The sequence below is a fragment of the Dreissena polymorpha genome, chromosome 8, assembly GCF_020536995.1.
Source record: "Dreissena polymorpha isolate Duluth1 chromosome 8, UMN_Dpol_1.0, whole genome shotgun sequence".
In the NCBI taxonomy this organism is placed as follows: Eukaryota; Metazoa; Mollusca; class Bivalvia; order Myida; family Dreissenidae; genus Dreissena; species Dreissena polymorpha.
Window position 1 is genome coordinate 12,278,544 of NC_068362.1, and position 58,773 is coordinate 12,337,316.

A 58,773-nucleotide genomic window follows, 5' to 3' on the forward strand; every position below is an offset into this window, starting at 1 on the left:
CAGCGCAATAGGTCCCCTAGTCGTAACAATTGAGTAATAAGGTCCCCAAAATACAGGTGTGAAAACTGTAATGTCTCTTTTAAGTTTAATTGGCATTAATTGACATATGTGATAAATCTTCAAAATGTTAATTTGACGATGTCCCGTAAAAGAGGATAGTCGTTGATGTACAGTTTATATACCGTGCTTGATTATAAAAGCATTATCAACCAAACACTTATCAATAAAACAACATATCGCATTAACTTGCGTTCAAACAATGTCTCTTTCACAATGGTTGAAAACGGGAACAGTACCGACACGTTCTCCTACTATGGCAGGATTGCCCGACCCTGCAAACGCTCTGTCTACGACTGAAGCTTTATTAACACAGGCCGCTAACGATGCAGTAGAAGAAATGGTCATTGGACGTAAACGGAAGCGTGGGGAGTACGCTTCTTACTGTGACGAAACCAGGGCAAAAATTGCGCGTTACGTTTATTAACCATGATGAATAAAACGTATATTTGCAATGATGAATAAATAAAAAAAATCGCACGACTTTAGTGTTTTATTAATGCACTGGATGGCGAACAAATTGATATTTTATATAAACACACTACTTGTTATTCATACTGATTAATCATTAACATCGTAGTTCTTATCATACTAAGTAATTATAAACATCTTAGTTCAAACATATTTCAGTATTTCAATACACGCGAAATCAGAATTTGATTTTAATAGAATGACGAACATTCGATTTGCATAACTAGTTTTATTTGCATGGTTTAACTAATATGTCTACAGTAGATATAATTTGTCGGTCACACTTAATTTATTGAATAGCCACTGAATGACGTAAACAAACTACCCCAGATACTATCATCTGCACGGTAAACATTTCGAACCGCAGCTTCATCCCCAGCATTCATCTTTATGACAGCCGTCTGACTGCCCTGATCGTGTGCATTGGCACCTTGGCAGTACATGCGCGTGACGGGGTTTCCGTTATGAACGATTTCAGCAAGGACCTCCTTCCCATTTGGGAAACACATAATGGACGACGAGAAGACGTAAACGCCGGATTGTGGAGCAATGAAGACACCGTGATTTTGATGGTACCCGCCTCCGTCATTTGTAAGAACCTGCTCGAAGATGATGTTCTGATCAATGCCAACATTCTCTTGGTGAGCTACTTTCATTGCAGAAAACGCAACAGTCCCTCCTGCAACAAATCTTTTTTGTTTCGATTGAAGTACTGAAACAAAAGTATAATAGCTTCAAACATCAGTTGTGGAATATACTTAAGGATTTTAATCAGTCAACATTCACTAACATTTATTTTGTAATTTTCATATTTCATTAATAGTCTGAGGCTAAGAAACCCGAAATATTTAAACGAAAGGTATGTACATTTACACAGATAATATGGAGTGAAACTAAATTTGAAACGAACATTCTTAATGCTTTGTTGAAACGTTATAGTAGATGTAAAATACAAATATTAAAGGTTACCAGCAATATCAGCCGCAGCAGAGTAACTATCATCTTTACCACTCCGGTTGGGTGATGCTGCATATTCGTTCACGAGCGTGGCGATTTTTCTGTCATAGGCAGACAGAGTCTTTTCGTATTCATTTGTTGTGGTGGTTGCGTCAGGCAGTATCTTGTCGGTTTGAAGCGCGACTTTGTCTGCATACAGTTTCTTTATAATATCATCTTGTCGTCTGTTACATAATGCATTTTTTCGTTCAAGCGAAGCGACTCTTTTGTCGGACAATATCTTGTATTTTTCTAATTCGGCGATTCTTTTTTGTGACAACTTATTTTCCGTTTCAAGAATAGCTTGTTTTTCTTCGAGCACGGAAAGCCTGGCAAGCAGTGATTGAAAATCCTCATCTGTTACGGCTTCAACGTGTATAAACACAAATAAAAACCAACATGCCGAAATTGACAATATGGTCTTCATTTTGGAAATGAACGCGTTCTTCGAGAATGCCAACGTTTTCACCTCTACAATATGTCAGGCAGATAGCATATCTCTTTGTTCTGACATAATTTTAACACGAAAAACGTGTGTCCATAGTTGTTCACTAGTTTCTGTATCGTTTAACCGCATCGATAACGTACATAGGAGCATAATTTAGTATAGCAGTTTGAGTCCAATAAACATGTTAACCGCTATCTTTCCATTTCTGATGCCCTGTTGACAGATGATAGGATCTAAAACGACTTTTTTGGATATGGAACGGGGCTGATGGCTTGGTCAATTGCACAAGAAACGCTTATACACGTACATAAGCCACAGCGCGTAGTGCATAGTCACTATTTCAATGTGTTTACTAGTCAGTCTAACGGCGCACGTGTTCTCTGCGACCAACGTTCGCAGCAACAACATAGGCAGGCAATAATAGAACTACCTGGGCTCCACTGAATGTGGCCAATCGTATCTATGTCTGCTCTATTGCGATTGCTACTATCAATCGGTTATCAGCGAAAGCAACCATTTCGTGTGCCTTTAAGGGGTATCCTTTTGAACAATCTGCCGGAATTCCTGATAAAAAGTATAATTTACTATTGCAGTTGGATTATCTAGCACTTGAGTGACATTTTGAACAAGTGAGTTGTTTTCGGACGAGATTTATAACATTTGGCGTCGGAAACTTTATGTAGAAATTAATAAAACACAATCGGTTATACCAAAGACCTATCAATATACGTTAATGTATATTGATAGGTCGTTGGTTATACTAAAAACAAAATGTACTTGACAGCAACACTATCCTATCTTTGTTTAGGATATGTTTAACAAGAAATATCTTTTAAAATTATATACGCCGTTGTTGGTTGGTGTTGGTTAAAGATTATCAGTTATTTCAATGAGATCAATGATCGCGAATGTGTGTCTTGACATGCGCAGTTCTTTGCAGCATTGCACCGACATCAATTACGGAGTGTTGCACCAGTGTTTGTGACTTATTTCTCAGTATAAGATACTTTTGATAATGTATCTATACATAAATATTACGTAAAAATGAAATAAAAACAAAGAACTGTAACCGGGCAAACGCGAATCATTATAAATGTTTCAAATATTTATACGCACGTTCTTCGAAAAGACCTATTTTAGTGGTTTGCCTAACGCAGCTATTTGACTCGAGTATTTATATGATCGTGAATATTAGCGATCATTCTTAATATATTGGTTTATTGAATAAGTGTTATCAAAATTGACATGTGTGCATGCAATTTATTGAATGCGTAAATATCTTCCCTGAAGAGAATTCTGGTCCAAGAATAATTATCGTTTCGCCTTAGTAAAAGTAAAAGCGATAAAACTAAGATGTAACTGTAAATAGAAGCTGACAACGCAGTGACTAGGATACTGTGCGAGATGGAATATTCATAAACAGGCTGCAGGATCACGTGACTTTGTGGGGTTCACAATTAAACGTTAATGGATGTAAACAGACCGGTAAAATCATTTTTTCTTAAGAATATCAACTAGTGCATAAAGATAGATTTTATGCTGCTTATGGCAATGTGAAATACATCAGAATTACTTTATTTAATAACACTGTGTTCTTGTTCAAAAATGCATTGTGTACTGCACGATTATACTTCATGCAACGTGATTTTTTGCACCGATTTCAGACGTATCCAATGATATATTCGTGTACTTTACTATTTCGCTCAGTTTTGATATTTTTCACAAAAACGAAAATTCCATTTATTTATTTAGGCCTACTAGCGGGATTTTTGTTCAATATTTCATAAGACAATAAAAAAGGTCGACAAGTCAAAACCTAGGTTAGACAGCTATGCCGAAAAACGTACGGAAACTATTGATTCAATACATCCTAAGCGGTGTATAAAATGCTGCATGTATGGATGCAAACAAATCAAGAATCTGCGGTGTGTATCGCCATGATATATTAGTGTGTAATGATTTAAAAATATACAGTGGTATAATTTGTGCAGATATGACATGTGAAGTTGTTTTTATTGAGCTTATGTAGAATAAAATTAGAAAAAGGTTTTCATAGATAGTTACTAGTCTGATTTCTTTGAGTTATGATGTAGATGCAATACACATAAAGGCGATCTTATCTCAGTCGATGCTCCAGTTTCAAGACTTTCTTGATACTCAACGAAATATTAAGTAACATGGATTGAGAAATAATCACTAATAGGTATGATGACGTTAGCTCTTCACACTATGTAAAAATAGTTAAACAATATTAAGTAGCGAACGTGTAAAAACACGGACGTATTATTTCTTCCGATACAGCACTCCTTCTAAATATAAGATTTTGTGCCTGTGCCTAGTGGTTAAGGAATAAAAACTGTACAAAGGTGCCCAGTTGGGTGTTAGTTTTATATTATTTACATTGTAAGTGTTTACATATGAATAAGGGGGACAATGACAGCCAAAGGAGTAAGAGTTTTGAAAACTTCTACTGTGGCTACCTCATGTATATTGGGAGGTAGTGAATTCCATTGGATTACTAATCTTGGGTGGAATGAGAATTTATAAGTGTATTGTTTAAATTAGAGAAAGTAAATAAAACGACCGACGGTTCATGCAAACATTATATTGTGTTATTTTGAGGTCTACCTTGTAAGCCTACTAAATATTTACTATTACTGTTACTGCAACTTCAACTACCAAAGTCACTAAATACAGGTAATTCATATTAAAGTATAAACTTGCAATTGTCTTTCTTTTACCTTTGGACATTCTCTCTCTCTATATATATAAATATATAAATACATATATATGGGGCGTGCTCTGTGAAAAAGGGGCTTAATGCATGTGGATTTTTGCTTAAAAAGACTTTCATTAGACGAAAAATATCATAGAAGCTGAGAGTGTCGTCCCTGATACGCACAGGCATTAAGCCCCCTTTTTACAGACCGCGGTTCATATATATATATATATATATATATATATATATATATATATATATATATATATATATATATATATATATATATATATATATATATATATATATATATATATTATATATATATATAATATGTATATATGTGAAAAGATCTTAATTTCCGTTTCTCATTTGTTACATATTCTCAATGAACGAAGGCTGTGTTTTTCTGAATCATAAAATTGAAAGCAGTGAATGTGTTTCTGATTTTAGAACAATATAGTACATGTAAAGCACTTTACAAACATGTACATGACAACAAACAAATACAATGTTGAACAAATGATACACATATTACCGGTTTCAAAATGTCTTAAATTAAAAATCTATATCTTGCACGACTCATACATCGCTCAGGAATAAATTAATATAAAACATAACTACGTAGCGACTTTCAATTAAGAATGCATCTTAAAACGAACACTATGCATAATGCTCAAATAGTGTGCGGTCAACTTTTAGATTGTTACAAAATAACTGATACCAGAGGTTTCAATATTTATGTAACATGTAGCAGTTTGATTTGAACATTTATAAAACAATTAACAAAATTGAACTATGCTTGTTAGCAGATGTATAATTTAATTTATACTTTTATATTATCAACCTTAGATCTAAAATTGACACCAAAGATGTATATTGGTATGAAGGGAGGGTAACAAAAGGAATATAGAGAAGCAAAGATATTTTGTAGAAATTCAGGATCTCCCACTTTGACGTCAAAGACAAATATGCTTGGCACATATAAAATGGTCAAATCCAGATGGAAACTAAATCTAACAAGATACAGATACACTCACGTCGATCGTTTAATAAGACCTATGGATCGGCCCTCTATCAGTTGCCAATTCTCCAACATGTAGTAAGGACCTGAGATAGTGGTAGAAGCAACTGGCATAGTAAGCGAAAGCTTGCTAATGTCAGGATCCAGACCCGGCAGTTTGGAAAGGTCCAAACCGGTAGTCGGGTCGGGTACAGGAGACTTTTAACCGCCATCAAGCGGTTTAGGCTCAATCAGGTCCTTAGGGGCTTACCATGGCGATGGAGCAGGCTTATGTGTTGCGTTCCAGTGACTGGAAAACATACATTGGCCTCAACGTTAGACTCCGAGCCCGCTTCAGCCGAAACATCTGCAAGACCAGTGGTCTGCATGTAGCTGGCTGATACAGTAGAAGGAATACCAGATGGAGGTATTTCATAAGCTTCTAGCATCAGTGGTTCATTATCCAGCACCAGAATGGAAATAGCTGGGGAGGAATGTCGACCAGAGACCAAGTCAGCCGAGTTGACTTTGGAAACCTGCGGTAGCCGGTAGAGTATCAGTATTGACAGGCACAAAGTGTCCTGGAGACTGCTGAGTGGCAGCCGGGGGTATACGACTAGGTAACGTAGAAGATACCCGTGGGGCTAAAAAAGGTAGCCGTAGTGGCGAGGTGAACCCCTGACCTTGGAGCCTGAGAGTTAAGAACTTGTGTTCGTAGACAACTAAAGCCCAGTGGCTGTGGAAGCGGCTGAAAATTGTGTGGAGACCAATAACGACAACGACACACGTGGAAGGGAGTCCTGAGATTCCGTCAAGGAAAAAGAGGGGGACCACCAAGGGAACCGGAGGGTCAGAGAGCACCTACGTGAGGAGCGGCGATATCCCTTATCCCTGCGATGCCGAGACAATGTTCGGCTACGCTGGGAATCAGGTCTCCTTTAGTAGCGTCTCCCCGAGCGTATGCGTGATAGCTTACGAGAGGATAAACGCAGAGAACTGCTCGGAAAAAGGAGAGCGTGCCAGCTGTCCAATCCGGTAGCGATGAGGGCTCGTTGAAGCAGACAATGAGTCCCGCGATGATAAGTCAGAGGAGAAGGAATATCATTATATGACCGTTGACGTCACATGGTAATATCCGGTGACCGGTGCCCGAACTGGACCGGTCATTAACCGGTGACCGGACGGGTCAATAACCGGTGACCGGACCTGTCATTGACCGGTGAACGGACGTATACGTAACCACGTAACTGGGTAACACCTGGTGACCAGTGCCCGGACCGGACCGTTCAATGACCGGTGACCGGACCGGTAATAATATGACCGGTGACATCACCGGGTAATACCCGTTGATCGGTGCCCGAATCGGACCTGTCAATGACCGGGCAAAGACCGAAATATGGCGGGAGCCATATAGTCTTCAGTCGACCGATGCATGGCCGAAGCCATGTAGTCGTAGTCGACGTCTTGCCCGGTACAAAGATCCACAGGAACAGGATCTTCTCTGGTACGTTATTCTGTTCGTAGCCTACGCCTAGTACCAGAATAATACATATGAAACAATTAACTGGTCATCTAACAGATGTCATACGGCACATTAAAATCATTATTTGCAAATTAAGCAAATGATTAAAATTCTTCAAGTGTATTATTGTAAAAGAGAACGCCACGTGCACGCTTGAATACACACTGCCCTTGGGCATAAATTAAACAAAAGTTTAATACAATATATATGAAATAACATGGATACTACGTTGCTAGACAAATACCAAAACTTGTCTAAACATTAACCCACAAATACACAAAAAACAAATAGAAACTTAATTTTCAAAGCCCACAAAATGGACGGTGTTTATCTGTACTCATCCGGAAGAAGATTGAAGTGTAGGGTATCGTTTTGGCCTAGGTTACATTACACTATGTCAGACCTAGTCTAATTTGCGTATATACTAGTAGCTAAAAAATACATCACCTTTAAGCAAGAGCATGGATGGTTGAGTGGTCTAGGCGGGAGACTTTTTACTCCAGGACTCCAGGGGTCAGTGGTTAGAGCCCTGTTGAGGGTTACTTTTTATGCCCCCGAATCGAAAGATCGGGGTCATATTGTTTTTGGCCTGTCTGTCTGTCTGTCATTCATTGTGTGTCACAAACTTTAACCTTGGTTAAACTTTTGCAATAACTTTTTGAACATTGAACTTGATATTTGGCATGCATGTGTATCTCATGAAGCTTCACATTTTGAGTGGTGAAAGGTCAAGGTCAAAAGTCAAAAAATACAATCCAAGGGAAGTAACAAGCTTTAAAATTGAGATAATTTCTAAACCTGCCAAATGATATATTGAAATTTTATTTCAAAGCGGCGCAATAGGGGGCATTGTGTTTCTGAAAAACACATCTTTGGTTTTCCTTTTTTTTAAATTGTATTCTTGTTGTTTTACTGGAGATTTTTAGTTCAAATTGATCAATATAAAGCATTTAATGACAGGCTTCAATACATGCCAAAATATATGCCAAAATCTGTTGGACAGCCCCTTTGAGGGTCACTTAATTGCTAAAGCTTATCAATCGGTTACAAGTGGCAATTGATGACAGTTCAGACAAATACTGAAATAGCCATTTGTTGATAATATTTAATGCATTTGCAATAGCAATAAGTTACTGGTTCATGCGGTATTAATATTTTGTATTTACACTCAGAAAACAGAATGCAGTAAGATTTATAAACAAGAGGGCCAAGATGTCCCTCGTTCGCTCACCTGAGAGGAGTCGGTTCATTCAATCTTAACCAAATGTCAAACTTGACCTAGATATTGTCCAGACAAACATCCTGGTCAAGTTTTATCATTATTTCATCTGCGAGTCATGATCAATGTACCTATGAAGTTTCATGATCCTAGGCGTAAGCATTTTTGAGTTATCATCCGGAAACCATTTTACTATTTCATGTCACCTTGACCTTTGACCTAGTGACCTGAAAATCAATAGCGGTCATCTGCGAGTCATGATCATTTTACCTATGAAGTTTCATGATCCTAGGCATAAATGTTCTTGAGTTATCATCCAGAAACCATTTTACTATTTCAGGTCACCGTGACCTTGACCTTTGTTCTAGTGACCTGAAAATCAATAGGGGTCATCTTTGAGTCATGATCAATGTACCTATGACGTTTCATGATCCTAGGCATAAGCGTTCTTGAGTTATCATCTGGAAACCATGTAACTATTTCGGGTCACCGTGACCTTGACCTTTGACCTAGTGACCTGAATATCAATAGGGGTCATCTACGAGTCATGATCAATGTACCTATGAAGTTTCATGATCCTAGGCCTAAGCCTTCTTGAGTTATCATTCGGAAACCATTTTACGATTTCGGGTCATCGCGACCTTGACTTTTGACCTAGTGACCTGAAAATCAATAGGGGTCATCTACGAGTTATGATCAATGTACCTATGAAGTTTCATGATCCTAGGCCCAAGCGTTCTTGAGTTATCATCTGGAAACCATTTTACTATTTCAGGTCATCGTGACCTTGACCTTTGACCTAGTGACCTGAAATTCTGTAGGGTTTATCTGCGAGTCATGATCAATGTATCTATGAAGTTTCATGATCCTAGGCATAAGCGTGCTTGAGTTATCATCCGGAAACCATTTTACTGCTTTGGGTCACCGTGACCTTGACCTTTGACCTAGGGACCCGAAAATCAATAGGAGTCATCTGCGAGTCATGATCAATGTACCTATGAAGTTTCATGATCCTTGGCATAAGCGCTCTTGAGTTATCATGCGGAAACCATCTGGTGGATGGACGGACCGACATGAGCAAAACAATATACCCTCTCTTCTTCGAAAGGGGGGGGGGGCATAATGAGAAAACTGCCCCCTCCCAGCAGTCATGTTATTCAACTGACCGGAACCATTTTTTAACTCAACTCTCGTATCAAGGAAACAAATGTTCTGAGCAAATTTCATGAAAATTGGGCCAAAAATGTGACTTCTACTGTGTTCACATGTTTTCTATGGTCGAGATCGGTGAAAAAACATGGCCGCCAGTGGGCAGGGCATTTTTCTCTATACATATAGAGAAAAATGCCCTGCCCACTGGCGGCCATGTTTTTTCACCGATCCTTACCATTTTCAAACTCGTCCAAGATATCAATAAAACCAATGTTTTGACAAACTTTCATGATGATTGGGCAAAAATTGTGACTTCTAGAGTGTTTACAAGGTTTCTCTATAGCCAAATAGGGAAAACTGCCACTATATACATATAGAGAAAAATGCCCCGCCCACTGGCGGCCATGTTTTTTCACCGATCTCGACCATTTTCGAACTCGTCCGAGACATCAATTGAACCAATGTTTTGACAAACTTTCATGATGATTGGGCAAAAATTGTGACTTCTAGAGTGTTTATAAAGTTTCTCTATAGCCAAATAAAAAAAACTGCCCCGCCCACTGGCAGCCATGTTTTTCAACGGATCGGAACCACTTTTGAACTCAACCAAGATATCATTAAAGCAAACATTTTGACAAAGTTACATGAAGATTGGGCATGAAATGTGACTTCTACAGTGTTTACAATGTTTTTCTTTTTTTAGACCTAGTGACCTAGTTTTTGACCTGGCACAACCCAGTTTCGAACTCGGCCGAGATTTTATTGAGACAAAGCTTCTGACCAAGTTTCATGAAGATGGGACAAGAAATGTGGCCTCTAGTGTTTAGGAGCAAATGTTAACGGACGGACGGACATACGACGAACAAAGACCGGTCACAAAAGCTGAACTGAGCAATCAGGTGAGCTAAAAACATCAAAATATATGGTTTAATGCTTGCATTGTATTATTAGCTCAACTTTTAAATGTTAATGCATATTATTGTCTAATAAATTACTTTTAAGCAAAAATTATGAATTTATATATCTGCATAATTGTGTAACTATATGCTGCCACAGCAGATTTGCAAAACCAGCCAATTTTCCATACAACAATTACATGGACCTTATCGAGTTTGCAATGTAAAGAAAGATTGATTTATTTTGGATTCAAAATAAGTTGCATTGTGTGTTCATTGTTGATAATTTGTTTTGTAATATAGTAAATCAAATACAGTACAATATATTGATTTTTACCCTTAAATTGCATCACTCACTGTTTTAACCCATCATAAGCCCACCCAGATCGGGTCCAACATTATTTAATACTTTTCTATGGGAAATCCGGCTCATAACAGATGTGTGTTATCAGCAATTTTTTTTCTTTGCTATACAGTTTAACCATTAAAAGTACTTTCCCAATTGAGAAAAAATCTAAATTGCCATCTGAAAATTTCCTAAAAGAAAAGAAAGTTGGGTGAATTTTGTGCAAAAGCGCATTATCTGCAAGTTGACAACAAAATAAAAAACTGACACTGAACTTTTCAAGCAAAAAGGCATGTAAAAATAATATTTTAATGGGTTTGTACAATCAAATACCAAGAAATGAATTAGACACATCATTCCCAATCTGAAGAATTTCACGATGTGAATTTTCCCAATTTTAGTTTTTTTCACGCTAATTTTCCCAAATGGCCTGGAAACGTTTCTTTTCCAAAATGGGGTAAAAAATCACTGATAATATAGATCTTAAGGGTTTGGATCCCTACTGTGACACCTAACCCAAGTATATAAACCATAACCGGTATATATAACAATTTTTTTTAAGGTTCCTGTGGACTGTGTGAAATAAAGGGGGAAGAAGACTCGATAACATGTATACACACAGAAATTATTTGCACAAGTGTCATGACAAAATTTGAAATTCATGCCCCTCGCTATGATTTCAGTTTCAGTTAGCAATGGACAGTTCTTGCTGAGCGTAGACAATATGCATAGACTAATGTATGGACTGGTTTGTTATCTAAACCTCCGGTAGGTTGCTGCTAAATAACAGCTTTATAAACTGCAATGGTACAGCTGTATGCTATATTACATTAAACCAGTGAAAGGTCTAAAATCACAATGTACAGGGTACTGCCTTTGATGGGCAGTCAGCAATAGAGAAAACCATGCCTATGACCTTATCTATTAATTTAATAAATTTATGCATTTCTTCGTCTAACTCTTGTAAATAGGGTTTGCAAGCAATTTCTTTTCATTTGCCATTGGCTATTTGTCTAAATATACTTAATTTTAACAGATTTTAACAGTTTGGTTTTGGTTACCATTGTAAATGGGCAAGAGAGAGAACCACATAGGAGCAGCAGATTGCTTTTTCACTCTGCATCTTTAAGTAATGGTTTATAGAAGGACAAGTGCAAAGCAAACAGGTTTCTCGGAAGTGAGTCATAATTAAGACGGTATCAAATTCCTGAAATGATTTCAACTTTTATTTTTCATTCAATGACAGCATTACATGTATAATAATAAATACATATAAATTAAAAAGGAATCGAAACCTGAAATTATTTTCCACTTTAAGTAAACAAGCGGGCAAGATGGCCCTGGGTTGCTCAGTTGATTTTAAGTGTTCGTATGCATTATCAAGATATAAAATGTAGTAATGTACTGGTAACAAATTATAATTCTAGAATTATAACTGCCACAATTTTAAGAAAAAATAATTTCCATAATTGTTTAACAGACAAACAATCAATCTTTGAAAGTATCTCTAAATCAAAACCCTTGGTTACATGTAAGCAGTACAAGATTTTGACAGATGGCAGCAACACTGACTGACCAGGATAACTCACCCTTGAGCACAAACACCTCAAGTGAGCAAAAATTCAAAGTCAACAAAATTTCATACAGTCATAAATATATCAAGCCATATTGGTTTAATTGCATAAAAGTATTAATTTTTAAAGCGAGAATATATGATCTTGTTACTTTTTGCATAAGAGATTAAACGATGATGAATAAAAAAACACTAGAATAAAGTTCTGAAAAAGTAGCAATTTTCTGCTGTGCAGTTGAAAACTACTTCATGTACGCTATTGGGAAAACCAAATTAATGATTATCTGTACAGATTGGTTCATACAACACATGAAAACAATTTTGGTTCTTCAAAAAATTAAAAAGTTTCAGTATCTTCGTAAACTTGTTTGTTTAAAATTTCATTAAAGTAAACAATATTTGATTGATGGTGCAATAGAAAGGTTGTTAATTAATATTTTACAATATTCCTTGTTGATATTCAAATGTTTGTTTAAAATTGCAAGAATTAATGCAAATGTTGACATTGAAATTGTATATACTCGCTTTAACAGTCACTTATAAACATTCAAAGGCAATAGCAGCCTTAATAGCAAAATCACAGCATAAAACGTTTATACCATTTATGCCTAGCGTCTAGAAAAAAAGGCCTTGGCAAACAGCGTAGACCCAGATGAGACGCCGCATGATGCAGCGTCTCATCAGGGTCTACGCTGTTTACTTAAAGGAATTTCTGTAAAAAAATATTCTAAATAAAGAAATAAATATACTAGACATCCCTAATTTTGAAAATAAATTGATCCATTTTAGAAGTATGGGAGAGTCCACTAGGCATAAATGGGTTAAATGTTTAAGGCCTTTGAGTTCCAAATATAATACTCTGCTCTACTTTTGCTTTTTGAAGCGCTAACATCATGTTATCCAAAAAGTTACCATACTCTTTAAAACTTTCGAATTGTAAAGCTTTTCTCCGCAAAGCGTTCTCAAACTGGGCAATTTCTCCTGGGAAATTTGAATCCGGTACAGTCAAAAGGAATTCATCGGGCTTTGAAGAGTTGTTGCTTAATCGTGAATAATTTGTCTCACCATTGGCAACAAACGCTTCATGGGGACGTGTGTATACAGATCTTTCACTAGTAGGTACAGACCTTATGTTTCCTTTATTACTAAACATCTCGGAGTTACTATCGCTAACTAAATTCCGCGAGGCGGTATTCTGTCTGGGAATGTTTGCATTAACTTGCGAGTTTTCGTATCTTAAAGCTTCATTATTATTATTTATATTATATTGACCACAACTAGAATTTGGGTTAGGTGTCACTAAATGTGAACGAAAATTGTGTACATCATCTCTATAAACATGCTTGCCAGAGCAGTCAGGGTTAGGTGTCACTAAATTTTCATGCTTATCATCAACATCATCACTTTCAACTACACCATAGCTTTCTTCAATTTCCATTTCTGACTCCACTACTTCTAGGTATTCCTGCCCTTCCACCATGTACGTCTCCACATTCTCATCTTGGTTCACAATAAGAACAATCTTGTCGCCATTTTCAGCATTTATCCCGAAAACATTTCCCACGTTATTAGAAGCCGTTGAATCTACGATTTCTTCGTAAACATCCCTAATTTGGTCACATTCTACTCTTTGGAATTGTAGCATATTTTCAGATACCGATTCCTTATTTGCCACCTTAGAATTAGGAACCAAAACAAACAGTTCTTCGTTGTCTTTTATTGTTCCCACCATGTCCGGCTTTTTTACGATGTAACAAGATTGCCCATTGTTGCCATAGACGCTATTTTGGCTGTTCACCAAATTTTGTAACTTGTTTATAACATCAACACCACTGTTCCTGGTTACATGTTTAGAAGCATCAGTTGATGCCTCCTTAGTTTTATTTCTATTTTCGCTATTATTTTCATCAGTTGAAACACCTTTCATCTGCATTGGAGCTTCCGTATTATCCTCTAGCAATGGTTTCATAGTCTTAGAACCAAGCAAAAGATCCTTTACGTTGCTTCCCCTTTCCTCAACTGCCATTCCAGACGTTTTTCCTAAACTTGCATTCGACGATATCTTAAATGCGTTCACGATTTCTCTTGCCTCTGCGTCAGTAATTTCCTTCTCAGCACCTTTCCTGACAGTCACATACACGTCTATTTCTTCATCCTTGTAATACACGCGATACTGCTCCTTATCATTGACATCGTCCTCTTTCTGAACTTCACAATGTTCTTCATTTATTATTACAATCTGACCTATATCCTTGGCTTGAATGACTCTTTCTGCATCCTCTTTATCTAGACCATGTTGATTCACAAGATGCTCTGATAGCACCCCCTCATTGTAAAACGTCCTTTTACACAGACTACATTCCACTTTGTTATCACATGAAAACTTAGTAGCGTGTAACCTTCCCCTACTAGCAAGCTTTTCCCTGTGTGCCGTGAACTTGTGAGACACCAAGACTCGCTTGTTTTTGAATGTCTGGTCGCAATGTTCGCACTTGTACACCGTAGCGTGCGACATGTAGTGGTGCTTCTTTAAAGACTTTATGGAGTCGTAGTAGAGGTTACACAGCGAGCACAAAAAGTCGGTCTTGGCCTCGTGGTACTTTTTGTGGGCCTTCAGCTGCCTCAAGTTGTTGAAGCTGTGAAAGCGAGCATACATATTTAACAAGATAACTTACATACTATCAAACCATTAATATCATTGGGATGAGCAAATGCAGCAGTTTGTTGTAAGTAAACATGTTGCTGGCACTTTCATTTGTGGAATTTTCTTTTTTTCCTTAATTTTATAAATCAAGAAATATCATGCTGCTGTGTTTGTCAGTAATTTGTCAGTAGTTTGTCAGTATGTTTCAGTAATAAATGGGACTTTTTGTGGCATTTGTACCCTATTATTAGTTGGTCAATCAAGAAAACAACTCATGGACTCGTATTAATTTTTTTTTACCATTAAAGTATTATTTAAAAACACAAAGAGGCTAATTACTAATTAAGCAGCGTACAGTGAAAACAGGGCTAAATGCATGTGTGTACAGTTTTGTCCCAGATAAGCCTGTGCAGGCACTTGCCGCTTTTATTGAATTTTTCATTCAATTTTTCATTTTTCTCTTCCAAATGAAAATCAGAAAGTGCCATCCCTGATTAGCCTGTGCATACTTAAAACATACCTAACAATGCATGCAACTTTAAGTTATCAAAGGACAAAGGCCCATGGTGAATCCAGTATACCACGTTCAACTTTATTGCAAGGGTTGAAATGCACCCTGCACGACTCAGGACAACATACGCCTGATATCATAAGGGTGATAAAAATTGCTAACTTTCAGCCTTTTCAATATTAGCCCCAAATTGGACAAAGAAAACAAAAACAAGGGACAAAATTGTCACAAAACCAGGTTTTCAATTTGAAAAAACAAGAGATGTGTTTGTCAGAAACACAATGCCCCTATTGCGCCACTTTGAAGCCATAACTTTGATCTTGACGAATGACCTTGACCTTTCACCACTCAAAATGTGCAGCTCCATGAGATACACATGCATGCCAATTATCAAGTTGCTATCTTCAATAATGCAAAAGTTATTAAATATTGCAAAACTTTAACCAAGGTTAAAGTTTTAGGTTAAAGTTTTGGGACAGAATGACAGACAGACAGACAGAATGACAGATAGACAGGCCAAAAACAATATACCCCTGATCATTCGATCCGGGAGCATAAAAAGTCTGATAAAGAAAGACAATTCAAAATGTGCATAGTTACCCCCTTGTGTAAGATTCAATCTATTTTTACTTGTGGCGACTTTGATTTCAATTTGAAAAAAGTGTGATATAGGGATACCAACGCAAAATGTGCATTGTTACTGATCAAAGTTACCCCCCTTGTTTCAAAATAAATCTATTTTTAGCCTTTGCGACCTTTACCTTGGAGATATTGACGTAATTCTTTTGCGCGACACACAGTCCAATGATGGTGAACAAATGTGCAAAATAATTTTAGAATCTCACAATGAATGACATAGTTATGGCCCGGACAAGCTCATTTATGGCCATTTTTGACCTTTGAACTCAAAGTGTGACTTTGACCCTTGAGATATTGACGTAATTATTTTGCGCGACACACCATCGAATGATGGTGAACAAATGTGCCAAATGATTTTAATATCTCACAATGAACGACAAAGTTATGGCCCGGACAAACTTGTTCCGCCCGCCCGCCGACATTCGCCAATCTAATAACCAGTTTTATCCTTCAGAAAACCTGGTTAAAAACTCACTGATAATCTCACCAGAAATATCCTTTTTTTACCCATATATATGCTTAGATACTCGTTTTGACCCTTTTGTTGTCCCTTAGAAAATCAAATTAAGTTAAAAACCTTTCTGAAAATTCTTAATAGATCCAAGGTTTAAAAGCTTCATTTCAAACTCTAAGATATTAATAAGCAGATGAGCAAAAAAATAAAAATACATAAGCATACTGTGAGTTACATGCAGGATGTTCTGGTTTTATGCTTGTTTCATGTAGCCTTTTAATATTGATTGTGAGTGGGAAAAGGGTTAATAAAGAATGAATATGCTAGTTCACATTACCCTTTTCCGCACACCTCACAGAATACAGGCTTGATGCCCTTGTGTCTCATCAAGTGTTCTTGCAGACTCTGTTGATATGGGAAGGACTTGCCACATTCCTCACACTTGAACGGTTTAATACCTGCAAACAGAACATTTGACAAGGATTTTTGTGTGCTTAGTACTTATTGAGCCTTGTTCTGAGAAAAATGGGCCGAATGCATGTGCATAAAGTGTTGTCCCAGATGAGCCTGTGCAATCAACACAAAGAAGCTAAAAGTGTCGTCCCTGATAAGCCTGTGCAGACTGCATTGGCTAATCTGGGATGACACTTTATGCACATGCATTTAGCCCAGTTTTCCCAGAACGATTGTTTAAATTACTCTGAAGGCATTCTTATTCAAATTTATATTGGCAGCTTACTACATAGGAATGATATTGTGGACTCATGTTATTATATGTCATGTAGTTATTCATGTTTCAAAATTGTGAAAAAATAAGTCACAAACGTTTCAATATTGTAATAAAGTGAGTCACAACTTTCTGTTAATTGTGAAAACTTGAGGCGCGAAATTCTCAAAATTGTCATGGTTGTGAACGTCTCTAAATTGTGAAAAACGGCTATTCCCTAAGAAGGACAGGACGAAAAGCCCCTTTTTATATCACCTTCGTGAACGCTGACATGTTTCCGGAGATAAGTGGCGGTGATAAAGCTCTTGCCACACTTGTCACAGACGTGCCGCCTCTCACCGTGGTACTTCATGTGCTCGTCTCTAACTGCCTTCGTCTTGAACCACTTGGAACACACCTCGCACTGGTACTGTCGCACTTCTGAAAATGAAACAGGGTACCGGTGTAGCGGTCCATTTTTTCCCCCGGCCAGTTTTTCCCCGGGGAAAATTTGGCCTAGGCCATTTTTTCCCCGGGGAAAGATTGGCCTAGGCCGTTTTTTCCCCCGGGGAAAAAATGGCCCAGGCCAATCTCCCCCCCCCCTTGGCCAAATTTTCCCCCCCTACTTAAAGCATTAATTGCAACATGACTCTCTGCCATTTTTTCTCCCCTCGGCAAATCTTTCCCCCCCTCCCTAATTAAGAATTTATTGCAAAATGACTTCAATTTTTTCAATGCGTCTGTTATATTTGACGCTCAAAAAAGCATTATTTCAAGATACAAAGGGACATAACTCCGTTATTAACAGATGATGTACAATGCCATTTGGCAAGCATCATCCCCTTATCCATATATATATATACTCATACTAAGTTTCAATGAAATCCGCCAAAGCACTTCCAAGATATGGCCCCGGACGGACAGAAAGATGGACAGACAACGCCAAAACAATATCCCTCCGCCTATCGCGGGAGATAATAAAAGATAAGGGGGTGGAGGCAGTTTTAGCAACTCTCAATCAAATTCTGTTGTTAAAACTACTTTTACATGGTAGGAGGGAAAAAAATGGCCAGGGGGGAAATACTGGCCTAAAAGTGAAGAATAAATGTAAAAGATAAGTAAAATAAAAGATAAGAGTGGGAATGCAGTTTTTGCAACTCTCAATCAAATTCTATTGTTAAAACTTTTACAAGGTAGGGGGGGAAAAACTGGCCAGGGGGGAAAACTGGCCAAAATGTGTAGACAGAAAGATATATTAAATGAAAATTAAGGGGGGAAGATTTTGACTAGAGGGGGAAGAATTGGCCTAGGCAACTTTTTCCCCGGAGAAAAAATGGGCTAGTCCATTTTTTCCACGGGGAAAAATTGGCCAGGGGGGAAGAAATGGCCTGTTACACCGGTATGCTTGGTTTTAACGCTTTGCAAGCTGGGAAATTTGTCGTCTGCTAAAATGTCGTCTGCTGAATTTTTAAAAATAGCATTTTCTTTGATTTCTTTTCAAAGAATACTATCAGAATAGCAAACAGTTTGGATCCTGATGAGATGCCACGTTCTGTGGCATCTCATCTGGATCCAAACTGTTTTTAAAGGCCTTCAAAATTCCGTTCCAACACTGAAAGAGTTAATATTTGCATTTTAAGAATCTTTAATAATATGTCAAGATTAAAAAAAAGTTTCAAAGGCAAAGATGGCTAGGATCAATTACATGACTAATGTTTTACATTTGGATGGAGTCTAAGAGGCAAAATAGAAAAAGTTATGTGTGTGGATATTTAATGGGCACAAATATTGCTTTTGAGTACTTTCATCAACCAATTCGTAGACTTAAGTCTAACAAGAACACAGCATAACGGGTGCCACGCTCGGCTGCGGGTGCAGTTTTGAATTGATGAAAGCTTGTCAGATTTTTTTTTTTTAAGAGGTCACAGTGACCTTGACCTTTGACCTAGTGACCCAAAAATGGGTGTGGCATGTAGAACACATCAAGGTGCAGCTACATATTTAGTTGCAAAGTTGTAGGTTGAAACACTTTGATTTTAGAGCCAATGTTCAAAACCTTGACAAAATGTTAAGGTTTTAGCAAGACGCGGACGGCGGACACGACGACGGACACGACATGACACAACGAGCTGGCTATGACAATACCTCGGGTTTTCTCCGAAAACAGCCAAGCTAAAAATAAAGAATATTTGTGAAACTGTTTTTTATAATAGTATAATACATTTCAAAAAGACATGAAATGTAATACATGTACCTGTTACTACACTATTCTTGAACAATTTATTTATGAATAAGAAAAAAACTTTCTTCTCTATTTATTTCTTTATTCTAAAGTCAAGGAATGGGTTGGTGAATACTGACCCAGCTTAAATTCTCACCAAGTTAAATTGAAGTACATAGTGAAAAGTAGAAAACTAGGCTAAAGTGTGACCTGCTACATGTTGTATAACTCAACAAATAGCGGACATGAATTTACATGTATCAACCATTATTACCTCTCAATTGGTCGTTGTCGGCTCAGGTATTCTGAGGTATTCTATAATGTAACCCGGGTACAGAAAACACCCTAACAGACACCCGGCCATACTTGGGGGTACTTATAAGTATATTTTCTTTACCTGCGCTGACAAGGACCATGCAAGCATTATTACCGGTATGAGAAATCATGTGACTTGAAAGGTTGGATTGTCTAAAGAACGTGGCACTGCAGACGTCACACTTGTACTTCCTGTCTGTCGTGTGGCAGACCATGTGACTGACCAGGTACTCTCGTATCGGGAACCTCGCATCACATATGACACAGCGGAACGGTTTTATACCTGAACACATCAGAGAGCACAAAATGGTACACATAACTGATGGAAAAATGAAGAAAATGTACTTGTACTCTTTTTTTCATTAAAATAAAAGTGTCTCATTTCTTTCTTTTGTGAATATGTTCATTAAACTATGTAAACTAGAAATTTTCCACAATGAAAATTAAGGTTAAATGAAAGATCATATAAATTTTGATATCATCAATGTTTATCAAAATTTGTTGGGCTTTCGTTTAAATCTCAAATATTACAGAAAAATGGCATATTCTCACACTGTGTTAACTTTTTCAGTGCTGGAATTAAAGGCCTTTGCAAACAGTTTAGATCCAGATGAGACGCCACAGAATATGGCTTCTCATCAGGACCCAAACTATTTGCTATTCTGATAGTATTCTTTGAAAAAAATCGAAGAAAATGCTAATTTTAGAAATTCAGCAAACAACATTTTAGCAGACAACAAATTACCCAGCATGCAAAGGGTTAACCTTGTTACAAGACACACTACCATTGATTTGAGAGACCACTTGCCTGACATCAGCAGTAGTGATCAATTAAATTTGTTAGCTTGATTGAAATGTATGGAAATGCAGTTTTTCTTTTCATCTGTGGGCCAAATTGTGATGGGGCCCTTCGAATGGAGAATTTTAGATAAGCATGATAACATGTTTATATTGTATGTTGTTTAATTATAAAACATTAATCAAATGCTTTGCTACAAATGCTCAATTCTTCAATGATTAAACTTGGCTGATTGCTGGAATTATTTACAAAAAAGCATATAAATCAATAAGTCAATTTTTGTCCGATGGTAGTCATCTTTAAAAAAAACTTTTATTTTCAGGTGATACTAGTGTTTAAATAAATACCTTTTGAGCAGGGATATTTAACAAAGATTTTGCCCTAATTTGGCCCTATACAAATCACTGGAATGCTAAATGTACAAACAATCTATTTTGTTTCAAACAAGCGTACCAGTACCTGAATGTATTGCCACGTGTTTCTTGTATATGTACTTGTTAGCCAGCATTTTCTGGCATATGTCACAGTACAGGGACTCAGTGCTGGGGCCATCAAGTTCAGACTCAGTATCATATAATTCTTCAACCTGAAAAAAATTAAATTAACCTTGCTCTGAGAAAACAGGGCTAAATGCACGTGCTTTAAGTGTCATCCCCAATTAGTCCCCACAGGCTAATCAGGGACAACATTTTCCACCTAAACATGATTTTTAATAAGAAGAGACTACCAGCACTTTAAATGAAAAAGACCAGAAAAGCAGAAAGTATTATCCCAGATTAGCCTGTGCAGTCTGCACAGGCTAATCTGGGATGATACTTTAAGCACATGAGCTAAGCCCCGTTTTCTCAGATCGAGGCTAAAATGTATTAATAATGGGTACATCTAGTGATTCCAGTAAGGTATTATGTGGTAACTACCTTCATAATTTTACTTTTAAACAGAATGTTACCAAATAAACAACTGTCATGCTGTCACAATTCTGACTTGCGCTGGATTTACATGTAATAAGTATATATTTTAGATATAAGTGCACTAACTTAGGACTTAAATAAAAGTATACACTGTATACAATTCATACAGTCCATTAAAACATGCCCTTTTATGTTATTTGAGCATTGAACATTTCTTAAAAAACACCAACCATCTATACCAGATTTGCTAACAAAAAACATTCCATTTAAGATTTTTAGTTGACTACCATCAGAATCATCTATTTGTAATGACAAAGGAAACTCAACAGTTGTAGACAGTACCTTAATTGTTTGTTCTGTCAGGTCATCACACTTAGATTCTGCATCATCTTTTTCATCTGCAACATCATGGGCTTGTTGGATTTTATTATGCCTTCCAAGCCCAATACTACACCTCTTTTTGTCAACATTTTCTATCATCTTATCAGTTTCCACAATGCATGAATCATCCAGTGAAGTAATTGCAACGCCAGAATTTGCTGTTTCGCAGACTGTTTTAGTTGTTGAAATTGAACTGCCTTCAATTTCAGCAGTTTTAACTAGATTTTTAGCTTTTGGGTCAATAACATGTACCACATTTCCTGTACCATCTGTAATATTAGCATTTTTTAATTGAAGGCGTTTATTTGGAACATTTCGGGCTACAGAAATGTTATTAGGTCCATTGCTTTTTCTTCCAACATTGAGTGAACCGCAAACTTTTTCATCGTCTAGTGTGAGTTTGTTTCGAGTATCATTTTGTAATAATTCTTTATTGTGGTTTCTAAATTCTGTCCTTGAGTTTTTCTTTAAGCCGTTTCTTGAACCTGCAGTCTTAAGATGATCCTCATCAGGGTCTAATACAGTAGATAGAAGACCTAACTCTTTCATTTTGAAGGTGGGTTTTACTGTCCTTGTTGATCTGCGGGCGATACCTTGGCTGTCGCTCATTTTTATGAATCTAACTGCAACATCTGAAACATCAATCAATAAATTTAGGTCGCAGTGGTGTAGTGGATATGTTGACCACCTAGCAATCACTGGTTTGATCCCCACTGTGGGAGCGTTCTTTACATTTTCCCCATTGACACCAAGTACTATTACTATTTAAATTGTTTAACCCTTCCCACTCAGAAACCAAGTGAAAATGGCTATGTGAAAACAGAATAAAACCAGAACAGCCTGTGAGTAACTCGCAGTCTGTTCAGGTTTTATGCTGTTTGCTGCTCATCAGCATCTAAGGGTTTGAACTGAAACCTTTAAAACTTGTATATGAGAACATACATGTATGTACAGCTCAAAGTTCTTCCTTGTAAAAGCAAAAACCATGTTGAAAAAATATTTCCAACAAATGACTATAAAATTAAGTTCAATCAACTTAATGCTTCGTAACAAACACAATACCTTTTATCATATCAAATTGCGTGTCTTTTGTGGACAAATGCCAAAAACAAAAAAATTATTAAAGATGCGTTATAAAACAGAGACTAGATGTTTTCAATTGATGGTTTTAGCAAAGGAAAGTCAAAGGTTACACAGTAATAATGTATTTCACCCAAGTGTCTGATGGTCTGATGTTATGCTGTCAGTTGAAAGTTTCTAGTGTATAAAAATGTTATTTGAATCAGGACACATTCATAGAGCCGTGGTATCGTTGCTGTATGTTTAATGTTACATGATGTCAACACACCACATGCAATTTGCGTAAAAAAACTTACATATTTCAAAATTTAAATAACTCTTATGTATTTGCATAATTGTTTTCAAATTCAGAATATCTTGGCATTTTCCACTGAAACATGTAAACAATTTCTTGATTAGTTGTGTGTTAGAAAATTGATTTAATATAATAATTCTTCAAGCACACCATATTATCATGTAAGTTGTTTTAATTTATGCAAAAGAGACATATTCATGATATGTGTGTGTACATTTTTGCCAGAAAACAATTTACTTGGCTCATATTACCTAGTACAATTCACTCTGAATTACATGTGGCAATTTAACATAAAAAGCCTTTGCAACTCCCAGCAACCTGCAGGGTGACAGCCGGAGTTGGATTAGTGTTACTATTATTTAGATAATATTTACATTAAATGATAAGGTCGCCAATTAACAGTCATCCAGGATACTTGTAAACGAGTTATGGACGTTTCGTGGCACTAAAATTTGTGTTAAAAAGGGGTTGACGTTTCGTCCCACTGATAATATAAAGGCGGATAGGCGTGAATAATGCCGTTTAGGTGTGAGTGATATTGGGGTGTATATTAATGTAGTGAATTACAAAAGTGTTAACAATTATAATTATATATAATAACAAGAGGGCCTGAAGGCCCAAAGTCGCTCACCTGAGATAACAAAATATTATTGGGACAAATATGCTGACCAAGTTTTATGAAGATCGGAAAATAAATGTGGCCTCTTGAGTGTAAACAAAGTTTTACTATAGCCATGTAAAGAAAAATGCCCCGCCCCCTGGCAGCCATGTTTTTAAACCAACGGCATCATTTTAGAACTCTTCCAAGATATTATCGAGATGAATCTTCTGAGTAAGTTTCATGGAGATCGGACAGTAAATGTGGCCTCTAGAGTGTTTAACAAGATTTTACTAAAGCCATATAAGGAAAAATGCCCCGCCACTTGGAAGCCATGTTTTTAAAGCAACCAAAACCATTTTTGAACTCATCCAAGATATCATTGGGACAAATCTTCTGACCAAGTTTCATGATGATCGGAAAATAAATGTGACCTCTAGAGTGTTAACAAAGTTTTACTATAGCCACATAAGGAAAAATGCCCCGCCCCAAAGATGGCCATGTTTTTCAACCAACCAGCATTATTTTTGAACTCGTCCATGATATTATTGGGATGAATCTTCTGACCAAGTTTCATGCAGATCGGACTATAAATGTGGCCTCTAGAGTGTTAACAAGATTTTAATATAGCCATATATAGCCATATAAGGAAAAATGCCCCGCCCCTTGGCAGCCATCTTTTTCAAGCAAACGTAACCATTTTCAAAATCATCCATGATATTAATAGGACAAATCTTCTGACCATATTTCATGAAGATTGGACAATAAATGTGGCCTCCATAGTGTTAACAATGTTTTACTATAGCCATATAAGGAAAAATGCCCCGCCCCCTGGCGGCCATGTTTTTCAACCAAAAGGCATCATTTCTGAACTTGTCCAAGATATTATTGGGATGAATCTTCTGAGCAAGTTTCATGAAGATTGGAAAATAAATGTGGCCTCTAGAGTGTTTACAAGGTTTTACTAAAGCCAAGGAAAAATGCCCCGCCCCCTGGCCCGGGTGGCCATGTTTTTCAAACAACGGGCATCATTTTCAAACTCGTCAAAGATATTATTGGTCTGAATCTTCTGACCAAGTTTCACGAAGATCAGACAATAAATATGGCCTCTAGAGTGTTAACAAGATTTTAGTATAGCCATATTAGGAAAAATGCCCCACCCCTTGGCAGCCATGTTTTTCAAGCAAACATAACCATTTTCGAACTCATCCAAGATATCATTGAGACTAATCTTCTGACCAAATTTCATGAAGATTGGACAATAAATGTTGCCTCTAGAGAGTTAACAAGGCAAATGTTAACGTCGCACGATGGACGACAGACAAAAAGCGATCACAAAAGCTCACCATGAGCACTTTGTGCTCAGGTGAGCTAAAAATAAAATGATTTATTGTTGGTATAAAAACATTTGTGCATAGTTCATTATGTTTAATAAATATAAAACATGAATTCAGGCCTTTTCCGCTCCATTTTGGGAAAACGCCACACTGGAATTTTGGGAATTTCTCGTCGTGAAAAACCCAATTTTGGGGAAAAAAAGAATCGCAAAACTGGTGTATTGGGAAAAATAATCGCATGTAAATAGTGTTTCTTATATTTCAAAGGATGTTAACTGGTAAATAACAACTATTTTGATAACATATTATTTAAAAAATAACAACAAAATTTTATGAACATGTGTGGTAAGTGCAGGTTTTTTATCTGATTTTGGAGGAAGGGCCTGGCCTTTTTTTAGGGGAAAAAAATTGCGCGAAACGCAAGATTTTGGGGCAAATAAGGAAAGTCTTAAATAATCAATTTAACATATTTTACTTTTTTTAAACAAATTCAAGGCAACAGATAATTTAATTATGCAATATTTTTCTATTTTCTACACTGGATCAGGTGAAAGTGATATTATGGGCATTTTTCACTGTTGAATTGAGCTGAAAGTATTAACAGGTCAAAAGAGTTAGTTAAAATGTGGTTACTAACCAATTATCTGCAACTCATCTTGCTACCAGTTGTTTATAAAAATATATTTTATATTCAATATTTTACGTGACTCACCCAGTCCTGTAAACCGAAATGATCCGTAAAACAAAATGGTGTCTTTGTTTCGTATGAATGAATGTGCACTAAAACTAAATTTAGGTTCACATCGTACATGCATGATCAGTTGTCAAACAAAAGTACGGTTGATATTAAAATGCATTATTTTTCTCTTTCCGGGATATTGTTTTAGTATGTTGGTGCTGCATTAACAAATATAAGTGTATATGAAGTGGAAACACCAAAAATAAACAACGGTTGCGATAGACACCTATAAACTGTTAGATGCCCATTATATCACTTTAACTTATATATTTAAATTTTTTTTTTCAATTGGGATAAAAACCACCAGATTTGCATTGGGAATGGGGCCGATATTCGGACCCGTGGCATAGGGCGGAAAAGGCCTGTGAAGTACTTTTTTTTTTTATATGTATATGTACTCTATACATAAATAATAATATAACATGAATTCACAATCATACAATTTATTCAATAAAGAACTAATCAAATGAAGTTGGTCTTTTACTTTTAGAAATTGCTTATGCTTTAATTTTTAATCGACTCACAAACTATCAATTAGCGGTATGTGCCTTTGTTTAATTAGCAAACAATTAATTACAGACACGGGCCTTAATGTACTGACAGGCCTTTAATGGCCAATTAGTAACCAATTAGTACCAAGATCTATCCAAGGGCCACTTTGAAAGGATGTGTGTTTTATTGGAACCAGCGCCTGTACCGGAAGGTGGAGCACAAGGGCCTCGCCACGACATATGCGGCAAAGGGCGACATGTTCCTCTTCTTTAGGAAACTGATGTTGTTGCCATATTTGAACAGCTGAAGCTGCCTGCTGAACAGCAGGCTTGGCGAAATTGCCGGTCTGCTGGTCCTGACCAGACCAGCAGATTATCATTTGGTCCGGCAGGTTTAACAACAATGTCGGTCCCCGCAACCGGCAAAATGTGAAATAAATGCAAACAAATAAAATTTCTTTCAAAGTTGCAAATTTGAAGAGCAAACCCTTACATCATGATAATGAAATGGCTCATTGTTTTGATGCTTGCAATGAGTTTGTTTCATACAATTAGCAAATCCAACTGGTTACACAGCTACTTCAAACGAAGTCGCAAAATTGGCAACTGCGTTCTAACAAAAAATATCTTGATAGCTTTAACATATTTTTCAAGTAGATAAGGACATACAAATATGAATTTCTTTATGAAGCATGGTTTTAAAAATGTTGTTTATTTAATATAAACAATGGTCTAGTGATATCTTTATAACATGCACTCGTCATAGGTTTCCAAAAATGTTATCATTTTACATTGTACAAGTTAGTGTCCGTTAACAGCAATTTTATTTCCGATACTTCTTCTTACGTTAGTTAACGTTGTTATAATGCCTAAATGGATATCATCAGTCTGTTACATATAGTTTGAAATTGAAGAAGATTGTCTAGACTATCAACGCAAATTGATTAACACCGAAAAACTGTTCTCTTATTAGGCTAAAGCATTGGCTGTGGATTGTTAAGCTAAAATAAAAAGTTTATGTTAATGTACATAGTTGTGTTGTGTTGTTTTTTTGGTCCGGCTAAATTTTCTCCGGATCTGCACATTTTGAAATGCCTGTCCGGAAGAGGGTTGTATATTGTTGTTTATGAATGTATTTATTATACAAAAATATCGTTGAACTTATTGAGTTATTCCGACATACATTAATGATTAACAAATGGTGAACATATTGTTGTTACTAGTTAATAACAATAAACCATAATTTAGGTCAGAGGTCCTATACTGAATAAGGTACTGTAAATCTACATGGAATTGGAACAGACGTGGATCCGAGGGTTGATGTGGCAACCAGACACGCTAACAAAGGAAAGTCTGAATTGATAAACTGACCGCAGTTGTATGACTAAAAACCGAAAGAAATTAAACAAAAACTAGGTGAGTCACAGTGAGTGTTGTAGGTCACTGTTGTTGTGTTGACAATATTGTTTTTAGTACTGTTCGGAGACACGAATTACTTAAATCTACACAAATTTTCCCAAATCTACCTAGTAATTCAACTCACAGCTTTATAACCCAATCACAGGCAGCAGTATCATAAATTTGCTCCCCCCTCCCCCGAGCTTACCCCAGGGGTTCCATATTGTTAAATGTACACCTATTGTGTTTGACTTTTCAACAACGAATATTGACAAAATATAGCGAGAAAGTCAAATTTAATTGAATATTAAAGTTATTAGCCGAGTAGGAGATTCCACAATCTTTCACCTATAGGCATATAGTGCGTTTCATACCTTGTGTATATATAATACATATACAGGGGGGGGGGGGGGGGTTACCTGTCTAAACCACAAACTCATACGAATGGTACCATTAAAACAATAAATAATTGCTTTTTAATGACTTAGTTTTGCTTTGGTACTCTGTATCTGCCATATTGGAAAATTGACCCAATATTGGTTAGGTCGCAGTACACCAATATTTTGCATGTCGGGTTATGTGTTGGAGCCTACAAAGTCGATAACAAATTGTGTTATTCGATACAGAATACACTGTTTTAAATTTAAACATAAAACATGTCAGCGAGGAAAGTGTGTTGAAACATCGTCGTGTTTTTATAGGGTGCATGCAAAGTATAACATCCGTAGGTTGCCAATCAGGTAAATTTAACATGTTTATGAAGTTTATTCATTATTTTCTTCAATTTGTCTCGAACGACGTCTGTTTAGTGAAGTGCACGGATTCTCTGCGTTGAATTGCACCCATGTTTATGAAGGGGTGAATATGGACTGCCAGAGCCGCCATAGCAAAAATTATCAAAGCCAAAGGCTTTGGCAGTCCGTTTATATGGACTAAAATCTACCCGAATCCGTATTTTTTTTACTTCAAAACATTATTGCATATCAATTATTACAGATAAACCGATTTGTGGCCGTTTCTTTTTTCACATATATCATTAAATAAAGTTACAAAACGTTAAAAAAATGTTTTTACCCAAATTTAGCTTTGTAAAAAGTAGTTTGTTGTGTCTTTTCTTATGGCAAATTTATTACCAAGGGAGGTAACAGATACTTCAAAAAAAGTGTGTAACTCGTATCACATGCACAGGTTAAAGGTTATGTTTACATAAAACGGAACACAGCAAAAATGATTTAAACGGATGCTGAATCGCCCAAATATATGGACGAGCGGAGTTGAAATGTCAGCCATGAGTCAGGACGATGAGAAACAAGCTTTATTAGGCAACAGGGATGCATCAAAAGGTGAATATGTCATATAAGTTGTGATCGACTTAGTTACTCTTGAACATGTTGAAAGCTTTGAGCAGTATGAGTATCTACATATCAGTCATTAGCTGCAATAATCCAAATCCCAGCTACTAAATACTAGTACTTACAATATAGAAAGTGTCCAAAGAGCTGCGGCTAGATATGTTTGTAACAACTATAACTGCCAAAAGTAGCTTAGTGTTTAAATAATGATCTTGGTTGGCCCACCCTAGAAAGCTGCAGACTCCTTCAACCTCCCTCATCTTCCTCTATAAAATTCAGTATAACCTTGTTTACGTTGACCATGACCACCTCACCCCTACCCGTAACTTGAACTTCCTGATCCCTCATTCCCGTACACAGAACCACCAAAACTCCTTCTTCACCCTAACTTTCTAAGGCATTAAATAGTCTCCTATGCCAGGTCAAGTCCAGTCCCAGCATAGATATCTTAAAAGATAGGCTGGTGACAGTTACAGTTTGGCCACCTTACTATGTTTTTAATCTTGCACACTTTAATCTTTGAACTTACATCTTTTAATCTGCACTAATATCTTATTTTTAACACAGTTTTCTTGACAGCGCCTCCCAGTTATAGTCAGAATTGATTGCTCGGGAGTAACACGTAGACGTAGATCTGACATACGAATCCTCCGGGAGCTGCACGTATCTACTCATACAACCTCAAAGCAATCCTCCGGAAGCTGTACGTTTGTATTCATACAACCTCAAAGCATTCAAACAGAACTAATTAGTTCATATGTACATCCAAGAAACCCGGATTGTCACTGTCAGTAGCTGGGAGTTGTATTGTTTCATCTAGATTGTGACTCACCTTTGTTGGCATAAACGTTTAATAGAAACTATTAATAGTAGTTATCTGGATCTGGATCTGGATAGGTATTGCGAAGATACCAATTCTGGCTTTTACTCGATGGAAGTGAGTGCCTGATTTGACACTATTGATGTTTGAATACACTGGTTTTGAAAGTTTCTATAGTTTGAGAATTCACGATATCGTCTCTAAGTTTAAATATTCCACTCAGGCATAGTTCTAACAAAGAAAGAGTCTTTAAAGGTACTAGTTGTTGCAGTAAATAGTTGAAAGCACTGAGAATTATTGTTCACTTGATCGCACACGATGTTCTGATGTATATAGTCCTAGTATTTCTTAGCCCTGATTGTACGTTTAGGCTTTTGAGTTATAAGGTAGTGTTAAGTTGGGATGGCTGGTACATGCCCTTTCACCAGCTTTTTCAAGAGCGTCAGCCTGTGGGCTCGTCATTGGTCTTGGAGTGGTGGGATGTCCAGCTTTTGAAGAATGTCTGTGACACAGCTCAGTTGTCTGGAGTGGTAGTCCCTGGTGATGAACCTTGTGGCTGAATGCTGGACACGCTCTAGGCGGTCAATGTCTGTTTGGTGGAATGGATCCCATACGACACTGGCATATTCAAGTTTGGACCAGACAAGTGCTAGATACACGTTTCTATGGCAGTTTAAAGGGCAGTGCCTGAGGTTTCTTCTGAGGAATCCAAGAGTTGAGTTGGATTTCTTTGTAATATTGGTTTTCCATTCCATGTGCTCTGATAAAGTAATACCAAGGTAGTGATTAGCTTAAACTCTTTTGAGGATTTCGTTATTCACACTGTCCCTTAAGGGACTCCAGAGCCAACTGTTGAGACTTCCACCTGTCAGCAACCACAACCATTTCTTGGCGGGTGAGGAAGTTTGATATCGGCGAGAGAAGGTTTTCCTAGTTCTAGAGTTATAGTAGCAAGCGTCTATGTTGGACTGTGTCGAAGGCCTTGCTGAAGTCCAGGATTATGGTATTGACTTGTTTGTTTTGGTCATAAAAGTTAATTAGTTCATGAGTGGTTACTATAAGTTGGGTTTCGCAGGAGTACCCACAGCGGAATCTGTGATTAAGCAAGGTGAGGACTTTGTGTTTGTCAAGGTGGTTTAATATGTGGTGGCAGATGATGTGCTCGAGAAGTTTGGAGGTGACACTGGTAAGGCATAAAGGACGGTAATTTTCCACAGCATGACAGTCTCCCTTCTTGTAGACTGGTGCTATGTTGGCATCCCTCCAATCTTTCGGCAGTTCTCTGGAGTTGATGGATTGCTGGAAGATAGCGGCGATAGCTTGGGCTAGTTCCGTAGAACAGGTCTGGAAGACTATGTTAGGGCCTTCATCAGGACCACCAGCTTGGTTGACATTCAGGTTCTTTAGCTATTTGTGTACCCCTTCTTGACCAATCACTAGTGTAGGAATGTTTCTGATACATGGCCTGAGAGTACTGGTGTCTGTTGATAGTTATTATCCTTGGTAAAAACTGATTGAAGTTGATTCACTAAGATCGCAGCTCTGCTTTTGGAGTCGGTGACTAGGTGACCATTGGAGTGGAGAGGTGCGATGCTGAGGTTACCCTGCTTCTTCCACTTAACCCTTTGCATGCTGGGAAATTTGTCGTCTGCTAAAATGTCGTCTGCAGAATTTATAAAATTAGCATTTTCTTCGATTTTTTTCAAAGAATACTATCAGAAAAGCAAACAGTTTGGATCCTGATAAGACGCCACGTTCTGTGGCGTCTCATCTGGATCCAAACTGTTTGCAAAGGCCTTTAAAATTCAGCTCCAGCGCTTTAAGGGTTAACATATGTCCAGAAAGGTTTGGTGTTGTGTGTCCGGAGACCTTCGTCGATTATTTTGTTTACGTGATCCCATTCTGCATGCGGAAGCTTTTTCTTGAATTCATTTTGAAATTTTCTGTAGTTTGACCAGTTGTTTGAGGTTTAGATCAGTTTTAAAGGTATCCCAAAGTTTGTGGACTGATGTATTGTTTTTGAACAAGTAAGATGTGAATTTGCAAAAAACATATATGTTTTACGGTAAGTTTAAATAATCAAACTCCTAGCAAATAAATCTAGGAGCTGTTCATAAAAGCTCAAATCATTCAAGTCTTGAAAAAGAACTAGACATAACTATTTACTCATAAAAGCTCAAAGCATTCAAGTCTTGAGAAAAAACTTTACATAACTATTTACTCATAAAAGCTCAAAGCCTTCAAGAAGAAATAGACATAACTATGTACTCATAAAAGCTCAAAGCATTTAAGGAGAACTAGACATGACTATGAACTCATAAAAGCTCAAAGCATTCAAGTCTTGAAAAAGAACTAGACTTTTATATAAATAAAATGATAATTATGTAACTCATAAATGCTCAAACCATTAAACCATTAGACTAGTTTTATGAATAAGTTATGAAAGACAGAGTGGAAAAAACAATGGCCCATATTTTCCTCATGAATCAGAGGATGAATTGACAAGTGAAAATTGTATATACAGGGAAGTAAATAATAGCTTTTTTATAAACCAAAATGAGATTTCACCATCCATCAAAGACATGTGGGCTTATTCAGCCTCAGTCCACAAACCTCAAATATTTTTTAAGAGTTAGAGTTAGCCTAACACTAGTGTTAACCATAGCTCTAAGCCATTACTTAGGTTTCACGGAAAATTGCTTAGGCTTAATAAGCCAAAGTCTGATATAGCCCACTCGTTATCAAAGTATTCGCCCTTTTAAGTGAACATTTGCCTGCTCAAAAGCTGATATTATAACTTTTATACAAGCACAACTCCCTTGGCAGTGAGACTTTGATTGTTAAAGATGTAGTCACTAAAACACCCATGGTTGCATCTTATGTAATATAATCACAACACCATTGTGTCGGCTTAACACAATAGCTTAGACATATTGTATCTAACTTTAAAGATAGAGTCACTTGAAAACCTAAGGTTATTTTTATTGTCCCCTACCAGTTTCACCGAAGGGGACTTATGGTTAACTGTTTGAGGTCTGTGAGTCTGTCTGTCTGTCACACTTTTCTGGATCCTGCGATAACTTTAAAAGTTCTTCATATTTGTTAATAAAACTTGAAACATGGTCAAATGGCAATATGGAGATTATGCACGTCTTTTCATTTTGTTCCTACTTAAAAAATTCTGGTTGCTATGGCAACAAATAATTTTATTTTTTTTAAATCTGACAATGGTGGAGCCGGTAGGGGACATTATATTGCCTCGCAATAGTCTTGTTTTAATATAATCCCAATGCATTTAGCAGTGAGACTTTAGATTCACAAAAATACCATGTGTTACCCCTATTAAAGGACATGTACTGTTTCTCACACTACAAGTTGGGTCCTTCGTGGCATAGTGGATATGTTCTCCGCCTATAGGGGCCATTAGGTCAAGGTTTTGCTTCCCACTGTGGGGCGTTCCTAAGATCTACCTCAAAGACACCAAGTAATGGTTTTACACATGAAATGGACTCAAGATTGGATCAATAAGCCTAACGCTTTCGATGCAATCAAGCGAAAATAAATAGGTCTAAATTAACCCTTAAAAGCAAAGTGGAAATGGCTTTTGCAACCAGCATAAATCCAGAACAGCCTGTGAGTAGCACGCAGTCTGTTCATGTTTTATGCTGTTTGCTGCTCATCAGTAACTCAGACTTAGAAATGAAGCCTTTAAAACTTGAATTCAGTAAGAAAGGTTTTTAATTTAATGTAACTTTCTAAGGGACTACAAATGCATCAAATACGTATCTAAGTGGTAAAGGGTTAAGTTTTCCTATTTAACTTGTCATTTTCTGTTACAGGTTGGGGATATCGCCACGCCCTCTCCTTTCTTGCGTTCCTGGGCTTCTTCAATGTGTACTGTATGCGGGTCAACCTTAGCGTAGCCATGGTAGATATGGTGAAGGGAGTGAACAACACCGACAACAAAACCATGAGCAATGAATGCCCTGATGAGAATATGAGCAATTCAACAAAGACACGGGTATGCTTAGTGGAGCTTGATTGGTCAATAAGGTTCTACTTGAAAGTACCTTGGAGTCGGGTACTCTAAAGAATACTTCAAAGTACTTGGGCTACGGAAAATATACTGAAAATTACCTGTTTGGCGGATAGCCTACGAGCGTATTGTATGTACCTGGGATATATTGTAGTATACTTAAGCTCGATTGGTCATTGTCGGCTCTGGTACTACCGGTACTAACATGTACCCTGGGTACTCTTAAGTATACTTACATGTACCCCGGGCTACATGTGCAGGCTAATCTGGGACGACACTTTACGCACATGCATAGTTATTATTAACCAAAAATTTTTAGTGAAAGACACTGGTAAGATTTTAGCTTCCTTTTCACATTTTACTTGGCAAAATAACAATTTATACAAAATCTTCATAGCTTAGATTAAAAAAGTGTGCAATATGTAATACACAAAACAAAATAACACTCCTGTAAATTAAAACAGAGAATGTGTATTTGTAGGGCCCAGGCTCCTGATTTTCACATATTCTAACACATGCGTAGATTGGATCAAACATTTAACCCTTTGCATGCTTGGAAATTTGTCGTCTGCTAAAATGTCGTTGGCTGAATTTTTAAAATTAGCATTTTCTTCGATTTTTTTTCCAAAGAATACTATCAGAATAGCAAACAGACGCCACAGAAGGTGGTGTCTCATCAGGTTCCAAACTGTTTGCAAAGGCCTTCAAAATTCGGTTCCAGCACTAAAAGAGTTTACCAGTGTCTCTGTTTCAGGATGGCGAGTTTGCCTGGAGTAAGGACCTCCAAGGTTACATCCTGGGCTCGTTCTTCTACGGTTACATCGTCACCCAGGTACCGGGTGGCTTTCTCGCAGAGAAATTTGGTGCAAAGTTCTTGTACGGTTTCGGAATTCTCATCACAGCCATTCTCACACTCCTGACCCCTCTGGCTGCGCGATGGAGCGTGGGGCCGGGGGCGTTCATAGCTTTAAGGGTTTTCGAGGGTATTGGAGAGGTGAGTTTGGATGGTATTTTATTGTCAAGCTTTTGATGGGGAGCTAATTTTAATGTGACACTTGTGAACCCTATAAATTTGTCATGTGTACTTCAATTGTGTCCTGTTTTTATACTCTAATTTGATCGAACATATATTTTTGCAATATTTACCCTTTGCATGCTGGGAAATTTGTCGTCTTCGATTTTTTTTCAAAGAATACTATCAGAATAGCAAACAGTTTGGACCCTGATGAGACGCCACGTTCTGTGGCGTCTCATCTGGATCCAAACTGTTTGCACAGGCCTTCAAAATTCGGTTCCCGCACTGAAAGGGTTTAGCAGATTCGTTCTGGAGAAACTGGACTTAATGCATGTTCATAAAGTTTTGTCCTAGATTAGCTCGTGGATTCCGCACAGGCTGAATATTGTTAATTGTACTGCAATTGGTTGAATTAAGTAAAAGTCGCTTGTTTAACTTTTGTGTTGTCATTTAGAGCCTCTTTCTAGGAAAACTATTGACTTGAAGCATGTGCGTAAGGTGTCGTCCCAGATTACAGTGTTTGTACTGTGCAGGCTAATCTGGGACGACACCTTACGCACATGCTTCATTCATTCAAAATATACTTTAAGTTCCCTGCACAAAAATCACCCGCCTTCTTTCAAACTTAATGACGTTCCTGAAATACTTGTATATTGTAATGATAACTGTTGTATAAACATTTCACAGGGAGTCACATTTCCTGCTATACTTGTATATGGTATTGATTACTGTTGTATCAATATTTTACAGGGAGTCACATTTCCTGCTATACTTGTATAATGTAATGATAACTGTTGTATCCATACTTCACAGGGAGTCACATTTTCTGCTATACTTGTATATGGTAATGATGACTGTTGTATCAATATTTCACAGGGAGTCACATTGTTGTATCAACATTTCACAGGGAGTCACATTTCCTGAAATACTTGTATATTGTAATGATAATTGTTGTATCAACATTTCACAGGGAGTCACATTTTCTGCTATACTTGTATATGGTGATGATGACTGTTGTATCAATATTTCACAGGGAGTCACATTGTTGTATCAACATTTCACAGGGAGTCACATTTCCTGAAATACTTGTATATTGTAATGATAATTGTTGTATCAACATTTCACAGGGAGTCACATTTCCTGCTATACTTGTATATGGTATTGATTACTGTTGTATCAATATTTTACAGGGAGTCACATTTCCTGCTATACTTGTATAATGTAATGATAACTGTTGTATCCATACTTCACAGGGAGTCACATTTTCTGCTATACTTGTATATGGTAATGATGACTGTTGTATCAATATTTCACAGGGAGTCACATTGTTGTATCAACATTTCACAGGGAGTCACATTTCCTGAAATACTTGTATATTGTAATGATAATTGTTGTATCAACATTTCACAGGGAGTCACATTTTCTGCTATACTTGTATATGGTGATGATGACTGTTGTATCAATATTTCACAGGGAGTCACATTGTTGTATCAACATTTCACAGGGAGTCACATTTCCTGAAATACTTGTATATTGTAATGATAATTGTTGTATCAACATTTCACAGGGAGTCACATTTCCTGCTATACTTGTATATGGTAATGATTACTGTTGTATTAACATTTCACAGGGAGTCACATTGTTGTATCAACATTTCACAGGGAGTTACATTTCCTGAAATACTTGTATATTGTAATGATAACTGTTGTATCAACATTTCACAGGGAGTCACATTTCCTGCTATACTTGTATATGGTACAGATTACTGTTGTATCAATATTTCACAGGGAGTCACATTGTTGTATCAACATTTCACAGGGAGTCACACTGTTGTATCAACATTTCACAGAAAGTCACATTGTTGTATCAACATTTCACAGGGAGTCACATTTCCTGCTATACTTGTATATGGTACAGATTACTGTTGTATCAATATTTCACAGGGAGTCACATTGTTGTATCAACATTTCACAGGAAGTCACATTGTTGTATCAACATTTCACAGGGAGTCACATTTCCTGCTATACTTGTATATGGTACTGATTACTGTTGTATCAATATTGCACAGGGAGTCACATTTCCTGCTATGCACGCCATGTGGGGAAAATGGGCGCCGACTTACGAGCGTTCTAAGCTGGCAGGCTTCTCGTATGCAGGTTATATTCTACTAATAGACTTCTAAAAGAGTAACAGAGCTTTTTTTGATGATTTTGTGGCCATCATTTAGTGATATGCATATTTGCAAATTTCAGAATTATAACATCATTTCGTTATCTATGAATTTTGGTTGATTACACAATCAATTGCATTTAAAATGTGTAAACAAAGGGTGAATGTGTAATAAATTAAAATATTAATGACCTATATTCCGAGTTAAAGCAACAAAACTTCAACAGACTGCTTAAAAGCGTCAAAATAGGGCACTCGAGGATAAAGACCATTTTTATCAAAGCCATTTCGACAATTTACAACTAGAAAAATGCTGGTCCAAATATAACATTCTCTGTCCAAAACCATCAGACAGGCAATGGAACTTTTTTTGTTACGTACAGGAGCTCAGATGGGGACAGTGTTTGCTCTACCGATCTCAGGCTATCTGTGTGACAGTGGTTTCCTTGGCGGATGGCCTTCAGTGTTCTATGTATTTGGTGAGAACATTTGTACTGACTACTTTCTTACATTGCGTATCGTTATATAAGCACTTCTTCAGGAAATAAATGGTTGTTTTAATGAATATTTGTGATGATGTATAGTTTAATATATCTCACTTATTGTAATTATATAACTCATGTTTGTCTCAGATAACGAATCGAAAGTGTAGAAATATGTTTCATTAAGTGTCACAAGAATTCCGTACATAGCGATAAAAGTACTGTTAAAGCAGCTGTTAGTCTAATAAAATACAAACAAACACAAAGGTTGTATAACTTCTATGAATTTCCTAGGTGCCATGGCATGTATGTGGCATGGATACTGATACATGGATACACAACAGGCGTTGTTTGATACACATTATGATACACTAAACGGCATTTTAAATGCTTGTTTTTCTCTTTTCATCCCAAAAATGTTCATTTTACCCCGGTATTATATTTCCAAGTTTTGACCCATTAGTCTATATCTTGCAGCTTTGTTATGCTGTTTCTTTTTCCACAAAAATGTTCCTTTTTGTACCATGCCATAGGCTTAAGGATATAGTATTGGCTTAGTCCGTCTGTCTTTCAGTCTGTTTGTCCATCCGTCAGTCTGTCTGTCGCAAACTTGTCATGACTATATCTCAGAAACTATATAAGAATTTTACATGAATCATCATGGGTGTATACATGCAGATATCAAAAAGGAGAAATGCCATGCTCAAGAGCCATAACCCTTCACTTTCTTAAATAAGAGTGATTGCCCATTGTTGTTTTTGTATGATGTAACTTTTCAGGGCTATATCTCAGATACTATACAAGATATCAACATGAAACTGCACCCATTAAAAAGATGGTGGGGTATAGCAATTAAACAAATTTATTTGTATTTCCTAGGTGGCATAGCGTGCCTGTGGTTTGTTGCCTGGATACTACTGGTCCATAACACGCCTGCCGACCACCCTCACATCTCCAAGGAGGAGAGAGACTACATTGAGGGATCAGTCGGCAAGAAAGAGGTTAGAACTGCTTATTCCATTCAGATATATGCAAGCTGGGCCTGTATTCCTGAAGACTAAAAATTAAAAAAAATTGTATTCTTAAAACTGTCATTAACTTAACCCTTTCCCACTTAGAAGCAAAGTGCAAACAGTATAAAACCAGAACAACCTTCAAGTAACTGTCAGTCTGTTCAGGTTTTATGCTTTTTGCTGGTCATCAGTATCTAAGGGTTGGAAATGAAGCCTTTAAAACTTGAATCTAGTAATAAAGGTTTTAAATGTAAGTTAACTTTCTAAGGGACCACAAATGCATCAAAATATGTATCTAAGTGGTAAAGGGTTATTAAACTACTTGAATGTCATGTCTAGCATAGCACTTAAAGGGACTGTCAACCACGACGACGAAGAAAAGAAAAGTTGTAAAAATACCGTATTTTTTACAATTACATGTATTAGTTTATATTGATTAAAATATCACGACTGGTATTTACATTACTTGAAAATAGTTGTTAAGTTTTCATTTTTTCAGTATATTCGGTAATAAATTTTACTGGGTATGTCTACCAGGTAACTACCAGTTAACTATAAATAACGCCAGTAGATTGATCATCATTGTCAAGTGGTAAACCCAGGAATGCAAATTGTGCATGCATAGTGAATTGTATATATTTTATATATAAAATGATCAATGTACTTGGGTTATTAATAGTGTGTATATCGTAATGTCACCTACTTTTGAGCTGTACTTTCGATTTCACATCGCAAAATTTTATTACCAAATATACTGAAAATATTAACTTTTTTCAAGTAATGTAATATACCAGTCGTGATATTTTAATAAATATAAACTAATAATTGTAAACAAATACTGTAGTTTACAACTTTTCTTTTCTTGGTCGTCGTGGTTGACAGTCCTTTTAACACATAGCATCATATTATTCTTTGTTTAGGACAATATGTTTATGATATAAGCACCATTTTAAGCCTGTATATCTACAAACTTGGAGGGATTTTGATTGAGTTTAAGACTCATCTTCATTTTTAGCTCGGCTGTTTTCGGAGAAAACCAGAGGTATTGTCATAGCCAGCTCGTCGTGTCGTGTCGTGTCGTCCGTGTCGTGCTGAAACCTTAACATTTTGTTAAGGTTTTGAACAGTGGCTCTAAAATCAAATTGCTTCCACCAGCAACTTTGAAACTTTATATGTAGCTGCATTTTGATGAGTCTTACGCCACACCCATTTTTGGGTCACAAGGTCAAAGGTCAAGGTCACTGTGACTCTTAAAAAAAATCTTCTGACAAACTTTCATTTATTAAAAACTGCACCAGCAGCCGAGTGTTGGCACCTGTCATGCGGTGCTCTTGTTAAGTTTTAGAATGGGTTGCTGGATACCCCTGGGTCAAATTTGTAACAGAAATTACCATTCAATAATGATCAAATTGCCAAGTTTTCTAACACACATCAATTTGATAATCCTCCTAGAATTTACTGACAGGAATAATTTATTCAGACCACGACAAAAAACTGTAATCACCATTGGGCATTTGTAATATGATTGAATTTAAATAAATCATTTGAAACGTTTATTGAACGATCGGCATTATTACAATACTGTACACGGGACCAATAATGAACAAACCATTTTTTTTTCCTTTTTTACCTCTTCCCACTTAGAAACAAAGTGAAAATGGGTATAACTGGCAGTCTCTTCATGTTATATGCTGGGTGCTGCTTATCAGCACCTTAGGGTAGAAAATGTAGCCTTTAAAACATGAATTAAGTAAGAAAGGTCTTAAATTTAATTGGATTTCTAAAGGACCACAGACATGTCAAAGTGCGTATCTGCAGAGCTCCAGATAAGGATTTAGTCTAAAGGGTATTTTACCCCCTGATATTATTGTTAAAGCGTATTTTACTCCTTTGTTTCAGCCATAAAGGGTATTTAGGAATATTTAGAGGTATTTTCCATTTCCGTAGAAAACTGACAAAGTAAATAGTCGCTTAAAACGTCCCATTTTTTGATCCACAAACATGAAGGGCCGCAATTTTATTGCAAGCTTATTTTGATTGACTTACTTTTGATTCAAAGGTTAACTACACTTAAAACTCAACTAGATTATTGGTTAAACCGGTTACGCACTTTAATCGATTAAAAATACGTACCAAGATTTGTAATGCGTTTTGTTATGTACTGGGCCGATTTTTATTGCGTTTTTTTATGTTTTCAATGCCTAAATACGCAGATATGCCTCTTATCTGGAGCTCTGCGTATCTGAGTGATAAAGTGTTAACTGCCATAAAAGTACAAGCTACACCACAACAAGCATATATATTTCAGCATCTTCCCACCCCTTGGTTGCATATTTTTCGATGTCGCGCGGTCTGGGCCATCAACGTTGCACATTTCGCCAACAACTGGGGTTTCTACACCTTGTTGACCACTCTGCCTAGCTACATGAAGAATGTCCTGAAATTCGACATACAAACTGTATGATCATTTATCATGTGATTTGATGATTTAATTGTTTGTGTTTAACTTAGTTTAGTTGAAACCTATTTATTTAAGCTTCATTCGTTAAAAGCCTAAGTAGAAACAATTCTTGGTGTCCTTGTTTAAGTTATTAACCAGGTTTTCAACTATATTCATTGTCCTGGTTAATGTATTCCCAGGGTTATGGCAGGTGGTTGGTAATGCATACTGGCCGTTGTAGTCAAGCAGGTGGTTTCTTGCAACTTTTATTTGCAAGGACCAATCTTTACAAAATTCGGATAAAGCCAGCCTGCCTAAAGATCTAGATCGGGATGGTATTTTGTAGTACTGAGGTCAAGGTCGTTGTCACTAAAGATAGAAAAATGGCTTCCAATTAATAAATTTAATTTGAATGGATGCATTTTACTGGAAATGTGTTTGAAGGTAGCTTACATGCATACATAGCTTTGGTTTGCATTTGGGGCCAGTCTTGTAAAGGCCAATATAATTTTTGCTAAAAACAACTTCAGTTTTGTAGAAGCAATTTTACTGAAATTTTGTTTGAGACCAGCTTACATGCAGAACTGGCATGTTATCGCATCTGAAGCCAACTGAGTCAAGGGTCAATCCTTTTACTAAGAATTGAAGAATGGTTTTCTCTAAATAACTTTAAAAATAAGTTTGCATCAGAGTATTACACTCAAGCTGTGAGTGTGTAGATATCTTACATGCAGACCTGGCTATGAACTTCACATTTCAGTACAACTTGTACATTTCATGGATGAGAATCTTCCGCGATTTAGGGGATTTCCATGACTTTTAAGCTGCAATGGTTATTTTGAGATTTACTTGAATTTGAGTGGAAAACATTTGGTAGGAGGTATGGAACTCTTTTTCCAAGATACGGTCTAGGCTCCAACATTTTCAGCTAGAATTCAGGCTCTTAGTTTGACACAAAATGGAGCAGACTGGTTTTGCTTGTTGTAATTATTGTGCATTCACAATAAATCGTAACCAGTCTGGCATTAATTTTTCAGGCGTAGCATGGTAAACAAAACATAAATGCAGTGAACAATGACTCAAATAGTTAAAATCAAAATGTATCACTGCGTTACTTGCAAATAAATATTTGATTGACCAGTTATATGGACAAGTTTTTATAGGCTTACATGCATATTGGGAATGAAGTTAAAAGCAAGGATAAAACAGGAAGAACGTTAATCATAAAATTTTGACATTTGCTGGAAAAGTTAAATGCTCATTGCGTTACTTGCATTAAACTACTATGTTGGTATGGATAAGGTATGAATGTGTTCTTGAAGAAATACCGTTCAGACTTGGTACCATAGGCACATAGAATTTTTTTTATAAAGGCTACAGTATATAAACAATCTAGAGGCCTCCCGATGCCATAAATACTCATAGCCAGTCATAAGTCGGGAAAAGGGTAAATGATAATACAAACATTGTCATTTTTAGCGCATTATGGCTTGGGAGCGACATTTAATTTGTGATCCCTGCCTCTGTTTGTTTTCAGAACAGTCTTCTCTCAGCTTTGCCGTACCTTGGCTGTTGGTTCGGACAGAACGTGTCGGGAATCTTTGCAGACTTCCTACGACGTAATGGATACCTCTCAACAAGATCCACGAGGCGAACATTTACATTCTTCGGTGAGTTGAATGTGAAATAATGAGCCTCGTTCTGGGATAACGGGGCTTAACGCATGTGAGTAAAGTGTCGTTACAGATTAGCCTGTGCAGTCTGCGTAGGCTAAAATGATATGAAACTTTGGTAATTTGCTAAGAAGAGGCTTTGTTTTAATGAATAATACCATACAGAGTGTCGTCCCTGATTAGCGTGTGCAGACTGCACAGGTTAATCTGGGATAAGACTTTACGCACATGCGTTAAGCCCCACTTTCCCAGACTTGTGCTCTAATGCTTCTTCAAAGATATATTTGTTTATTGCCTGATAAACATTGACAACTCAAAAGTTATATCTTAGTAAACTGATGTATGGTATTGAAATGGAATCCATATGTAAAGGAATGGAACAAATTGTTTTAAAACTACACATACATTTTACTAGAGAGCTGTTTACTGCCTAAATGGCTACATGCAACTTACTTAGAGACTTCAATTTTGTAAATGTTCCTTCAAATGAGCTTTCTCTAAACAACACAAAAAAACAGGTTCTACTTAGCCAAGTTACTAACGCTTAATTTGTATTAGCAATTGCATTTCAGGTAATGTGGTAAAGTTAAAAGTTTCTGTCTTAAGGGACATATTTGGTAATTTCCTCAAAAATGCATAGCTATTCTAAAAATTTGACTATAATTATCCGTCATTTTGCAAGTGGCAAATGTTTAGGGATACTACATGTATTGTGGCATGATTAAAGTGCATCTGTTTATATGTTTAGTTTTCTTGCTATAAACTCCTTAACCCTTTCAGTGCGGGAACCGAATTTTGAAGGCCTTTGCAAACAGTTTGGATGCAGATGAGACGCCACAGAACGTGGCGTCTCATCAGGATCCAAACTGTTTGCTATTCTGATAATATTCTTTGAAAAAAAATCGAAGAAAATGCTAATTTTAGAAATTCACAGACGACATTTTAGCAGACGACAAATTTCCCAGCATGCAAAGGGTTAATCTCATGTTGCATTAGGTCAATAAGCATTGTTATAAATAGATTTGAGTCTTGCTTGGGGAAAATGGAGTATAATGCATGTGTGTAAAGGGTTGTCCCAGGTTACCCTATAAAGTGTGCACAGGCTAAATAGGGACCACACTTCCTGCTTATCTGCGCAGGCTAATTAGGGACCACACTTCCTGCTTTACCAGAAAGTCTCTTCCTAGCAAAAATCAGGTATATACAGAAAGTGTCCTCCCTGATAAGCCTGTGCAATCTGCACAGGCTAATCTGGGACAACACTTACCCCACATTCTTTAAGCCCCGCTTTATAAGAGCGATATTTAAATACAATTATTTCTACCATAATTGTGTACATTAAGAATTGGTGTATATAAAACAATGATTTTAATTCTATAGGACTGGCCACCCCAGGCGTGATAATGATTTGCATCCAGTTTGCGGGCTGTAACCACGCTGCCATTGTTGTCATGCTGTGCCTGTGTCTGACCGCGGGCGGGTTCACCATGGGGGGCTTCCAGGTGAACCACATTGACCTCTCACCAAACTTTGCCGGTAAATTATTGTATTTACTGCTATCATCAATGACTCAGTGCATGATATTTTCTTGGCACATTTTCTATTTCTAAAGAATCTGATCTCATGATTTCAACTGAACAAAAAGACTTCCACAGTCAGTCTAATCCAATGGTGAAAAATAAAATTAAGCCACCGATTAACAAAACGAACATCCACATAATAATACTTAAAAGTAACAAACAATGTGAATAATTAAATGTTGTAAATTTGATTACAGCTTAAACAGTTATAGATTAGATTAATGACACTTCTAATTCAAGAGGAGTTTGCATTTTATTTAATAAATGTTTGACAAATCTGAATGTTAAAGTGCACAATCAAGAACAAGATATAAAGGGAAATTTATTAATTCTAGACTTAACAATAGATCACCATAGATTGACTCTGTGCACTCTTTATGGACCAAATACTGATACTCCTTTGTTTTATAGTCAACTTTTTAATATAATAGAGACCATAGGTAATGAGTCTTATATTTTATGTGGAGATTTTAATCTAGTACTTGACGTGAATATTGATTATGCCAACTATAAAACTTTGAATAATAATAAGAAGTCAAGGGAATTGTTATCTTCTGTAATCAATGATAAAAATCTAATAGACACTTTTAGAGTTATAAACGGGGATACAAAATGTTTCACTTGGCGAAAGCCTAACACTGTCCAACAAGCTAGATTGGACTTTTTTCTAACAACTAATGATTTTAGTCAGTATATTAGGAAATCTGATATACATGCTAGCTACAAATCAGATCACTCCCCTATCACTTTGGAATTTAATTTTAGCAAAATAGAACATGGAAAGGGCCTGTGGAAATTTAATAATTCATTACTTTATGACCTAGAATATATTCAATGTATAAAACAAAAAATTGAAGAAATTAAGCAACAATATGTCTTACCTGTGTATAACATTGAATATCTTAACACTATAGAAAATGATTTAATACAGTTTACTATAAATGATCAACTGTTTTTAGAAACTTTATTAATGGAAATCAGAGGTAAAACTATATCATATTCGAGCTTCAAATCCAAAAAGAGAAAAGAAAGAGAATATTATATTTTAAAAGCAATTGAAGACATTGAAAAACAGTTAACAAATGAAAACATTGAAGAGCTCAATCTTTTGCAACAAGAACTCATAGGCATTCGAAACTTGAAAATGAAAGGCGCTTTCATTAGAGCTAAGGCGAAGTGGATTGATGAAGGCGAAAAACCCTCAAAATATTTTTGTAATTTGGAAGCACAATTTGCATCTAATAAAAACATTCCTTTCATTGAAAACGATGAAGGTCAGCGGCTATTTGATAATCCTAGTATTTTAAAAGAAGCTGCCCAATTTTACAAAACATTGTATACAAAGTCTGTCTTTAATGACTCTTATAATGTACATGATGACCTTAAAGAAATAAACACAATTAAATTAAACACTGAACAATCTCAATCATTAGAAGGCCTTCTTACACTTAAGGAAATATTAATTACTTTAAAAAATATGAAGCATGACAAAAGCCCAGGATCAGATGGTTTTACAGCAGAATTTTTTAAAGTTTTTTGGAAAGATTTAGGCCACTTTATAGTGAGAAGCCTCAACTATGGTTTTACCTCTGGAACCATGTCAATTACTCAAAAACAAGGTATAATCACATGTATACCTAAAGATAATAAACCCAGACATTTTTTGAAAAACCTAAGGCCATTAACACTTTTAAATGTAGTTTACAAGCTTGCATCTGGGACTATTGCTAACAGATTAAAAACTATCCTTGATACTCTTATTTCTAAAGATCAGACAGGATTTATTAAAGGCAGATATATTGGTGAGAATACCAGACTTTTATATGACATTATGCAATATACAGAAGATAACAATATCCCTGGACTCTTGATGACCATCGACTTTGAAAAGGCGTTCGATACCCTTGAATTTGATTTTATAGAAAAAACATTAGATTATTTTAATTTTGGTACAACATTGAAAAAATGGATTTCACTTTTCCTACATAATACCTTGACGGCAATTCAAATCAATGGGTTTTTGTCAGAATTTATAACAATTCAAAGAGGTTGCAGACAAGGAGATCCAATAAGTTCCTATATCTTCATTCTGTGTGCTGAAATTTTGGCAATTAAAATAAGAAATTGTAATGAAATTAAAGGAATAGTGATAGAAAATATTGAATATAAAATTTCTCAGTTTGCTGATGATACATCTCTTTTTCTGGATGGCACAGATGTTTCCCTTTATGCTACCCTCGATCTTTTAAATAACTTTGCCTTATGTTCTGGATTGAAAATCAATTATGACAAAACAAACCTTATATGGATTGGCTCCAAAAAGTTTAGCATACAATCAATAAAAACTAAATATAAACTAGTCTGGGGCACAACAAACTTTAAAGTTTTAGGAATATTATTTGATGTTGATTTAAAGAAAATAATAGAAATAAACTTCACGAGTAAACTGGAAAAGCTGCACAATATCATAAATTTTTGGAAAAGAAGAAATTTAACACCCCTAGGAAAGATAACAGTTGTTAAATCACTACTACTTCCCCTTTTTACACACCTGTTTGTAGCTCTTCCTAGCCCAGGAGAAAAAGTTTTAAAACAAATAAATAGCCTTTTTTCCAATTTTATATGGGATGGACCAGCAAAAATTAAACAAACTATTGCTATTAAATCATATGATGATGGAGGAGTTGCCATGACTGATATATATGCTTTTGAAAAAACTATGAAAATGACATGGTTAAGGAAAATTGTATCAAGTAATGGAAAATGTTTCCAACTTGTATATTCTATGTTTGATGTGAAGAAAATGTTTAATTTGGGAAAAAAATACATAGAAAAAATTATGATAAGTTTAAAAAATTGTTTTTGGAGAGATGTCCTTACATGTTACATTGAGTATATTAATAAACAAAATGTCAGTAAGTGTGAAGATATCCTTGATATGCCGTTATTTTATAACCACAATTTTAAGATAGGTGGGAATATTATATATAACAAAAAAATGTATGATAGGGGAATTAGATATGTAAGAGATATAATGTGCACTTCTGGAGAATTTTTAAAACAATCTGTATTAGAAACTCTCATTGGCGTTAAAATTAACTTTCTTTTTTATGAAAGTTTAATTAGAACTGTGAATGCATTTATCAGACTATCAGGACTTCCATTTATTAAAAAGCCAAATATACAATGTGCATTTATATCATTTTACTTGAATAACATTGTATTTGGATATAATCAAAACAAACTTGTCTATAAATGTTTTAGCTATAATACAGATATACCCACTTGCCATTTAAAATGGAATACACTTTTAATAACGTTGAATGGACAAAAGTGCATGCACTTGTTTTTATTATATCTAAAGACACTTACACTCAGTGGTTCCAGACAAGAATTGTTCACAGAATCCTAGGAACCAAATCTTTGTTATTTAAAATGAACATTGTTCATGACAATTTATGTTCTTTCTGTAAAGAAAATGAAGAAACCCTATTACATATATTCTGGGACTGCATTTTCACAAAGAGAATTGTTAATTATGTTGTAGACTTTTTAAGATCCCATAATGTGCAAAAATGTACTGATATTTCATGTCAAACAATGTTATTTGGTTGTACAAGTATTAACATGACTGATATTAATATTCTTATTCTTGAAATTAAAAAGTATATATTTGTATGCCAGAGAAAGGGTCTATTACCTTCAATAAGGGGGCTGAATAATTATCTTTGCGTAGCATGGGAGATTCAATCTAATACTAAATGTAAAGAAAAGAAACTACTTAACTGGTCAATTGTAAAACTTTTTGTAGATCAATAGAACAGTGTTATTGTAAATTGTGTTGTTTACTTAAAATATTTAATACCATGGTCGTTTGATTAATGTTTTTAATTGTCTGAAGTCAAAACGTTTGATTAAAGCTTATGTTTTTCTGAAGTCCAAACAATTGTTGTTGTTTTTTGTTTCATAACATCGCATGTATGTGTCTGTGTATGTGTGAACTGTAGGATTGTGTCTATATAATGGAATGCATGGATTTTATATACCTCTATTATATTATTCATTTGAATTGTTAAACAACTATATTATATACTAACAGAATAACATGACAACTAATGATACACTTTGTAATGTATGGAGGTGAATAAACGCTATAAATTCAAAAAAAAAAAAAAAAAAAAAAAAAAAAAAAAAGATTAATGACACTACAGTCAAAACACGATGGCTCAAACTCGCTTGGCTCAAATTTCCGGTTGTCTCGAACTCTCATCAAAGCACTGATTTTGTATTGCTTTACATTCATATAAAATTTTGTCGGATGCAGCAAATTCGTGAGTCCATTGGTGTGTTTTCTATGATGTATGTCTTTACTACTCTCAAGTGACCAGTAGGGTCTACGATATGCTGTGCCACAATCCCTGGGTATGTTTTCTATAATATATGACTTTACTACTCTCAATAGACCTGTTGTGTCTACCATATGCTGTTCCATCATCCCTGTGTATGTTTTCTATGATGTATGTCTTTACTACTCTCAACTGACATGTTGTATCTACTATTTGCTTTGCAACAATCCCTGGGTATGTTTTCTATGACACATGTCTTTACTACTCTCAAGTGACCTGCTGTGTCTACCATATACTGTGCCACAATCCCTGGGTATGTTTTCTATAATAAATGTCTTTACTACTCTCAATAGACATGTTGTGTCTACCATATGCTGTACCAGAATAGCTGGGTATGTTTTCTATAATATATGTCTTTACTACTCTCAATAGACCTACTGTGTCTACCATATGCTGTGCCACAATCCCTGGGTATGTTTTCTATTATAAATGTCTATATACTCTCATTAGACCTTTTGTGTCTACCCTATACTGTGCCACAATCCCTGGGTATGTTTTCTATGATGCATGTCTTTACTACTCTCAATAGACCTGTTGTGTCTACCATATGCTGTACCAGAATAGCTGGGTATGTTTTCTATGATGCATGTCTTTACTTCTCTCAAGTTACCTGCTGTGTCTATCATATGCTGAGTCACAATCCCTGGGTATGTTTTCTATGATGCATGTCTTTACTTCTCTCAAGTTACCCGTTGTGTCTACCATATGCTGAGTCACAATCCCTGGGTATGTTTTCTATGATGCATGTCTTTACTTATCTCAAGTGACCCATTGTGTCTACCATATGCTGTGCCACAATCCCTGGGTATGTTTTCTCCTTTACCACTCTCAAGTGACTTGTTGTGTTAACCATATGCTTTGCCACAATCCCGGATATGTTTTCGATGATGAATGTCTTTACTACTTTCAGGTGTCCTGATGGGGTTTTCTAACACATTTGGCACAATCCCTGGTTTTTTGGGTCCAGAGGTCGTGGGATGGCTAACAGCCAAACAAGTGAGTGTCCCAGTCTATTAAGGTTAATTTAGTTTAAACCTATTTATTTGAGCTCGATTGCATCAAAAGCCGTAGGCTTATTAGGCTTATGCTTTCAAGTCCTTTTCTTGGGTAGAACCAGTACTTGTTGTCTCTGGGTGAAATCAAAAGAATGCTCCCACGCTGGGCATTCAACCCATGACCTCCCAGTTGCTAGACGGACACCATATCCATTGTGCCACAATAGGACAATCGGGATATTTCATCAATCAAAATTATCACAAATAATAAATGTTACAGTACATTATATAATCTGTTGGGATTGTCTGACAAACATGTTTGGTATTCAATATGATATGTATATATTAATCATGATTAATGCATGTTTATTTCAATTACAAAAGTAGTAAGTTTAATCTTTTTAAAGCCATACAAAATGTTCTGAATAGGGTCTAGAAAAAACATTTGTTCCATTTTATTTATTAATTTATTAAACACATTTTTTAACAATTTTACATTAATTTATTATGCATTATTTGGAATAATTGTATAATGTAAAAAAAACGTTTTTAGTAAAAACTGTGTCAACATTTCTTTAACATAATTTTATACAATTTGGTATTATTTTCTCATACACCATTTGTTATAATGGTATGTTAAGTTCTTATACATCAATTGTAACGATTGTATATTAATGTATTGTATACCATTTTTAACAATCGCATATTAATTTCTTACACACTTGTAACAATGGTATATTAATTCATCATTTGTAACAACTGCATAAACTTTTCTTCAAATTCTTTTTATTTTTATTTTATATTATTCACTTTCAGGACACACGCGCTCAATGGCAGATTATCTTCTACATCGCAGCAGCTATTTACCTCACTGGGGCCTTTGTCTACATTTTATTTTCCAGCAGTACCGAGCAACCCTGGAATAATCTGGTGGCGGGGAAAGGTGCATCGTTTAAGAATCGTACGGAAATTTCTGTAAACGTACCACCGCGGGAAAACCATGCAATTGATTGATCGATTATCAAGAACAGTATTTTAGCAGTTGTACATATAGTGGGAAAATGTTGAAATTGAGCACAGAGTTGATAAGCGCTTTTACTTTTGGTATAAATACATATATCTTTTACACGTTCATTAATCAAACTTTAGTTGAAATTCTTATGATTAAGGAAAATACAACAAACTCCATCTTTTGTGTTGAAAAAAAAAGCAATTTCAAGATGTTGCATACCAATAACTTTTGTGCTGTGTATGTAAGAACTACCAGAACCATAGTTGGCCATCTGCATGTTATATACCATACTCATGTTCGATGCTCGCAAGATATGAGCAGCAAATTATGAGTAAAATTTTTACAAGTTGCAGCCACGGTTTATGACTGGTTTGAATTGTACAAGGTAAATTACTTCATTAATGGGTTCAAATTTTAACTAGGTTTTCAATGAAGTTTTGATTCAACTTTTGAAGTAGCAAACTTGCATGGAGACCTACCTTAGGACTGTATTTTGTGAATGTTGCTTTAACTAAGATTAAGATAACTGCCTCTTAACCCTTTGTCACTTAGATAATGTATTTTAACGTGTTTGTAGTCACTTATAAAGTTAAATGTAATTAAAGACCTTTCTTACTAGATTCAAGTTTTTAAGGCTTCATCTCCAACCCTAAGATACTGATGAGCAGCAAACAGCACAAAACCTGAACAGACTGCGAGTTACTCACAGGCTGTTCTGGTTTTATGCTGTTTGTACATAGCCATTTTCACGTTGCTTCCGAATGGGAAAGTGTTTAATTATACAAGCTGCTGCAGCTTAACACCTTGAGTTTGGATGAAGATATTACACTGAAATTGTGTGTGTATGTAGCTAAGTCTGCTTTCATGAAAATTTAGCTCGAGATTGATTTTGGGACCAGCTACATCAAGTTCACTGTTACTAAAAATAGGAAAACCTCAAACAGGTTGTTTTTGATTAAAAACTTTGATTTTATTTGACAAATCTTGATGAAACATAGGATATAGGATTGGAAATATACCTGGGATCAGTTGGGTCAATTTTAACGTCTCTGTTCATAAAAATGGAAAAAAACTATTCCCGCTGAATATCTGTAGTTTTTGTGCGAGTATTGTATAACGGTACAATTGTTGTATATGGGAAGCGTACATGCAGTTTTTAGCTCGAGACTGCACAATTAATTAAATTGTATTAAAGGGACCTTTTTATGTTTTGGTATATTGAATTAATAAAAAAAATTGTTTCAGATTCACAAAATTGATGTTCGTTGTAGTTATGATATTTGTGAGGAAACAGTAATACTGAACATTTCCCGTTGCTCTAAAATATCCATTACATGCATCTTTTGATTTTTAAACTTGAAAATTATAAAGCGTTGCAACTCGAATATATTGAATAATTTGGAGAGTTCTGGGGTTGTATTCCAGAAGCATCTTAAGTTAAATTTTATTCTTATCATTAAATTGGGAAATTTTCTTAAGTGTTTCATGTCATATTGCAATATATTGGCATCAAGATATACATTTAAATAACATCATAATGCCAATGTTATTTTATGAATACCAAAAAAACATGTGTTTCCTTATTTAGTAAAGAAATACAAAACATTGAAATTTTGAACTTAAGTGAAATTATTTCAGAAATGACTTAAGATGTTTCTGGAGTACCACCCCAGGCTATTGTCATAATATTTTGTGACACTAGGAGGATATGGGTACGGATGGCCGAATGGTCTAAGCATTAGACTTTTACTCTAGGGGTCAGTGGTTCGAGCCCAGTTAGGGTTACTTATTTCTTTCTTTAATTTTATTCTTGTTTTTTATCCAATGTTTACATTTATCAATATAAAGCATTTAATGACAAACTTTAAAATTTGCCAAAATCTGTGAAAAGGTACCTTTAGAAACTAAACGTTTTAAAATGTTGAAAACCTGGTTGTGTGACATATTGCCATGTTTCTTGTTTATTTATGACGACATTTGGCGCATATCAGGGTTCATAAATCCAAACTAAAAAATCCATGTGTGTTTATTTATTTGTGTTTTTTTTTGTTATAAGAAATTATTTAATGTTTAGTGTATTGTTTGTTTCACAAAAATATTTTAATACATACAAGTTTACAATTTGCTTTTATTTATTGCAGGCAAATTTTATGTAAATTTTACATTATTGTTGTTTACAGCTTTATAATAACTATAGACATGTGGTAGAATCAGAGGTCAAAACATTTTTCTTTTGTTAATTGATATGCTGTTTTATTTAAACCCAGGATTTGTACCATGAAGACCATGGAATATTTTAGGCTTTCCTGTGGCTAATTGGGAAAGTCAGTGTTTATAGCTTCTAACTCACCGTTGCATACAGTGTACAAAATATTGTTCATAATTCTAACTGTTAAACCGTTTTATAACATATTTACCTGTACTTTAATGTTATGATGTTTTAAGAACCGCACATTTCTCTATGTTATTTCTGTTTTAAATGTGCACAATGGGTGAAGAAGCATGTAATGAAAATTCAAACTTATCTTTTTTTTAAATATTTAATTTGTTTAACAACTTGTTTACTCACAATCATAGATAATAAATAATTATTGGCTAAGTTTTTAAATAATGTAACATACGGGAAGTATCCATTATAAGTTACAAAATATCACTGTGTTACATTTTCAGATCAGCATTTATATAATGGATGAAATAATTCTGTCCTAGGTAGTATAATGGTGACATATGTGATTAATTTAAACCTCTCCAATACTCAAGACATTAGAAACTGAGATAGAATATATGAGCTTTTTTACTGCAAACATTTATTGAAAATATAATGTTTTTTAATATGAATCAATTATTGTTCTAAGGGTTTATGAATGTAAATTGTAATGCTTTTATTATCTTGTTCTCCTGTGCGTTATTTGCCAAACATATTTTTCCCTAAGTAAAGTCCCGAAAATTCCCAACGGATGGTATTTTCATGTTTGCTGCACTATGTAATTCCCGATTCATGACATACTGTGCAATATTTTAATTGCAGAAAGGTTTGCCATGATATTGAGTGCGTTACTGTTATCTTTTCAAAATACTCATTTATTCTTATAATGTGTGTTTGTTATTTATATATCATAAAGCGATTTCCAATCCATTTACTTTAAATGTTATGTGCTTTTATACAAGTAAAATCTAAATACACCAAGGGCTATGAACACTTAGGAATCGATATACACACAGTTTCGCTGCACACTTTTTATATCATGCCCAAGTAGCATCAGATGTACACATAAGTTTAGCTGTACACTTTGTACATCATTCACACTTAGAATCAGATGCACATCAAAGTTTTGCTGTACACTTTGTTTATCATTCGCATTTATGATCTAATGTACACTTCAGTTTGGTTGTACACTTTGTTTATCATTCGGGTTTAGAATCAAATGTACACTTAAATTTAGCTGAATACTTTGTATATCGTGCACACTACAGATCAAATGTACAATTAAGTTTGGCTGTATACTAGAACTTGGAATATGATGTACTAAGTACGCTTATGATCATATTATTGTTTGAGTTGGATGCAAAATCAGGATTGAAGGATTGGATGTACACTTACTTAGGATCAGATGGAGACTTAGGATTGGATATACGCTTGAAATGAAATACATGGCATAGTAAATTTAGGTATAAATAAGAAACATATTTTATCTATCCCAATTAGAATATATCAGAATCTGGTGGTTACAAGGTAGAAATCTGTCTTTTTTGCGCTTTAAAACTTAAAAATAATCGCGTTTGTCGAAATGGACGTATACGTCTAGAAATCCTACTTACAGTTTTAAAAGCGTTACCGTTTGAAAAATAAAAAATCACTTGCCAACTAGGCTATAGATTTAATTTTATCTATGCCAATTAGAATATATCTGGTGGTTACAAGGTAAAAATCCATCTTTTTTGCGCTTTAAAACTTAAATATAATCGCGTTTATAATCGCGTTTGTCAAAATGGACGCGTTTATAATCGCGTTTGTCAAAATGGACGTATACATATAGAAATCCTACTTTTGGTTTTAAAATTAAAAAATAAATAAAAATTACTTGCTAACAAGGCTATAGATTTAATGACAATTTTGCACACTTTGAAATTCCATCTATATGTATTGATTAACATGTATTTCATTTCAAGGTGTGTGGCTTTAAATTTGTACTTGGAATCAAATGTTCACTTAGGATTTCAGCATGTACCATTATTATGCCTCTTGTCAGGAAAATGAATTGTTTGTATAGCTCCAGAGTATGAACGGACAAGTGATATTTGACAGAAATCGCTACATGTATATAATTCCTTAACAGTGGTGTCAAAAAGCTTGTTCAAAAGTGGAGAAGGAAGCCAAAATGAGATTTTGCCGAGCCTTCTTTTTCAGTTTGAAATGTGTCCATGTTAAAACCTATAAATTTGTGTTTGCTTATTGAGACATTCTCAATTCGTCTCTGTTGTGGTAGAAGAGCCGCCTAGCTCAGTAAGTACAGGGGAGGACTAAAAATCTAAGGATTGTGGTTGCCATTTGTGGCCTGGCAACATAACTTGTGTCATGATTGGTCATGAAATTATTTCATTCTCCCCCTATCACAGACTCAAATGGGCAGTTGACAGTTACTGGAATAAGTACAGGGCTTCCCACAGATCAAAAATTTCTTTAGGCAAATTCTCTCTGCTATGGCAACATTCTCTTATTTGTGAAAATTTTAAAGTTTTAATGCAGAAAACTTGTAGCCGTAAGAAATTTTCTTTAGCCAAAAAAGGTCAATTTGTAGCCTTTGGCAGAGTAAGTCCTGAAGTATGGGCACTTTAATGCAGGTTAACCTGCTATCCCAAGAAATAAAAATTAACCCTTTGCATGCTGGGAAATTTTTCGTCTGCTAAAATGTTGTCTGCTGAAATTCTAAAATTAGCATTTTCTTCGATTTTTTTTTTCAAAGAATACTATAAGAACAGCAAACAGTTTAAATCCAGATGAGACGCCACAGAACTGTTTGCAAAGGCCCTCAAAATTCGGTTCCAGCACTGAAAGGGTTAACTGAGTGTGTGTGTATTTTAAAGTTGATTAGATCCTTCAGCGCAGGAGGATCCATTATTTGAGGACCTGGAGTGCCACCCGGCAATCCTTCCTTATTAACTATTTGACTCATGAAAGATGGGACAAATTTTGAATTCTATCTGCAATTTCCAGCCATTTGTATTTTACTGAAATATATATTTAAATTATTAGTGTTATTGTGTGGTAGGGGAGCCATAGTGCCCAGAGGAAACCTCAGTTGTCTGGTATGGTGACCAAACTCACATGTGGCTGGGAACAGGAAATGAACTGTATTGATCTAGGTGAGATGCGCGTGTTCCAACCACTGCACAAAATAGTTAGCCTAAAATAGTATATCTGTAAGTTAATTGACCATTGTGATATGAGGACTTCAATACTTTTGAAAACCATTAACAATCCAAACAAACAAACAAATGAAAATATGTTCGCTAGCACCTGTTCCCCATGTTTTTAGAGATGATCTTAAAAATGCTGCAAGCGTGGGGAACCAATCCGGGCCTCCAGAAACATGAATACCATGTGTAATAATACATTATCAGAGCTTCACCCATGACCACTTAGATACGCACTTTGACCACTTAGATACGCACTTTGACCACTTAGATACGCACTTTGACGCATTTGATATTCCAAAGCAAATTAAATTAAAGACATTGCTTACTAGATTAAGTTTTAAAGGCTTCATTTCCAACGGTAGGATAGTGATAAGAAGCAAACAGCATAAAACATGAACAAACTGCAAGTTACTGGCAGAATGTTCTGGTTTGATGCTGGTAGCATATTGAAATGTTCTGGTTTGATGCTGGTAGCATATTGAAATGTTCTGGTTTGATGCTGGTAGCATATTGAAATGTTCTGCTTTGAGGCTGGTAGCATATTGAAATGTTCTGGTTTGAGTCTGGTAGCATATTGAAATGTTCTGGTTTGAGGCTGGTAGCATATTGAAATGTTCTGGTTTGAGGCTGGTAGCATATTGAAATGTTCTGGTTTGAGGCTGGTAGCATATTAAAATGTTCTGGTTTGAGGCTGGTAGCATATTGAAATGTTCTGGTTTGAGACTGGTAGCATATTGAAATGTTCTGGTTTGAGACTGGTAGCATATTGAAATGTTCTGGTTTGATGCTGGTAGCATATTGAAATGTTCTGGTTTGAGGCTGGTAGCATATTGAAATGTTCTGGTTTGAGGCTGGTAGCATATTGAAATGTTCTGGTTTGAGGCTGGTAGCATATTGAAATGTTCCAGTTTGAGGCTGGTAGCATATTGAAATGTTCTGGTTTGATGCTGGTAGCATATTGAAATGTTCTGGTTTGAGGCTGGTAGCATATTGAAATGTTCTGGTTTGAGGCTGGTAGCATATTGAAATGTTCTGGTTTGATGCTGGTAGCATATTGAAATGTTCTGGTTTGAGGCTGGTAGCCTATTGAAATGTTCTGGTTTGAGGCTGGTAGCCTATTGAAATGTTCTGGTTTGAGGCTGGTAGCCTATTGAAATGTTCTGGTTTGAGGCTGGTAGCATATTGAAATGTTCTGGTTTGAGGCTGGTAGCATATTGAAATGTTCTGGTTTTATGCTGGTAGCCTCCTGAAATGTTCTGGTTTGAGGCTGGTAGCATATTGAAATGTTCTGGTTTGAGGCTGGTAGCATATTGAAATGTTCTGGTTTGAGGCTGGTAGCATATTGAAATGTTCTGGTTTGAGGCTGGTAGCATATTGAAATGTTCTGGTTTGAGGCTGGTAGCATATTGAAATGTTCTAGTTTGAGGCTGGTAGCATATTGAAATGTTCTGGTTTGATGCTGGTAGCATATTGAAATGTTCTGGTTTGAGGCTGGTAGCATATTGAAATGTTCTGGTTTGAGGCTGGTAGCATATTGAAATGTTCTGGTTTGAGGCTGGTAGCATATTGAAATGTTCTGGTTTGAGGCTGGTAGCATATTGAAATGTTCTGGTTTGATGCTGGTAGCATATTGAAATGTTCTGGTTTGAGGCTGGTAGCATATTGAAATGTTCTGGTTTGAGGCTGGTAGCATATTGAAATGTTCTGGTTTGAGGCTGGTAGCATATTGAAATGTTCTGGTTTGAGGCTGGTAGCATATTGAAATGTTCTGGTTTGAGGCTGGTAGCATATTGAAATGTTCTGGTTTGAGGCTGGTAGCCTATTGAAATGTTCTGGTTTGAGGCTGGTAGCCTATTGAAATGTTCTGGTTTGAGGCTGGTAGCCTATTGAAATGTTCTGGTTTGAGGCTGGTAGCATATTGAAATGTTCTGGTTTGATGCTGGTAGCATATTGAAATGTTCTGGTTTGATGCTGGTAGCATATTGAAATGTTTTGGTTTGATGCTGGTAGCATATTGAAATGTTCTGGTTTGAGGCTGGTAGCATATTGAAATGTTCTGGTTTGATGCTGCTAGCATATTGAAATGTTCTGGTTTGATGCTGCTAGCATATTGAAATGTTCTGGTTTGAGGCTGGTAGCATATTGAAATGTTCTGGTTTGAGGCTGGTAGCATATTGAAATGTTCTGGTTTGATGCTGGTAGCATATTGAAATGTTCTGGTTTGAGGCTGGTAGCATATTGAAATGTTCTGGTTTGAGGCTGGTAGCATATTGAAATGTTCTGGTTTGAGGCTGGTAGCATATTGAAATGTTCTGGTTTGATGCTGGTAGCATATTGAAATGTTCTGGTTTGAGGCTGGTAGCCTATTGAAATGTTCTGGTTTGAGGCTGGTAGCATATTGAAATGTTCTGGTTTGATGCTGGTAGCATATTGAAATGTTC

The 58,773-nt window shown here is 35.9% G+C and overlaps 3 protein-coding genes across 6 annotated transcripts; 1 reads left to right on the forward strand and 2 right to left on the reverse strand.

Moving 5' to 3' along the window:
• Window positions 1-535: 535 nt before the first annotated feature.
• LOC127842450 (cerebellin-2-like) lies at window positions 536-2,052 on the reverse strand. 2 transcript variants are annotated; one of them, XM_052371958.1, is made up of 2 exons: window positions 1,498-2,052; window positions 536-1,240 (listed from the first exon to the last, which is right to left on the reverse strand). In XM_052371958.1, the coding sequence occupies exons 1-2, from the start codon at window positions 1,949-1,951 to the stop codon at window positions 813-815; spliced, it is 882 nt and encodes a 293-aa protein (XP_052227918.1). In that variant the 5' UTR covers window positions 1,952-2,052; the 3' UTR covers window positions 536-812. The 2 variants fall into 2 exon arrangements, with proteins under 2 accessions (XP_052227918.1, XP_052227919.1); XM_052371959.1 differs by having other exon boundaries at window positions 1,537-2,046.
• An 11,125-nt stretch (window positions 2,053-13,177) lies between these two features.
• On the reverse strand, window positions 13,178-29,083 carry LOC127843061 (uncharacterized). Its single transcript, XM_052372861.1, has 7 exons — window positions 28,996-29,083; window positions 21,945-22,615; window positions 21,151-21,277; window positions 20,008-20,175; window positions 17,633-17,797; window positions 16,988-17,108; window positions 13,178-15,038 (listed from the first exon to the last, which is right to left on the reverse strand). Exons 2-7 carry the CDS (start codon window positions 22,590-22,592, stop codon window positions 13,232-13,234), a joined length of 3,036 nt encoding a protein of 1,011 aa, XP_052228821.1. The 5' UTR covers window positions 22,593-22,615; window positions 28,996-29,083; the 3' UTR covers window positions 13,178-13,231.
• A 2-nt stretch (window positions 29,084-29,085) lies between these two features.
• Window positions 29,086-54,007, forward strand: LOC127843063 (sialin-like). 3 transcript variants are annotated; one of them, XM_052372863.1, is made up of 11 exons: window positions 29,086-29,263; window positions 33,926-34,114; window positions 34,884-35,123; window positions 37,213-37,300; window positions 37,697-37,792; window positions 38,675-38,796; window positions 41,117-41,266; window positions 42,786-42,918; window positions 44,302-44,457; window positions 49,818-49,903; window positions 50,719-54,007. In XM_052372863.1, the coding sequence occupies exons 1-11, from the start codon at window positions 29,162-29,164 to the stop codon at window positions 50,914-50,916; spliced, it is 1,560 nt and encodes a 519-aa protein (XP_052228823.1). In that variant the 5' UTR covers window positions 29,086-29,161; the 3' UTR covers window positions 50,917-54,007. The 3 variants fall into 3 exon arrangements, with proteins under 3 accessions (XP_052228823.1, XP_052228825.1, XP_052228824.1); XM_052372865.1 differs by having other exon boundaries at window positions 50,805-54,007; XM_052372864.1 differs by having other exon boundaries at window positions 29,087-29,264; window positions 33,933-34,114.
• Window positions 54,008-58,773: the final 4,766 nt, after the last annotated feature.

Excerpts from the sequence above, each read along its gene's own strand:
- LOC127843061 (XM_052372861.1), bottom strand. The coding sequence starts at position 22,592 with ATGAGCGACAGCCAAGGTATCGCCCGCAGATCAACAAGGACAGTAAAA. Across the intron at positions 20,176-21,150 it reads ACACGTGGCAATACATTCAG|GTATAAAACCGTTCCGCTGT; the intron begins GTACTGGTACGC and ends TGATGTGTTCAG. Across the intron at positions 17,798-20,007 it reads TCACATGATTTCTCATACCG|AAGTGCGACAGTACCAGTGC; the intron begins GTAATAATGCTT and ends TTTCATTTTCAG.
- LOC127842450 (XM_052371958.1), bottom strand. The coding sequence starts at position 1,951 with ATGAAGACCATATTGTCAATTTCGGCATGTTGGTTTTTATTTGTGTTT. Across the intron at positions 1,241-1,497 it reads TGCTGCGGCTGATATTGCTG|TACTTCAATCGAAACAAAAA; the intron begins GTAACCTTTAAT and ends CTTTTGTTTCAG.
- LOC127843063 (XM_052372863.1), top strand. The coding sequence starts at position 29,162 with ATGCTGAATCGCCCAAATATATGGACGAGCGGAGTTGAAATGTCAGCC. Across the intron at positions 37,301-37,696 it reads GGCAGGCTTCTCGTATGCAG|GAGCTCAGATGGGGACAGTG; the intron begins GTTATATTCTAC and ends TGTTACGTACAG. Across the intron at positions 37,793-38,674 it reads TTCAGTGTTCTATGTATTTG|GTGGCATAGCGTGCCTGTGG; the intron begins GTGAGAACATTT and ends TGTATTTCCTAG.